The sequence below is a fragment of the Oryza glaberrima genome, chromosome 1, assembly GCF_000147395.1.
Source record: "Oryza glaberrima chromosome 1, OglaRS2, whole genome shotgun sequence".
In the NCBI taxonomy this organism is placed as follows: Eukaryota; Viridiplantae; Streptophyta; class Magnoliopsida; order Poales; family Poaceae; genus Oryza; species Oryza glaberrima.
In genome coordinates, this window is record NC_068326.1 from 1822190 (window position 1) to 1884302 (window position 62113).

At 42.0% G+C, this 62113-nt stretch overlaps 4 protein-coding genes across 4 annotated transcripts; all 4 read left to right on the plus strand.

Moving 5' to 3' along the window:
- The first annotated feature begins 1623 nt into the window (after positions 1-1623).
- On the plus strand, positions 1624-3745 carry LOC127760622 (protein ASPARTIC PROTEASE IN GUARD CELL 1). Its single transcript, XM_052284943.1, has one exon. It carries the CDS (start codon positions 1907-1909, stop codon positions 3416-3418), a length of 1512 nt encoding a protein of 503 aa, XP_052140903.1. The 5' UTR covers positions 1624-1906; the 3' UTR covers positions 3419-3745.
- Positions 3746-12511: 8766 nt separating this feature from the next.
- On the plus strand, positions 12512-18562 carry LOC127760035 (receptor-like protein 4). Its single transcript, XM_052284242.1, has 9 exons — positions 12512-12939; positions 13039-14109; positions 14212-14356; positions 15236-15307; positions 15693-15761; positions 16535-16603; positions 16684-16761; positions 17471-17679; positions 18015-18562. Exons 1-9 carry the CDS (start codon positions 12852-12854, stop codon positions 18128-18130), a joined length of 1917 nt encoding a protein of 638 aa, XP_052140202.1. The 5' UTR covers positions 12512-12851; the 3' UTR covers positions 18131-18562.
- A 555-nt stretch (positions 18563-19117) lies between these two features.
- LOC127762301 (60S ribosomal protein L26-1-like) lies at positions 19118-19921 on the plus strand. Its single transcript, XM_052286789.1, has one exon. The coding sequence runs from the start codon at positions 19221-19223 to the stop codon at positions 19692-19694; it is 474 nt and encodes a 157-aa protein (XP_052142749.1). The 5' UTR covers positions 19118-19220; the 3' UTR covers positions 19695-19921.
- A 15810-nt stretch (positions 19922-35731) lies between these two features.
- Positions 35732-38959, plus strand: LOC127766790 (putative AP2/ERF and B3 domain-containing protein Os01g0140700). The gene has a single exon (XM_052291938.1). The coding sequence runs from the start codon at positions 35917-35919 to the stop codon at positions 36895-36897; it is 981 nt and encodes a 326-aa protein (XP_052147898.1). The 5' UTR covers positions 35732-35916; the 3' UTR covers positions 36898-38959.
- Positions 38960-62113: the final 23154 nt, after the last annotated feature.

Consider the following 62113-nt stretch of genomic DNA (forward strand, 5'->3'; position numbering starts at 1 on the left):
GCCTGCTGCTCTTCTCTCTCATCTTCTATTTCTTTAAAATATGTTTACAGCTGTCTTATATCCTGTTATTGTACGTGGTCTAAGGGGGTTGTCATTAAATTTATCCTTCCTTTCTTGTACAATCTTGAGGCGACCGCCATGAAAACCTAGTCGCCAATGGATACTATTTGCACATGTGAAATATCAGTGAGATATATCGATTCTAGTATTTATATGTATTAGATTTATTAGTATTCATCAGTAGAAATCATAGCATTGTAAAACTTGGATCCGTATAATAGCAACCCCTAAATATAAACGGCAACAATATGTATTAAGTCTAAAAGGTTTTGTATTTGGAGTCAGAGAGAGTTGTTACCAAGGGCAAGTAGTTAACCAACTTTTAGTACTCCGTCCGTGTGTGTGTGTGGATTACAGCGCTAGCTCCTGTCGCATAATTTATTACAGCACATGCTTACTGTACTTCTCGTCGTGCCACGGTAATTACTGCTCCACTAACTACTATACATGCCGTTACTACTACTCACTTCGTCCTAAAAAACAAACCCTGACTTCCATACCCAACATTTGACCATCCGTCTTATTTAAAAAAATTTAAAAAAAAATTAAAAATACAAGTCACGCATAAAATATTAATCATGTTTTATCATCTAACAACAATGAAAATATGAATTATAAAAAACCTCATATAAAACGGATAATCAAAGTTGGACACAAAAACCCAGGGTTTACCTTTTTTTTTTTTGGGACGGGGGAGTATGCAAAAGAGAGTTTTTGACAAATAGTGTGACGTGTCGAAATGCTCATTTGCACGATCGATGTATCTGCCGTTCTATTCTTCTTCCGCTGCTGTTGGAGTGACGCAGGCAGGCTCAGCTCCAGATATATTCTCGTACCTTGTTTACGCATGCCTAGTAGTAGTAATACTTACAAACTGGCTAGTAAAACCTGTTCTGAATATGCTGATGCTTACTTCCTTCGTCTAAAAAATAAATTTAATATAATCGGTATTAAAACAGATACTTCATATGTTCTTAAAAAAAGTCAAATCCGGACTCTAAATCGGGATATACATATGTTTAGATTGATATATAAGATTGTTTTTTTTTATTTTGGAACGGGGTGGAGAAGAAAGGAGAGCAAAACGGTTACTAGTAATTGTGGAGTTTATGTGTTTTAAGTAGAAAAAGAAACGGTTTGTTTCATTGTATGGGCCATGAATCAGATTGGTTACTTGGCTCGATCTGCAGATGTCACTAATGCAAGATCAAAGCTTGATGAGTAAACAGCAGTCTTTTCAAGTTAAGTATAGTGGTAGTAGGCTAGTAGCAAAAGACGACGACCGTGTGAGTGTTAAGAAAATGTGCGTAGGTGACCTCCAAATCAACACATGCATGTTAGCACGTAGGTGGCGTTTGTCTTTTATCAACTACAGCTCGTGATAATTATACTGCTACTGATAGTCTGATAACTGTGTAACGAAGCATCCGTGACTGACTGATGATAAATTTGATAATACGCGTCGTTAGTTTCGCAACACATCTGGCGCCACACAATTTTCAATTGCTCACCATGATTCCTTAATCCCCTTCACCTCGTCGATGCTTACATGTGTTAACAAATGGTGATTCGATTTAGTTAAGGATGCACATCAATCGTACTGTACAGATTGGGGTTGCTCAGTTTGTTAGGTTTGGTTAATTTTTCTTTTTAACCTGTCGCCATGGATGGATGAATTCATGGATTTCATTGAGAGCAGCTGGAGAAGAAAGAAGAAGAGTGACGTGATCCATTCATTCGTTCGTTCACCTTGACTGACCACTGCAACTTCGTCTCCTCTCCCCTTAAATTCCCCTTCACTCTCCTCACTCCATCCAGCTCACCACCAGCAGCAGCATCAGCAGCAATGCAGCCTCCCATCCTCCTCCCGCTTCTCCTCCTCCTCCTCCTCGCCGCCGCCTCGCCACGGCCGGTTCTCTCCCGCCGCCACGCCTCGCCGCCGCTCGCCACCGAGACGCTCGACGTCGCCGCGTCGCTGTCCCGGGCGCGGGCCGCGGTGTCCGCGGAGGCCGTGCCGCTCCACCAGTCCGCCGCCGCCGCCGTGTCCACGGAGGTCGTCGGGGAGGAGCACGAGGAGGGGCACCTGGCCCTGCGGCTCCACTCCCGGGACTTCTTGCCGGAGGAGCAGGGGCGGCAGCGGCACGCCAGCTACAGGTCACTCGTGCTGGCTCGCCTCCGCCGCGACTCCGCCCGCGCCGCCGCGGTGTCGGCCCGCGCGGCGATGGCGGCGGACGGGGTGAGTCGGTTCGACCTGGTGCCGGCCAACGTCACGGCGTTCGAGGCGTCGGCGGCGGAGATACAGGGCCCCGTGGTGTCCGGGGTTGGGCTCGGCAGCGGCGAGTACTTCTCCCGCGTCGGCGTCGGCAGCCCCGCGCGGCAGCTGTACATGGTGCTCGACACCGGCAGCGACGTCACCTGGGTGCAATGCCAGCCGTGCGCCGACTGCTACCAGCAGTCCGACCCGGTGTTCGACCCTTCCCTCTCCACCTCCTACGCCTCCGTCGCCTGCGACAACCCGCGCTGCCACGACCTCGACGCCGCCGCCTGCCGCAACTCCACCGGCGCCTGCCTCTACGAGGTCGCGTACGGCGACGGCTCCTACACCGTCGGCGACTTCGCCACCGAGACGCTCACGCTCGGCGACTCCGCCCCGGTCTCCAGCGTCGCCATAGGCTGCGGCCACGACAACGAGGGGCTGTTCGTCGGCGCGGCGGGGCTGCTTGCCCTCGGCGGCGGGCCACTCTCCTTCCCGTCCCAGATCTCCGCCACCACCTTCTCCTACTGCCTCGTCGACCGTGACTCCCCCTCCTCGTCAACCCTCCAGTTCGGCGACGCCGCCGACGCGGAGGTGACGGCGCCGCTGATCCGCAGCCCGCGGACGAGCACGTTCTACTACGTGGGCCTCTCGGGCCTCTCCGTCGGTGGCCAGATCCTCTCCATCCCACCCTCGGCGTTCGCCATGGACAGCACGGGCGCCGGCGGCGTCATCGTGGACTCCGGCACGGCGGTGACGCGGCTGCAGTCGTCGGCGTACGCGGCGCTGCGCGACGCGTTCGTCCGGGGCACCCAGTCGCTGCCGCGCACCTCCGGCGTGTCGCTGTTCGACACGTGCTACGACCTGTCGGACCGGACGAGCGTGGAGGTCCCCGCGGTGTCGCTGCGGTTCGCCGGCGGCGGCGAGCTCCGGCTGCCGGCGAAGAACTACCTGATCCCGGTGGACGGCGCGGGGACGTACTGCCTGGCGTTCGCGCCGACGAACGCGGCGGTGTCCATCATCGGGAACGTGCAGCAGCAGGGGACCCGCGTCAGCTTCGACACGGCCAAGTCCACCGTCGGCTTCACTTCCAACAAGTGCTAAGTCATTAGCAGCGATGGCTTAACTTAATTAGCCAGATCAAGGAGTGATTAGTGGTGGTAAATGGTAATTAAGCGCGAGAGTGTGTGATGTGGGGGTGGGGCCCAGTGCCAGGCTCTGTGGGCTTTGGGAGAGACGAAAGGCGAGGACAAATGCCAGCCTGTCCTGCTCTCTGCTTGTCGATGGATGGAGGGGCCCACTCTCTTCTTCTCCGGTGCTTTGCTGTTTCGTCTTTGATGTCTCGGCAAAGACGAATTAAAATGAATCCATTCCAATCTGTTCATGTGTTCTATGGCCGCTTTTGTTTGATGAAAACGTAAGCTTCCAAAATTTCCATATCTCCATTGCTCCTGGGGATGAATGATTTCGTAGGTGTTCGGACCAAATTTGGACCGGTAGCGTAATACATTTGCATTTTTTTTTGTTCTCGAGCATTTGGTAGGTAGGTGGCGATAACCGATCACATGCGTGACGTAGCTTCCAAATTTTGTCATGCACGGCATTGCATCATTGTTGATGAGAGAGTATGGACGATGGATGGATGGCTGCAGCAGAATGGTTTTTAACCTTGCGATGCAATGCTTTTATACGGCGAATTTGTGATGGGATCCATCCGTTTTTTGTTGCTTTTGTCCGGAAAACACCACCATTTTGTGTGGGGACTGGAGGTGATGATGGCGGTGGATGGGGTGGGTGAGGGATTACTGCAGTGCTTGGTTTTATATTTATGGAGGGTTGGTGACCGTTACTGTAGCATTCTTCAATGCACCTGCAGCATGTGACCCAGATGCTTCCCCAGCCTGACCCAAAGCTTCCTCATATCCATTGCCAAATTTTGCTACTGCCTTGAGCCATCACCGGCTTGATTACCTCCCAGCTCCAGTTCTGTTCAAGATCTTTTGGTAGATGGAGCATCTTTCAAAATCTCTTAACTCATTTAGATTTTCTTTCAGATTTGAGAACGGTAAGAGTATGAAAATATAGAATTCAGAACATAATTTAGAACTCGAAAGCTAAAAACACAGCTATGTTAGATTTTCACTAGTTAATTCCTATCAACTGTTTCTTAGAATTCTAAACTCTATTCCATATTCCCTCCATCATAAAATAAACCAATATCGTGCGGGATATGGCACATTCTAGTCAAGATTCATAATACTAGGATGTTATATCCGGTACGAGATTAATTTATTTTAAGATGAATGAAGGAGTGGAGTAGAAGTAGCAGTACCGTACAGTACGAGGCACTGTTGTCTGCTGCTACAATTGCATGCAGCTAGACAAGCGACCCGGTTTAGATGGGACTAAAATTTTCAGTCCCTATCACATCGGATATTTGGACACTAATTATAAATATTAAACGTATATTATTAATAAAACCCACTTTATAACCCTGGACTAATTCGCGAGACGAATCTATTAGGTCTAATTAATCCATAATTAGCCTATGTGATGCTACAGTAAACATACGCTAATTATAGATTAATTAGGCTTAAAAAATTTATCATGTGAATTAGTTTTTATTTATGTAATTAGTAGTATATATTTAATACTCGAAATTCATGCGATATAAGAGGGACGACACCACCTCACACGGGCTAAATTTAGACAGCAGCAGATTCTCTTGCGTGCTTTAATTTGTCGTCATGCATCTCGACTTCCCTTAAAAAAGGGGCTATAAAATGCTTATGTGTAGGCGAAAAGTAGGTCCCCGGAACAATAGAGCTGATCGATCGGTGATGAGGATCACAATAACTTGCAGTGGCATTAGTTGGTGATACGTCGGTTTCATCGAAGAACATGGCAAATGCCAAATGGAGGGATCGGAGGAGCATATGTGCTGCTGCGCCCTGTGTATTCATGCATGCATCCATGCATCTTGACGACCTCATGTCAAGAGAGAGAGTGAGAGACAACGATACAAGATTCTCGAATCTAGTGGTTAATTAGTCCACCTCTAGTCTGCATGTTGGTAAATTTCTGACTCATTTGATACTTGGATTGTTTGGTTTTGCTACTGAATCTAGTGGGTTGGAATACTGATTTTTGCACATGGAATTACCAGGACGAAGTTACACAGGTCACAGAATACAATTACTCACGGTGTTGACAAAAACACCTCTAATTCCTACTCTAATCTTGTCGCGTACTACTTCCACCGTTTCACAATATAAGTTATTCTAGCATTCTCATATTCATATTAATGTTAATGAATCTAGACATATATCAATATGAATATGAGAAATGCTAAAATAACTTACATTATAAAACGGAGGAAGTGCGTACAGTTACAGCAAAGTGCAGAACAACGTTTAACATCTCTGCGTGCACGGTTGAAGAATTATTACGAGTGTGTTGCACACAATTAAGACACAAGCAGTTGAGGAGGTGTTCGTTTTCTTCAATCCGTCAAAGAAATTACAACGAACAACTTCGAAATGGAGACATCAATTTTACGCAGCGAAGTACGCCGTGCCAAAGCTTTTACGGTTAGGCGTCACGATTACTCAACAGGGGGATCTCTGATGCGCCATAAAGCCTCTCATGAGCCGATGAGCCCGACAACTAATAAAGTCGATTTGATGTTCATAAAACGGTGCACTGTTCCCGTAAAAAAAAACAACCTTAGAAGTCCCCTCCCAGGTTAAGTAAAGGATGTGTTGAGTTCACACCAAAATTAAAAGTTTGATTGAAATTGAAACGATATGATGGAAAAGTTAAAAGTTTATTTATATAGAAAAATTTTGATGTGATCAAAAAGTTAAAAGTTTAAATAAAAATGTTAGAACTAAATTTGGCTTTTTTTTTTTGGACTGTCCGGTGCATGGTAATACTGTCATTCGAGGAGTCCTCTCTGATAAGCGATGGATTGTCCAATGAACTGGATAGTCACGCTACTCCCTCGTCTAACTTCTAACTTTCTATTACATCACATCACATTTAAAACTTTTCTACACACATAAACTCTTAATTTTTTTAAACTATCAATTTTTCTCAAACTTTTAACTTTTTTCAGGAACTAAACACAGCCTAAAAAATAATCTAGTACTCGCTTCATCTTGTAATATAAGAGATTTTACTATTTTGCTTGCACCATTTGTCCTATTCAATTTATTTTTGCAAATATAAAAAACAAAAGTTATACTTAAAATACTTTGGATAATAAAGTAAGTAAAAAAATAATAATAATTCTATTTTTTTAAAAAAATAAGACAAATGGCTAAACAATACAAGTAAAATGTCAAAATCTTTTATATTAGAGAAAGGAGGGAGTACTACATATCCTAGTAAAAACAAATTTAGATATAGAGTTATCAAGATCTGTTATAATAGAATATGTCACCTCATAATAATAAGAAGTTATTTTTTTTAAGGACTGAGGGCGTATATCGCTAGCAGTAGCAAGAAAATAAAAAAGCAGAGACGAGAGAAGGAGACACTAGTTGACTGACGTGGCCGGATGCCACGTGTACAGAGATCCGGATCAACGTCGGCCCCACCACGTGGACGGCTGCTCTTCTTCTTCCTTTTTACCCCGCTTCCTTCGTCTGGGCTGTTTCTGCTTCCTTTGCGCTTTCTCTCTCTCCATGGAGTATGTCTGCTTGACCATTTGCTCCAGATGAGATGAGATTATTGTCATCTGGTCTGCCTTTTTTCCGGGCCTCCCGGCTACAATTATCGCGGTCGTCTCAGAAGACTCGGCACGCACTCCCATGCTCAAACTCCGGCTTGATCCGCGCCGCGCGGGGTGGAGAGTTTTTTTTCCTTTCCTTTTAACGCCTTGGACTTGGACCTGATCAGAGAGTGCTGGGCTTATCAGCTCAGAAGTGAGAGGGAAGAAGAAACTGAGTTCGGCTTTACTCCAGCTTCTTAGTGAAGGCCCAAGTAATGCCATCACAAGTTGATAGTTTTGATAAGGAAAAAGTATATTTGGACTCCCTCAACTATCGCCCGGAGTATGATTCATATCCTCCAACCATAAAATCAGATATATCGGCTCCTCCAACTATCAAAACCAGTGCAAACAATATCCCTCGATGGTTTTCGAGGTGGTTTTGGCTGACGTGACGCCTACATGGTGATCTTAACTCTTAACCGAGTCTTTGTCATACGTGACGCTTACGTGGCATTAGAATAAAAACAAAAATAAAAAAAATATGGGATCCACATGTCATTCACATAAAAAAAGTATTGTGGGACCACTGACATGTGGGACACACATGTCATCCTCCCTCTCCTTCCCTTCTTCCTCCCCGTCTCTCTCCCTTATCTCTCTCTCCGGAGCGGTGGCGGTGGGGAGCGGCGGCGGGCGGGAGGAGGAGGAGAAGGCAGAACGGATGTAGGCCAAATCACCGATGCTGCTCCATCGGAAGGACAAGAAGAGGCGGCCGATGGTGTTCTGCTTCACCGCGTGTTAACGACCAAATTTGGTAATATCAGCATCGGAAAAGAGGATTAGATCAAAGTGGAGTAGAAGGCGAAGATCGGTTCGAGAATAGAGCAAGAATCGGCTGAAGTCCGGATCGGCTACGAACAGGATCGGCTGGGTCCGAATCAGATTGTGTGAGCCGATACGGCCGATTCTGACAATATGACTCGATGTACAACATCGGGTTGAGTTGATATGCTTCAAGATGATTGCCGCACATGGGTAGAGTCCTGAGAAGGCAATTGTATCTATTAATTAGGATATTTTATGTAAATTCCTTAGAGATACGTTTGGGCAAAAATCTGCCGCAAAGACTTGTGGTATCTTATAGTTTGTTAGAGATAAGAGACGTGTTCGATATGGACATAGTTTGTAATTTTCGGGTATAAATAGACCCCGAACCCCATGTAATCAATTAACATACACGTTCAACACAATCTCGGCGCATCGCCGCCCTTTTTGCTTTAGTTTATTTCGACGAGTTCTTGCTTTCGGGTTGAGCTGCATCAATTTCGATCTTCAATAAGAGGTAAATCTTGTTATGACAGCTTGCGTTCTCGGGATTAGTGCTTTCATCTTTATGACACTCTAATCTTGTTTATGTAATTCGTCGAGTTATCATATATCTTACATAATCTTTGGCAATATCGCTATCTAACCTACAATCGGCTAACATCTATCGGTAGAGGGCAGCCGATTAGGTTAAACACCGCCGTTGACTTAGATTATATGAGATATCTACCGTTCTATAAAACTTCCAGCGGCTTGATTGTCAAGATATTGTTCTTTTTTTCATACTTAATGCTGCATCAGTTGAGTTTGATCTATTAAGTCGTGCTTAGAATATCAATCTCTAGCCTGCCTTCTGGTTGCCGATTAGGGTAGCATCGGAGTTTCAGCCGATTTTATCTGATTTAATTATATTTACTCTACATACTTTGTTGACACGTTAAATCTGCCCTTTATGTTAAGATATTATTGCATCTAAGTATATTCAGCTTCTGTTTGGTATATTCTGCTTGTTTTAACATCTTAACATAGAGTTGTATCGGAGTATTAGCCGATACATGCTAGATCTATCTGATCGGCTATGCTATGAACATATATAATCCTGTTATTAATATATATTTCGATCTAAGTGATTTATACTGTCTCAGCATGGCGACTGATCTATCCCAATCACTTGATTTAAGTATATATCGATATAAGAATTATATATTGCTAATATCTACATCCGATCGAGTAGATTTAGTTCTTTATTATCTATTTACAACCGCCGATTGATTTACATATGACATCGGCTCAAAGATAAATGATATGTCATCGGCACCTAGCCGATCGACTATCGTTTATAGGTTTAACCGCGGTTTTCTTTGTTTCTATTTCTTGTTGATTGCAGGATCAAATCAACTGGCACGCTAACACACCCGAAGGCGAGCTTTGGACCTGCACTAGAGTTAAGTAGATCTCTCAGGCCTCGTGTTTTTCGTCAACACTGCGTGCTGCATCCTCTTCTAGCTGCTCGTCATCGCCGTCAGCGTGGCCGTGCTCATCATCTTTCTCATCTACCACCCGCAGTCGCCCAAGATGCGGGTGACCTCTGCCACCCTGAACACCGGGTACGTCGATGAGCTTGACCTCGTCGGCGACGCCCGGGCACTCAACGCCGACCTCAATGCGCCGACCTCACCGTCCTTGTTGCCATCTACAACCCGAACACCAAGCTCCACGTCCCCACCGCCACCGCTCCCCTCTGCCTCGTCCCCACCGCTACAGCCGCCGCTCCTTTTTGTGTGTGAATGACATATGGCCCCGCGTATTTTTTATTTTTTTTATTCTAATGCCACGTAAGTGCCACGTAGGATAAAGACTCGGTCAAGACTGCCATGTCAGCCAAAACCACCGAAGGACATTGTTTGCACCGGTTTTGATAGTTGGAAGAGTCGATATACCCGGTTTTGTGGTTGGAGGACATGAATTATACTCGGGCGATAGTTGAGGGAGTCAAAGTATACTTTTTGCTTTTGATAAGGCCGATAAAGAGAGGTCATGGGCCACGGCCCATTTATGCAGGCTATCTCGTGTGGGCCTTATTGTGGTCCGGCTTCGTTTCATTCTGCGCCAAGGAGCATCCTCGGGTATGTTTGTCTGCAAGTAGACCGGCACGCTGCTGCTACTAACTGTCATCAAAGATTGCTGTTTTATTCTGGTGATAGTTTATTTATTTTTTTTTGTAGATAATAGAATTTCATTTTTCTAAGTCGAGTGTCCTGCAGATCATGGCACGGGAAAGCCCTTTGGCGTCTTCCGCGGGCACCACGGCTTTGCCTAGCTCATGTGCTCTCGTGACCCTACTAAAATAAATGAAACTATATATGGGGATCCCAAACCGTTCGACTAGTATTGTTTTTTTTGGGTATCACACAATATATTACTCCTACTCTACTAGCAATTGTTTGTTTTGAAAAATATGAATTGCGTCTACTCCTCTATCCGGAACATCGTCGACGTAGATGTAACCTATTTCGATATAACGGGATTGATACTCCTATCGATGCTGATAGTAAATGGGAATGGGAAGAATATATGGACGGTTACGATGTCATTGTCCTGGCTGTTCATGTCTGCGTTTACATTCTCTTCATGATTGAACTCCATGTTTGCAGTAAGGGCAGTCCTAATCTTTCACCTAGGATAGTGTCTATGGCATTAATTACATTATCATATAGGACTTTTAGTTTATGTGGCACTATATTAATTAAGAGAGAGAGAGTGAAGAGAGGAAGAAACTGGGTCTCATGCAAGACACAGCTCCAACACAAGAACCTATGCAGTAGACACTATCAAGTTTTGCATTGGGAGAAAATAATGACTTTATAATAGATGAAGAATAAATATGATTGGTAGAGAAGAGAGATGATGTATTTATTAATGGCCCACTTTAAGAAACCATGGGATGTAGAGTGTAGTTTCTATTGTGATGTCTTATCGACATAGGCCCTGTTTAGATCCTTCAAAATGGCAAAAGTTTTGCCATTTTGTAGCACTTTTTGCCATTTTGGATCTAAACACTAGTAGCAAAAGTTGGCAATTTGGCATTTGGCATTTGCTAGTCCATAGTAGTAAATTGTGCCAAAAAGTGCTTTGGGACCACTCCCTCTCTCTTTCTCTCTCTCACTTTAGTGCTAGAATGGCAAAACTTTAACATGCATCTAAACACCAACTAGTACTTTTGCAATGCCAAAACTTTTGCCACCAAAACTTTTGCAATGCCAAAACTTTTGCCACCAAAACTTTTGTCATTTGTCATTTGCTATTCCAAATAAATCTAAATAGGCCGATAGTACCATAGACACTGCTTATGTATCCTATGGGTTAGGACAGTCCTAAATAGGGGTTACGGGCTCCGCACCGCGTGATCAACAGCTTCCGCCAATTTACTGCCCCTCCGGGCCTACTTGTGTGATTTATTGGGAGCAGCACTTTGCGTTTTGTGTGATTTGTTGGGACGGATCAAGCAGTACTATCTCTATATTTTAATGTACGACGCTGTTGATTTTTCGTCTAACGTTTGACCATTCATCTTATTTAAAAAATTTAAGTAATTATCATTTATTTTATTGTGACTTGATTCATCATCAAATGTTATTTAAGCATGACATAAATATTTTCATATTTTCAAAAAAAATTTTAAATAAAATAAATGATTAAACGTTGGTTAAAAAGTTAACAGCGTCGTATATTAAAATACGGAGGGAGCAGGTACTCCTCGTTCAGTTTGCGAGTAGATAGATCAGTGACAGCGTGCACAGGTGCGTACGTGATGCGTGGATGCCTCGTCGCCGTGGCCATGTCCATGTGCTCGCGGTCGCGGAGGAAAATATGCCACGTCCGTTTCTGCGTTGCTGGGCTGCAGGTTGGCAGGCGGCGGCACGAACGAAACGAACGTGCGGCGCACCACTCGCGCACACCACCCCCCGCACGTCGCAGAAGCAGATGCTGATATGCGGATGCCCACCGGAGCAGGGGGGGGCTTTTTGTGGTGGTTGCGTTGCAGCCGTGCAGCCCGTGCGATTTGGGTTTGGGGCGTGCAATCATCATGATGCGGCATTTAGAACGGATCAGTGGATGAGGGTACGGTGATGGGAGTGCGGCGGTGGTTGCCGTGGCACTGCCAATGCCCAAAAGCTCGTTCATTCATTTTCTCTAAACCCCGATCATTATCCGCTTGTACTATCATTACTGATTCAAGAGCAACAGTATGGTCCTGTTTGGGAGCTTGCTGCTGCAGCTTCTCTCCGAATTAGAAACTCTCCCAACCAATACAGTTTTTATTCCATACTCTGAGAAATTATACTTATAGAATCTAAAAAATAAACTAAGCCATAAGCTAGAAAACCTAGCTTTTTCCAGATTTTTATAAACTGGCTACTAACAAACTGTTTGTTTCTCAACTGTTTGTCAGAATATTAAACTCTCCTAACAGACTCTATCTATATATGTTACCATATGCTCTAGCACCAGGCAGCCACTATCACTGATATGCTAATGGTTACTAGTAGTAGGTTTTCTCTCGATAATGATGCCAATGGAGTTGGTAGCGGCATCAGATTAGTAAATTTTACCGCGGTCACGTGAGATGCCATGCACGATGAATCGAATCCATTCCCAGCCAGCTGACGAGGTGTCTCCGTGTGTGAATCGGATGGGAGAAAAAGCTTTGCACCACCCTCCACCACCGCTAGATTCGCTCACATCGCCGCCATTACTGTTGCCCTCTCCTTCCCGGCGCGGCCACTCCGTCCGCCGCCGCCGGGGGCGAACCCGAACGCCTCTCCACCGTCCGATCCGCCAGCCGGATCAGATCCAACACCTACCAACCTACCTTGGCACCTTCTCCCTCTCGTCTCCTTCCTCCTCACCTCGCCCACTACACCTCCACCTCCGGAGCTCACAACACAAATCGATTTCTCCCAAACCCCCCCTAAACTCCCCACCGAATCTCCAATGCAGCTCCTGCTGCTGCCGCTGCTCGTCGCGGCGGCCGTCGGCCTCGCGCGCGCCGCCGCCACCGACGACCCCTTCCTCTCCGGCGGTAAGCTCACTCGGATCAGTGGGAATGGTTTGCTGAAATTGAGCTTGAGATGGTAGTAATGGTGATGGGTTTGGTTTTGGTTTTGTGTTCCTCCTCCAGCGCCGGGGAACCACAGCTACAACATCGACTGCGGCGGCGCGGCGGACTTCGTCTCGGTGTTCGGCCGACGGTGGCTCGCCGACCAGTTCTTCTCCGCCGGGGGGCAGGCGGGCATGGTCGCGGAGCCGCACCGGTTCCCGCAGCCGCAGGAGCGCACGCTCCGCTTCTTCCCGCCATCGTCGGCGGGCAAGTCCAGCTGCTACTCCCTCCCGCTCCCGCCCGGCCGCTACTACCTCCGCCTCTTCTCCGTCTACGACAACTACGACTCCAAGCTCCGCACCCCGTCCTTCGACGTCTCCGCCGCCGCCACGCTCGTCCTCTCCTTCCGCTCCCCGTGGCCCGAGCCGGCATCGCGCTACGGGGCATACTCCGACCTCATCTTCCCCTCCGCCACCTCGCCCACCTCCGACATCTGCTTCTACTCGCTCTCCACCGATGCCCCCGTCGTCGCCTCCATCGAGGTCGCGCCCGTGCACCCGCTCGCCTACGACGGCGCCACCACCGGCGCGGACCTCATCCTCGTCAACTACGGCCGTCTCACCTGCGGGAACAACCTCTTCGGCCCGGGCTTCACCAACGACTCTGACGCCTTCTCCCGGGTCTGGCAGTCCGACATCGATTTCCGGAACAATGACCTCAACTACGACGCCATTACGGCCGGGGGGAGGAAGATTTTCGGCAGCAACCAGCCGCCCAACTACTTCCCCACCAAGCTCTACACGTCGGCGATCACCACCGGCGGCGATGCCTCCAACGAGATCGAGTACCTCATGCCGGTCGACACCAGGATGTCCTACATGGTCTGGTTGCATTTCGCGGAGATCGATGCTGGCATCGGCTCAGCTGGGCAGAGGGTGTTCGACGTTATGCTTGCCGGGAAGAACGTGACGAGGATTGACATTTTCAAGCAGGTGGGAGGGTTCACCGCGTTCAAGTGGACATACATTGTGGAGAATTTGACGAGCTCCACCATGAGTGTGAAGCTTGTGCCAGTAGTAGGACGGCCGATCCTGTGCGGGCTTGAGAATTATGCAATGGTGCCACTTGAGACGAGGACAGTGCCAAATCAAGGTGACATGGTTTGAAGATTGCGCTCTCAGCCGAGAAAATTGGAGACCAGCAAAAATTTCCTCTTGTACATTCTCTAAGCTTGTTTTTTATTCATCTTGGCAGTGGCTGCAATGAAGGCATTGAAGGATTCCCTGAAAATTCCAGCAAGGATGGGGTGGAATGGGGATCCATGTGCACCAAGGACATGGGATGCATGGGAGGGAGTCACTTGCCTCCGCAAGGACAAAGGGCTTGTGATCACTCAACTGTAAGTACCATTTCGTTGCTCCAGTGCAATTCGTATCCACCAACTGTTTTTGTGGGGATGTTTCTACTTAGATGTGCAGTACTGATTTGATAAGTTTGCCATGAAGTAGTTTTGGCAAGTACAGCCACCTTTTTATTTTCTTCAGATAATTGATAGCGTTTTCCTAGAAAACAACGATAGTTTTTTATGATGACCAGAAAAGAAATGATACATATGTACCTCAATTTCACAGCTGAATATTACTCTACTAGTTACCACTACCTCCGTCCCAAATACAAGGGATTTTGTCCTTGTATTTTGGGATGTAGGCAGTACTACACAACTAATCTGACCGAAAGCTTAATTGTCATATTCAAATCGCAGTTAAAAGTTTCTTCTTAATTCTGCTTTGGTTGTTTTGAGTTACCATTTTTTAAAATGGTCAAACTTTAGGGCCTGTAGGTTTGTTGTTGCACATTTCTTGATATCCTTTATCGCAGTAATTTATGACTGTCAGTATTGTTGTGTGAAATTGGAAGCAGGGGCGGAGCTAGCACAAAATGAAGGGGGGTTCCACTTGCTTACTTTACTCTAGTTTGAACCAAATTTAGCTTGATACGGGTGCCTAAATTTGAACTGACAGAGTATATATATGGTGAAAATGGACAAACTATAGCTAAAAATTTTTTTCAACCGGGTTCCTGGGCACCCCCCTAGCTCTATGTAGCTCCGCCCCTGATTGGAAGGGAGTCAGTGGACTTCCTTTCTCGTAAAAGCTCTATTGAGCAAACACATATTATATATTTGTGAAAATTATCTAAAAAAAAATCTTGTGACATTGATATTTTTGCTGCCACAAACTTATAACCTGTATGTATGTGGTTTCTATGTCCTTTACAGGGATCTTGCAAGTCAAGGACTAAAAGGTTACATCACTGATGAAATAAGTCATCTGACAGACTTGGTAAGCTTGTAAGTATCATTAAACCTACTGAAAGTCGATTTTTCAGTTTGTTCATTATCTTCTTTGATATTTAAAGTATCTGGATATCAACAGTTGGTTTTGTTATCGGTATCTTTTGCACTACGGGAATATATAAAACCTTAAATTATCAAAGTTAAGTCTCAAATAGCTCTATAGACTGGTTTGCATTGCTCAGGTTAATAGCAAATAAAGTTGGAGTGGCCACTTTCCTCTAGAAGATAAAAAGAGCAATGTATCAACTAGTGAAGTACTTCCCGGCTTGCCTATCCACATTTTCTGAACATTGTGGAGCCAAAGACAAAGAAATTCCCTTTTGCTTTTCTCCAACGTAGATATTTTTTCATCCTGTTAATGATACATTTGCTTCACCAGGAACTTGAGCTATAATTCTTTGACTGGAAGCTTACCTCCGGGCTTAGGGCAACCTTCACTTGCTACATTGTGAGTATAGCTTTCTGTTCCATAACATGCAATCTCGTGATTCAAATTAGAAAATATCTTCTTCTTTTTTTTAAAAAAAAGAAAAATAGGCCTGGGTGGCCCTGCTTTTTATAGAAAGCAAAATTAGAAAATTTCTTGTGTTCAGATCACAGTTCAAATGCTTGTCATATATACATGATGCTGACAGAAGCAATGATGGCCACTTTAAGAAATAATTTTGTGAAATCAACCTTCTTTATACATGTATCATTTCAAAGAGAACTTATGAAACTAGGATGATAGAGCATGAGTTTTATTTTATTATCATGGATTGATGACTCCTGAGACAGCGTCTTTCATTTGAGGAATAAATTTTGGAAAAGGACATGATATGATATGCCAAATTGGAAAATTTTAACTCAAGTTCAACCCAAACATTTGGAAACAGAAAGAAAAAGTGAAATCGTGTACTTTTATTCATGATTTTTTTTATTTTCCAATGCGTGGATCGAATTTGGTTTGAGATTTTTGCAAACTGGTACATGATGTAATCTTACATTTCTAAACAGTATCTGAAATTTTTTTCATGACCGAAAGAGTATGTCTATGGAGAATGATAACATGTTAATATGGTAACATCAGATATTCCTTCTTCCTTATAGACAATGTGTTAGCAGATCCTCTACGAATTTGAGTGATGGAATGATGCTTTTCAGTTTGCAGCTATCCTAATGATACCTTATGATCTTGTAGTTCTGGTTCTCTTGTGAGTAACCTTTATGTCTTGTTTTTAGGGATCTGTCATCAAACCAGTTTACTGGAGGAATTCCTGGCACCATAGGTTCATCAAAATTACAAACAGCGTAAGTACACTGTTTGACATTAGCAATTGTTGTATATTCTCAAAGCAACACAAACATACTGATTACCATATCTTGTACAGTTTACTGAACAACAATCAACTCGATGGGCAAGTTCCAGAAAGACTTTACTCGATTGGCGTACATGGTGGTGTGATAGAGTAAGATACCTTTAGTATTTTCACATAAACAAGATCTTCACTTTCTCCTGTAAAGTTTACTAGTAGTTAGTAGTATATCCAGTTGTCAGATATCTCATATAAAGAGCTATTGTTCTCAGGCTTAGAATTGATCGGCAGGCTCCTCTATTTCATCCCATGCTCCCTGCTGAAGTCCACCGCTTAAGATTTTAGGTTCCACTATGTGACTTATGTTATGTTGAGTATTGTTTAGATCAGCGGTAGAGCCTGCTACTGGGCTGGTCAGGCAGCCGCCCTGGCTCTGTTTTTTGTGTTCTTCACTGTAGATCACTGATAAGCATGGAAAAAAGTTGTCAGCAGCAAGAAGCAGCTCTTCGCTGGCTGGGTTCATTGTTGCTGGCTCCGCCACTGGTTTAAATTTAACAATGCCATGTTTACAATATGATACACTGATGCTGAGCAATATATCTCTGAGGTTAAACTGAGTAAAAGCAGGGTGTTGTTAGAAACGTGAGAAGTATGTACTAGGCCTTGACTAACTAAATTGGAGATTTTGCATCTAATGGTGCTTAATTTAGCAAATTTTACTTTCTTATTCCTTGCAAGCAAATGACTGGAGTTCAAACATGCACACTGTGATCAGATAATAGATCAATGGTAGATATATTGTGAACCATGATACTTGCATTCATTTTATCTCTCTATTTACAAACACCCACTGTTTCAACAGTTTGTCAGGTAATAAAGGCCTTTGCGGGGTGCCTACTTTACCTGCTTGTGCATTATTTTGGGAGAAAGGAGGGCTGAACAGAACTGGTAAAATTGCACTAGGGGCCTCGCTTGGGTTTGTTCTACTTGTCACACTCATAGTGGTCTACATATTGTGCATCAGAAGAGGACCGTACGATTATGATTTTGAGTTCCCCCAAGATTTGACTTGTGAGTATACCACATCTCACCTTCATACTGTGGGTCAACCTCATATATGACTTTAAGATTCTTTAGTTTTGAGTGATTATTGTTTTCCATTGTAAGTTAGTGGTAGCCGTTCTTTTCTTAAACTATACCTAAGGCCATTCATATCAGTTGTCATGTCATTTGAAAAAATTATCAGTGTTCCTATGTTCCTATTAACGCAAGTAACAATGTTTCAGATATATCAACCTAGAGTTTAGTATCCCTTTTATGAACAAGTAATCACTGTTTACAAACCAATTTCCTGTCTTCACAAATGTCTACCATGTTTAAATTTGCTACTTTCTCATCCTACACAGCGATATCAGCAATCTCTGCAAAAAGGAATAGGTATCAGAGGGCGAAGTCTGTAATGCTTGCCGAGATGGAGGCGCACGGCCCGGACGGTTATTATACCAACGGGGGCGCTCACTGAATTGATGGGCACCGGAAATGGATATCTTCACAGGTTGTTGTATTTCTACTTACAGAGCAAACACTCATTGACAATTGCTGGCCTGAAGCAAGGACAGTTGTGACTTGTGACTCGTGAACACAATTCACCAGCATCATCAACATGACGTCCCTGTAACTTCAGTCAAGCATCCATGGCATTATTTTGCAGTTACACTCACAGCTTAATTACAAATGTAAAATATGTGCATGTTTTATGTGTACTATAATACGATGAAGTGGTGGTGGGGTGGTAGTGGTAGTTTGGTAATAGTAGTAGGGGTGCCTTATTTTTTGCAGAGGCTTTGCTGTCTCGTATTAGCTTTAGCTTTAGGCGTGTGCACTCCATCAGCAATGTAAATGGAACCAGGTTGGGTCAGGACAGATTCAGGCGTTGAAATGCTTGGGGGGTAAAAGCTGGTGTACTCATAGGTGTATTCTTTCTGTATAAAACCTGACTTCGTTGGCACTGTCTGACTTCAGGAGATTGAAAACATTAGCTTTGGATCAGAGTGTTGTTAGCCACTTTTGATTATCTGTTGCTTACTTGCGTGTCATCCAGAGTCATAGACGACTCAAATTCTCACCTGCTAGTATTTCAATTGTCTTCAGAATGTGCTCTTTAAACTTAATTTTTCCTTCTAATCGAACCATTTGATCTGGATTTAGATACTTGCATTATATCGAAGTTGTGCTGCATGAAACCTTAAGCAATGATGTAATAATATCGAGTCATCTGTAATGTCTGAAACCTTATTTAGACTATGCAGTTTGCAGTTCATATTAAAGCCCACGTAAAATAATTCTCAGCCCAACAAAAAACAAAGAATAATTCTAAGCCCAACGAGCCCAACTGCGCTTCCCAACTATCAAATCTGCACCATCCATTCCTCATCGGATGCCTTCACGCCGCCACGTAGCGGAGAGCAAAGCAAAACCCTAGCTAGAGCCACACCCAGAGGTATAGATTCCCCACCCCGCCGCCTCCACGCATTCCTTCGCCCACCAAAACCCTAGCCGCGCCGCCGCCGCCGACGACCAGGTAAGGAAGGAGATCCGCCGCCGGCGCCGCCATGAAGCGCAACCCACGCGTGACGAGCTCCCGGAGGAAGTGCCGCAAGGCGCACTTCACGGCGCCTTCGTCCGTCCGCCGCGTGCTCATGTCGGCGGCGCTGTCGTCGGAGCTCCGCCACAAGTACAACGTGCGGTCCATCCCGATCCGCAAGGACGACGAGGTGCAGGTGGTGAGGGGGAGCTACAAGGGGCGCGAGGGGAAGGTGGTGCAGGTGTACCGCCGCCGCTGGGTCATCCACGTCGAGCGGATCACCAGGGAGAAGGTGAACGGCTCCACCGTCAACGTCGGCATCCACCCCTCCAAGGTCGTCGTCACCAAGCTCAAGCTCGACAAGGACCGCAAGGCCATCCTCGACCGCAAGGCGCGCGGCCGCGCCGCCGACAAGGCCAAGGGCAAGTTCACCGCCGACGACGTCGCCGCCGCCGCCGGGGGTGCCGCCGCCACCGGCGCCTCGCTCCAGGAGATCGATTAGGCTCGTGGGTCGGATCTGCTGGTGCTCCTACTGTTCCCCCCCTCCTTATCTAGCTTTTGTTTCGCTATCAACTGCTTCTGCTAGGAGTTCATGCTACCTGAACACTGCTTGCTGCTTTATCGTTGAAAATGTCTCCATGAGAGTTTTGGATCCTTGATGTTGATCTATATCTACGATGTGGCTCTGTCTGGGATTTTGAGTTATGAAGAAATCATTATAAGTCTAAATGCTCCCGTTTTGTTTGTGTTGCCTAGATATACTGAATGGCATTTCATGGACTGTGTTACCTAGATATACCGAATGATTCTAGGTTGATAAGACTCTGGTTTTCTGGATGATGTCTAGTCCCTTAATTTGACTCTGAGTCACGCATCTCAGGTTGTAACACATCATATATGCTTAGTTTTACTCAAGTTGAGCATTTCAGGCTGTAACAAATCATATAGGCTTAGTTTTACTCAAGTTGAGCATTTCAGGTTGTAACAAATCAGCTAGGCTCATAGTCCTACTTCTAAATTGAGCATTTCAGGTTATAACACATCACTGTAGTTTAATTCGACATGGTGTTGCACTATCATACTGCTTTCCTTAGGGCAACTGGCATTTCGTTTGGATCCTACGTGAACTAGGAAGTATCTGGTTGAGTGGATGACTGTTGATTATACCTTGCTATGAGTGTATGACTTCCTCTATATTATATTCCTATATTGAATCGATTTGAAATGATCTTATTGTTGGTATGATATGATGCATACGGAGCATGGCGTTAGTAGGCTGGGCTGGCTGGTAGCATCTTGCTTTCACATGATGTTTTGTTGGCAAAGTTTTTTCTGTTGATTCATCAAATTTTCTACTCTACTATTGAGCTTTGTTTGAAACTTTGAATGGTTATATAGTACTAGAATGTAGTTCACCTTAGCTTTCTAGTGGTGACCCTTCCAATACGGCTACGCATATGCTCTGTTTGAATTGCTCAGCTAAGACATCAGGGTTACCGATGCATGAGTTGTCTTTCGATCAATGTGGTTTTCCTGTGCTTTCACGGCTGTGGGAGTGAATTTCCCTTATGGTCCTTTTATTGTCATGTTGTAGCAACATTTTCAACATTTCTGTGTTGATGATTGTGCGTTCCACCTTTATTTACCGCGGGATTCAGGCATTTGGACACACTACATAGCTAGAGTACCAGATAGTCTATTTGTTCTTATTTAGCGGCTGACATGTTAAATTATGTGAAAGGTTTCTTACACAAGCGCATCTGTGAGGGATGGCGTTTTGATTCCTCAATAAGCTGGCCCTGTTTATGAAGTAGGTGCATTGTGGATTTGTGATACGGGTCGCCCCTCAGTCTAATTTAGTTGCTGTTGTGCATTATGATGGTTTCTAGTATGCGGGGTTATTAATGGCAATGTATTTCCATGGAATTTTAGTCGATCCCTATGTTTATGCGTAAGCATGAATATTGAACCGTATCTGTCAATCGAATATCTGGTTTGCATCAGTTTTGAAAACGGATGTTGGTGATAAAAACGGTCGAGGGGATGGAAAACGAGATCATATGGCTGTGCTCTTTCCTGGGCATGTCTCCGAAGTCCATGAATAGACCAAATGGGTCAGCTCGACGCCTTATCTGTGGTGCGAGCAGATCAAGTCCACTTTGACTCCCTCAAATAAATATAGGTGATATCTTGAACCACTAACAAGCTGATGTGGCGTGTTGACTATTCTAATCACTATTCTAATCGACTGAATCAGAAAACAGCGCCCAGATATCAGCATCACTTCCTCTTTCTTCCCCATCTCTATTCTCTCGTCTGTTGACGTGCATACTCGCCTACTCTCTCGGTCCCATAAAAAACCTAGTATCGGATGTGACACATCTAGACATACATATGTCCATATTTATAGTACTAGAATATGTTACATCTAATCCTAGATTCCTTTTTTAGGGAGGGAGGGAGTAGTCGCTTGCTCCATTGCCCATATGTTCGGGGGAGCTTCTGGTAGCTGGATATTCTTTTAGAAGCCGCAGTTGCCAGAAGCTTTTTCAAACAGTCTAGATTTTTATTTGGATTCTGAGAAGTTGTAATTGTATAGAAGCCAAATTTTCACTCGGATTTTCTAGATTCTCACCAGCTACTTCTCAAAATCTTAAGTTTCCCCAAATAGAGGTGACGACGTTGGCTCACCACCTTTGTCGGAGACCTCTGGAGATCAGTTGCGGACAGGATATACGTCGAGCAACGCCATGCCACGCAACACCGCCACCTTCACTAGAGACCTATGGAGATCGAGCTCCTCGACCTTACACACCGTTAGCCTCCCCTCCTCCTTCCTTTCCGCCTCGCTCTAGTGCCAATAGCGTGGGTGCTTGAGGAGGCCAGTGATAGCTTGGCGAATCACAAGCATGTGATGTAGATCGCTTCTGCGGTTCTACCCTTGGTCTAGAAATTCTTGATACCCCAAATGTCCAAACGATTTCATGGATAATCCCAAAACAGATACAGAGTGCATCCAGAGCAAGCACCTCGATCCCCTATCGCTTGCATCGGTTCTTCACCGACGTCGTCGAGTCTTCCTTGTCGATGCAGCTTGACGTCGGGGGAGCTGGGAGGTTGTCAATGCCGCTCCTGATGAGCTTCCACTCTGGAAGGGTCGGTCTTGATGTGTTCTCGTCGACGTCGACCTTTGTCGCCGCCAACTCCGACCTATCCCAGAAGCGGTGGTGGAAGCAAGAATTGCAGCAACATCAAATGGCCGAGTACACGTAGAAGCCAAATTCTAGGCATGATGTGGATCGTGCTAGTAGCATGAGTGCCATCGCCCCGTTCTTTACCCACGAGCGGCTCGGGCATCCATGTCCTCTCCATGGGTGCTGCTGCAGAAAAGAGACGGGAGAAAGAAAGAGAGAAGATAGGATGAGGAAGAAGAAGGGACATTGACATCTCAGCTCACATGCTAACTTAGTCGGTTGGACTAGTTAACGAGCCACGTCAGCGGAAATGACTCTCAAAACTGCTAAGGAAGTCAAACTACATCGGTTTAAATAGTTTGGGGGTTAAGATATCCGGCATTTCGGTTGAGAGATATTAGGATGAAATCGGTTGGAAAAACCCTCTACCATTTTCATTTGCATATTTTTTTCTCGAAAACGGAATCGAAACAGTAGACCTGAAAACAACAACAATATCATTATATCGTTATATCGGAAACAGGACCATCGAAACGGAATCTACTAATATTGGTTGGAAGTCACGACGAACAATATAAACAAAGTTCAACAATACTTCAACATCATTGAGGAAACCGAAATTCAACAAAGTCCACTTGCCACACCTTAGGGTTAACTGAGCTTTCCCCTAGCAAGTTCCCCTTACTAATAGGTTGCAAGCCTACCAGATCTCCTTTATTTATGGGCTTCCGATGGGTTGGGCTGGCTAAGCCGCTGCGGAGTTTTTGTATTTTTTTTGGAATTTTGACGGAAATTATTGGACAAATACGATTACCGATAAAATGGTCGGAAAAACCTCCATCCCATTTTTGGAAGATATTACCGTTTCCATTTGTGACACTGACAATTACCGATATCGACTGAAACGGTCGATGCATACTGGAAACGATAACTAGATATCTCGGAAATTTCCATATAGTTTTCACCCCTAGATTGATACAAATCGCACATGTTCGAGGGAATTAAAGTTGACTTATTCCCCGGGCAGTTGCTGTTGCAATTGGAGACGAGGGACCCAAGAAGCCAGGCCATGTCCGTGTAGCGCCCATGGTTTGTGAAGACATGACCTCACCGATCGATTGATTCTTTGGGCCCTCGGCGTCGCGTTAACAGTGAGAGCATCATATATAGCAAGACCATAATTGCCAAGTTGAGCCGCCTACGTACGTCTGTGAGAGTTGCAGTTGTGTTGTACAACAACTACAAGCCTCTCACTGCTTCACGTCATGCATCACGGGCTCATTGTAACATCGCCTGCCTGCCTGATTTTCGCCTGGCTCGGTACGTCGGCACTGCACTCCTGATCCTGAATATGAATGAAACGTCCTTCAATTTCCAAGCTGAAGTAAAAACGACCACACGATTTTTGGTTTGGCTGTCAGCTACTGTGCTCCCCTCTCGCCGCCGTGTCATTCAGGCATCCACACACCCATCTCAACTGGACCCCTTGTGTCCCACTCGATCGATATGATTCAGGTAGCCTCAGCCAGCCAGCCAATCAGCCAGCCGCCGTAGCGCCCAACACTGCAGATTTCCACTGTGCTACCACATGTACGCACGCATCTCATCGATCCGTCCAGTCCATTCATTATACCGACCGTCACCTGGACTGGTGTTAAGTAGCCACACAGCTGCTCGAGATTCCGAGAAGCAGCCCCGACCCGATGAGTAGCCCATCCCGGAAAATCCTTAGCATATGTACTCCAGTTTCATGTTTTGAATTCTAACACTATAGATTGTTAGTAGAATCTTGATGGGGATATATATAGCCAGGCTGTTTTGAAGAGGTAAAGGTTATATAAGAAACTATAGCTATCAGAAGTTCAGCAAGCTAAGCCTCAGCTAGCTGCTATAGACATGTACTCCCTCTGTCCCAGAATATAAGTATTTTTTAGGGTTGGACACGGTTATTAAAAAAGTAGATAGAAGTGAATGGTGGAGAGTTGTGATTGGTAGGGAAGATAATATTAGTGGAGAAGTTGTTATATTTTAGGACAAATTTTGAGAGCTAAAAGTTATTATATTTTAGGATAGAGGGAATAATACATATTGATCGATCTATCACGTATTTATTAATCCAGCCATTGATATATATATAATCGATCGAGCACAAGCACTAGTCTGTTCTCTGTTGACAAGTTGCAAGGCAACAACCATAATAACAATAACAATCATAATAATGTTTTAAGAAAAAGCCATCACTCCAGGATTCTAGGTCGAGGGTCAGTACATCATGTAGCAAGACATCAGATGCGCAAATACTAGCTAGTAGTAACATCAATCTGGATGCAAACACGCAGCAGCACCAACATTATTTGTCCTTGCAGCAAGTAGGTCGAGCTATAGCTAGTCCCATGCAAATGGATCATTGATATCGTTAATACACTCACACTGACAAGTGAGAAACACTACGCTGAAAACCCTGCACATTGCCATGTTGCCCCTGCCTATACTGCTAGTGCGCGCGCCACCTGTTTTTCGATCCCCAGCTACTAGCGCTGATCGAGACGACGGCCAATGATCATATGCAAGTAAAAATTTGCAAGCAAAAGCGCATGTAGTGCAAAACCATGGGCGGGCTAGCCGCTACACGGTGGGCTGCACTGTGCCCTAACTACTTGGAACTCTGTCCATTTTCAAAAGATCGTTGGCAACTTGGTACTAGGAATGCTGCTAGGATCACTGTGCTCATTGCGTCCGATTATTGCTTTCGTTGCCATCAACAGAGGCCAAACACTGTCGACTACAGTCTGAATGTCGACACCCCCCTGATCATGGATTCAAAGCTAGCTAGCTACATGATGCACGCATACTCCTTGTCAGCATTAATCCTAGTCGTCTCTGCTTGTCTGCATATCTCTCCTTGTCAGCATTAATCCTAGTCGTCCCCTGCTTGTCTGCATATTTCAATATCCATGCTTGCAAATGCAATGGTTCATCAGATCGAGATACTACTACTCCAGCTAGTTAAATTTCCAATTTCTTTGCACTGGTAGTAGTAAAAATGAATTCGGAGCTTTCAGCTAACGTACTGTCTGATTAATAACTCGATCGTGATAAAACATTTTGATGGCGTGACCAGTGAATTAAAGCAGCCGATCTGGACTTCTGGGGACTGTTTTTATATGAGACTAAGCTATTGGAAGCTGTCGTCACCGTGTTCAGAGATGCATAACATCATGTTTCTGCAAATAATAGTGCTCCTCTTCCTTACAGTGGCCCAGGCCTGAATTTGTCCAAAGCTCAACCTCTGCAGCTAGCTACCGCTGCATTACTGCGCCCCATAAAGTTGTACTTGTACGACCATCCAATCAGCTTCTCTCAAGTTTCCTGTGCTGTGCTCATATGGTTTTATATCTAGAAACCGTTCCTGAACATTTCTGTCACATTGCTTGTCTGTTTCGCTGAGAATCAATAAAGAAGCTCACTGGCTGCTCTTGCTCGGCCCAGCTCCAACAGGGATCTCGACTCATGGATGCCAAAAATATCCAAGAACAACATCATTGATGTCTCTTAGGTCCTGTTAACAGATCCCACCCCAAAATTTTTCACCCTGTCACATCGAACGTTTGAACACCTGCATAAAGTATTAAATATAGGCTAAAAAAATAACTAATTGCACAGATTGCGACTAATTTATGAAACGAATCTTTTAAGCCTAACTGCTATATGATTTGTCAATGTGATGTTACAGTAAATATTTGCTAATGACGGATTAATTAGGCTTAATAAATTCGTCTCGCGGTTTACTGACGGATTCTGTAATTAGTTTTTTTATTACTGTCCGAACACCCCATGCGACACCCTATATAATATCCGATGTGACACGCCAAAACTTTACACCCCTGATCTAAACACCCCCTTACTCCAGATTGAGATGGCTGCATGCCGGTTATTTTACTGATGTAAGTGGACAATCATACCATCCGTATAAAAACCTGTTTACTAGTTTATTTTTCTACATGATATTTTAAATTTTAAAAAACAAAATAAACTAGAAGTAAAATAAGCGGACAAAATAATCCCACTTTTGCCCGCTCCACTTGCATTCCTATCGGTTATTAGGGTACGTCTTGATTAACAATTCAGTTTAGCGTGTACTTGTACAAAACAATTCAGTAAAATAAGTCTTGATTAAAAACTTACGCAAGTGTGCATCGTATATATGATTTGGAAGCTGAAATATTTATTCCATTATCTTAAAAAAAGTTATCGTAAGGCCTGGTTTAGTTCTCTAAATTTTTTTCCAAAAACATCACATCGAATCTTTGTACACATGTATGGAACATTATATATAGATTAAAAAAACTAATTGCATAGTTAGGGGGAAAATTGCGAGATGAATCTTTTGAGCCTAATTAGTCCATAATTAGCCATAAGTGCTACAGTAACCCACATGTGCTAATGACGGATTAATTAGGCTCAAAAGATTCGTCTCGCGGTTTCCAGGCGAGTTATGAAATTAGTTTTTTCATTCGTGTCCAAAAATCTCTTCCGATCCATCCGATGTGACGCCAAAAAATTTTCTTTTCGTGAAGTAAATAGGCCCTAAAAGACTTGCAATATTGCAAGATGATTGTGTACTACATCGTATCTGCTAGAGTGAATAAATGCGGATCAGGGTCGCTGCTTCAAAGGAGAACCTACAATGTTGGTGTAGCAGTAGCACTCAATCCTAGCGCATTAACCAGCGACCTACTCACGGGATGCAGAATATGCTCTTATGCATTTTATTGCATGCCTATACATGTTGCTATCACGCTAAAAATAATTACTTAAGAATCTTTAGCTCTCCAGATACATATACATTTGGTATCACAACCTTTATCACAAGTTTAATGGAAAGCTAGCTGAGGATTATGGCTATGCAGGAATGATGCCGTTTTTTATAATAGAAAGATTGATTCTCCTTTGTGGGTTATCTCATTGGCTCTGTTTCTGGGCTATCCTTCAAAATTCGGGTTTGCAGGATTTTATTGCCGTGGCATGTCAGCAATTGGAGCGGGTGGCTAAGGAGATTTTTTTAACCCAAGAACATAAGTGACGATCTAGTCTACGGATTGATGGCTCTTAATCATTCCTATCATTTGCTTAGTTTTTTCAAATTCAGTGTGTTTAGCTGTGTGCATCTTAGTTTTGTAAAGGCCACGAGTGTTTAATTTCATTATGATGGTATCGTGATATAATTGATTGAGTTTAATAAATCTTCCATTGTTAAAAAAAGTACTAGTTTCAAACGGTGAAACTAATAAGCACCTGGTGTAGAATTCAAAAATGAACTGATAGACAGAAATTTCTTTGGGTTCATAGGTTTACGCACCAAGTACACTGTTCTTTCTGAAACAAAAGGACTGAAATGATCGAGTGCCCGGCCCGTTTGTGGTATATGGTGGTGTTGTACTATTTTGCCAAAACAAGTACTCCCTCAGTAAAAAAAAAAACAAATTCTGGTTTCCGTGCCCAATGTTTAACCGTTCGTCTTATTTGAAAAATTTATGAAAAAAATTAAAAAGACAAGTAATGCATAAAATATTAATTATGTTTTATCATCTAACAACAATGAAAATATAAATTATAAAATAATTTCATATAAGAGGGACAATCAAAGTTGGACACGGAAACTCAAAGTTTGACCTTTTTTTTGACAGAAGAAGTATACAGGACCACGAAATTATGGAAGGGCAGCAGCAGCGGCCCGGGAGCCTCGGATGCTGTACCATGTATAGCTGGCATTGGAATCAGCCGTCATCGTGGTCCTTTGGATTCTTTTGACGGTGCAGATTGAATTTGATTGGTCGAGTATCCTGTTGACACTGGTCAATGCAGAGCACGCCAGTTCCAATTGCCAAAAAGTGGGCTTCCCACTTGTCATGCCCCCCCTGGTCCATCGAGAACTGTGAAGGTTAATTGCAGATTTTTGCAAAAAAAAAAAGGAAAACATTAATTCTAATTCTATGATGCATGTAAAATTGCATAAGCAGGAGAAATTTAAGAAAAACATAAGAGTAACTTCGCTAGGGCGGATCAGGATAAGAAACGAGCTAGTGTCACCACGCACTACTACTTCATGGATCATACTCCCTCCATACTTGTAAAAGAAGTTGTTTAGGATAGCAACACGGTCTCCAAAACACAACTTTGACTTCTTATTTCTATAAAAATATTTATTAAAAAGTGATATATGTAAACTTTTATGAAAATATTTTTCAAGATAAATCTATACATATAATTTTTACATTTTCAAACTCAACAACTTAAGAGTTATTTATGATTTATATTCTCAAGGTTTGACTTAAACATTGTCCTAAACGACTTCCTTTATAAGTATGGAGGGAGTATATATTTACATATGGATAGTAAAAACAGTAATTTACATGGCATGTTTGAAGATGCCCTTACACATTTGTTTCCACACTGCAAACTATATATGCTCTGCAAATATATCCAGGTCCCCTACGGTTGTGCCTCCTCCACTGCTGATACGTACCGAGTTGCAAGCTAGCGGGCTGGAGTACGTACCAACTTGTAGTAGTTGCCCCAGACTCCCAAGGTTCCCACTATATATCAACAAATGCAAACAGTTATGCTCTATAATTGGATCTTGCCATATCAACTGTCCCATATACGATCCAACGTCCTTTTCACCCTATGTCATCACTGCACCCCACAAATTAATGGTCCATATCCCATTTTCCACACATAGGAAATCTGGCTGAAAAACTTGGAAACTTCCAAAATAACAAATTTATATATATGCGCACATAAAAAGAATATTTTGATTAATGAAGAGATGCGAAACTGAGAATATATTGGTTGTTTAAATAAGATTGTTATTGAATATATATTAAAATAGTAGTATGCATGTTAGGATGAAAGGGTAAATATATGGTGTAAACCAATATATACGTGGAAAACCATGTAAGCTACATGATGGAAGTTCTCCATACGAGAATGTTTTTTCGATTTTTTTCAGGACTTCTATGCAAAAGACTTTTTGTCGTAGTTTCCACTGCATATTTTTTTCATGCGGAAAACATGCTAGTTTCAGAAATCAAATGGAAATTTCGATCACCGACAGATGCCAAATTATTACTTCAAAAGCATCATATCAATCAATTACTAGTACCATATAAGAACCTCAGCTGAAGGGGACTCACTATATATTTTTTATCTTTATGCAATTTAGTATTATCTCAGTTGCACGTGTACCATGTAGATTCCAGATTAGATGTGCTACCTAATTAACTTTTTTTTTTTGGAAAAACAACATATATGTGTATAAATTGTGCCTGCAATGTGACCACTTAATACATCAGAAATGGGTCCAATTAAAGGCTCTTGTACGTAGGGGGATGAACCTAATTAGTAAGGCTCATGTCCATTCGTCCAGGTCACTCTCCGTCCTCTGCTTCCACTTGGCCAATTGTTTCAGCAAGATTTCAAGTGCACACGATGCTGAATCGTTATTGGTTATTGCAGGCCGTACCCCCTTGATTTTAATGGCAATACACAACTGCTATCTACTGTCACAAAACACATGGTATCGGAGGCGATAAGGTTTTCAAATATTAATGCAGCTTTGACAACTAAATTTTGTCATAACATACTTATAAAACTCGACAAAACATACTATAATGTACACTATTTTTGGGGCGAACACAGATACTATTTTCATACATCCAATCTTACAATATTAAAATATTAAGATTGATGTTTCACCTCTAGAATTTTTAGTGCTCTTTGTGAGTAATTTTTTTTTGCTCTTTAATTATTGAACGGGTATTTGTAATAAGTGGATGTAACTTCTTTGAAGCAAAGTATAGTCCATTATCTCAAAAGAACCACACACTCACACACCACCAAATGCATCCTCTAACACACGGCAAAGGACAGTGGTAAATCTCTGCCCCTTACTAAACTTCTATTGAAATCACAACCACATGTATGCTTATATTGGTTTTGAGAGTCCCTTGGGTCAATAGGACTAAATGGATCAAAACTTGTGGTCAATTATATTATTCGGAGTTTCTAGATGTAAACAGGAAAAAATATAACTTGTATTAGTAAGAACTATGCTCAACATCAAAAACCATTTGAACCAAACGATAGAATGCGGGCTATAGACTAAGAAAAGTAAAACACCCACTAGCTCAAACTACCACATGCATAGATTGAGTCAAGAGAAGTAATAACGGTACAGAGAGAAGCCAAATTTTTTCACCGAAGTTCGGATCCAACGATCCTAAATATTGAGGGACTCATAAGAGCTAGGTCGCATTCGACTGGTCTAAATGTGCCAAACGACCACGAAGATAAAGCTCGGTTTTGACTCAATTTACCACTTTCCCTTGTGGAGGGGGAGTAGATCATTCACAATTTTTCTCGGGCTCTCCACATGGGTTGGAAGTGCGCATGATAAGACTAAACCTAGGGGTGGGCATTCGGTATGACCGAAAATTTTGGTATCGGTCTTCGGTATTTTGGTCATTTCGGTCTTTGAAAAGTGAAGATCGAATTTCAACACAAAAATGTCAGGACCGACAAATTCGGTCTCGGTCTCGATCCTGACCGAAATTGAATAACATTTTCATATACGCAAAGAAATAATGGAAATTTTCAACACAAAAATCACACAAAAAATTCGTAAGCATGTATGAGTAAAGACTCTTATTAGGTTGCATGCCTAGAAGAAGTAGGGATGTGAAAATTATAGTTTAATCCTATTGAAATTAGTGGATTGTAGGTTGCATTTAGGCATATTTTGTTAATTTGGTCTTTTCGGTCTATTCGTTTACTCGAGGAGACTAACCGAATTGATCGAACAAAATTCGGTCTTTCACTATCTAGGACCAAATTTCTTGGTCTCGGTCTCGGTTTTTTCGATTCGGTCTTTTTCTGCCCACCCCTACCTAAACCACCTAGAGCCCTAGAAAGGAAGGCCTCCAAGAGTAACTAGTATGAACACTAGCTTGGCTTCGAACTCAAGTGCTCAAGAATGAAGCTCTCAAATGCATTCAAATGCCCAAATTTTATCCAATCTCACAAGGATCTCTCTTAATGCAAGGTGGAGAGTGAGTACTGGGAGTGTGTTTCAAAGAATGAGCCAACCAACCTATCAAAGGAGGGGAATAAATATCCCAACTGGCCAACTAGCTGTTACTCACAACAATTTAATCCATGAACTTCCACCCTCCTAGGCCTAGAACTTGTGGCCTTTTTTGAAATATCAGACAAAAACTCTTTGCCAGAACTTCTGGCTACATCAGCTGCTATACATAACACTTCAAATGGATACCCAACCCCTTTGAACTTCCGACCAACCCTGTCAACCCCGAAAGTGTAAGTGTTGTGAATTTTATATCTCATCAAATATTTCTTGAGCACTTGAGACAACGCATACTACACCATATGCACGAGAGCCTCTTAATAGTGGGACATTCCTAGACTCAAAATAAAGAGAAAACCGACGCTTCGGTGTCTTGAGTCCATTTTCCACTAGTCGTTTCTTTTGTAGGGTTCATTGTTGTTTCAATCAACATCTCCGTTGAAGTTGATCCCTATACATGTCCTTAATAAACACGTTAGTGTACTAACCGCTTTGTCATCGATATTCCAAAACCCACTTAGGAGGCTTAGATGCACTTTCAGATTTGAATTGTGGTGGGTGAAGTCATGCACCTAGAACTCCACCATCATACAACCAATGCTTCCAAGAAATTTTGAAATTTTATTTAGGCAAAATTTATTACGGGCCACTGAAAAAGTGTGGTCTTTGCTAGTGGATACCAAAATAACGTGAAATTTGCCCAAGGACACTCCAAAAGTATGATAATTTGCTGTAGGACACCAAAAACATTAAAATACAACATGCATCCAATTGATGAGAGAGAAACCATATAAAATATCAGTTTTGCCCCCATCTTCTTCTCCCTTCTCACAGTCTTCTTCAAGCAACATGCATCAACGGTGAAGCTGCTGTGGCAGCTAGAGGGCATCCAAATCCGGTTGACCGTGCATGCTCACCCCGTCATAAAGTCACTGCCACCAGGCGCTGAAACCCGATAGACGATGCATGTGCGTGCTGCCGTGAACTCGCCATTATTGCACCCTACCACCTCGCAGCCTCACCACGAGGTCACCATCGCCCCCTGCTGCGTTGAGGTCGCAGGCTGCGCACGCCCCGCCACGAGGTCAGCGCCGCTATGCCGCCCCACCACGTAGTCCTCACCGTTGTGCTGCCATCACTCGCACACGTGCCCCATGTTGCTCGTGACGTTGCAGCCCCCCCCCCCCCCCCCCACTCTGTAGTCATAAGCGTTGCACCGCTCGCCGATCCGCGGCAAGGTCGTCGCCACCGCGCGGTACAGTTGCATCGCTGCTTCTCATGCCCTCCCTCCCTCTGCGGGTTGCGCATGAGTGGAATGGATGGAGGAATAAGCTATGGGCAACAAAGTCATTTTATATAAATTCTCACCAATCTAGTGAAAATAATATTTTAATGGTATTAGTGTCCTACAACAAATTACCACACTTTTAGAGTGTGCTCGAGCAAATTCATGTTCTTACGGTGTCTACTAGCAAAGACCGCACTTTGTGAATGTCCTGTAGTAAATTTGGCCTTTTTTTAAGGCATGACCTAAACAACATATATCCAAATGTTTGTTACCCGAGGGAATATATTTACTATAGTGAAATGAATTAACATCTTGTAATTAAAAACAATTATTAAAATAGGAGAGAGATATATGTAAATTATGATCAAACCTTCTCTCCATTTGAACATGACAGAAAAGAGAAAAACACTTCTATGTTCTCACTTTCTTATTAGGGCTCTATCAAATGCAAGATTTTAACAGGGTTTATGCAGGAATTTAGATTAAATAATCCTTTAAAAATCCTCCGTTACAAAGAAGACCTTAGGGTTCTATGCGTCTCAAAGTACATTTAAGGGGAAGTTGTAGAATCATGCTTTCAAAGTGCAAACAATTACCACTAAAATATCTTACTAAAAAGGGTCATCCCTCGTCTCCTCCCCCTTCTCATGTTGCGGTCGCCTCCCTGATGAAAAGAAAAAAAAACCAACTAAGCTCATAGACTATTTTTAATTGTATGGACTTAGTAATACATTTGGCCCATCCCTAATTGCACAGCCGATTCAACGTCCATGTTTGTTGTAATTAGTTATTATAGAAAACTATATGAAGCACGGTATATTAGGATGACATATGTGGTTTAAAATAATTAATCAAGATTATTTTTTGGACTGTCTAATTTTTTTTAGAAAAAGGCCAGTGGCCCGGCTTATATTGAAAGCCCAGTGCGGGAGTGTGCTAGGCAAAGCCCAGCCCAGCTTATGTTGATGCAAAAAACACATCAAATTTGGTCGTTAACAGAGTACCATTACCTACCTGTCACTTTGACCCAAGTTTCATCCACTTTCTTGCACGAAGCACCCCAACCCAGAATTGAGAAGCTCTATCAGGGGAGCATTGGAACATCCCACCATTGTGTAGGTATTTCTTCCTCAATAGCTCAACACACAAACTCTTATCAGGGGATTCAATCTTAAACAACTATTTAGCTAGTAAAGCAGTGTTCAGTATTCTAGTTTCAGTAAGCCCCAGTCCCCCAAACTCTTTAGGGAAAGCTAGATCAGACCACTTTACCATGTGTATTTCATGCCTTGTTTATTTCCTAGCCAATAGTATCTACCACTAATTAAGTCAAAGTTATGATGTAATCATTCATAAAGCTGATAGAAACCCATAGCATATGAGGGATAGAGGATAACCATGCATTGATGTGTACAACTCTACCTGCATGTGAAAGAGTATTATCAGATCAAACACCTAGTTTCTTCTCCATTTTTTGAGCTAAGAAGGACGGTATGCAAATTAAAACAATCGAAAATCACGCACACCTTTTTTGCTTTCGTCATCATGTATCTAAAATCTCTATTAGATCAAGTTTAATAGTGTAGCCAACTACTGGCTCCAAATTATATATAGTCGATTTAATAGCTAATTCATACAATAGTTACATATAACATATAGTACACAATTAATACCTAGATTCACTTATCATAAACACATGTATCTTGGAGCCCATGCTACAGCTGGCTACAAATCTGTAGTCTACTGCTCTTCTCTTTTCTCTTTTATTTTCTTAAAATATATTTATAGTTGGCTTATAGTCTACTATTGCTCCTGCTCTTATATTCTTAGAGCTGATCAGCTTGAGTAGGAGAGCAACATGAAGGGTACAGTGCATACATATGAATCCACGAAAAGTATAGGAAGAAAACTTCAGTGCCATGAGGGACCCCATATGGGGCCATGCTATACAGCTGAAATGTGCATGCCTTTAAACATTCACAGTAATCAACCTCTTAGAATATATTCCACCAAAAACTATTATCTCCTTGACGGTTGCCATGATTGTACGGACATGCATGTATATATAGTGAAACAGTTCACCCTGTCTTTTCTTCAGATATAATATTAGTACTCATCAGTCGTCAATTAAATTTGACCAATCAACCAATCGTACTAATTAAATTATATTAATTGCTTGATCGCCATGTTTAAAGCAGCGTGCCTGTACGTGCATGATCGACCTACATATAATATTTCCTATGTTTTAATTTAGTACTTTAGTTTAATTACACTCTTTTGGGGATCTTAATTAATTTCGAGAAAAACAAAGCACACTTTGGCAGAAATTAAAAATATATATACCTGGACTGGATGAAATTAAGAGGACTCGAATGTGAAAATAAAACAAGTTTGCGTGGCCTGTCCTTAGAACAGAATACATGATCAGAAAACATGCACAACCACGCGGGAAGGAACAGGAGGCCCAGATGGATGCGTACAGGAAAAAGTACATACTAGTAAGTGTGCATCTTTCTTTTGCCTGAAAGCGACAATTAAATTGTTTCGCCAAAAAAAAAACCAATTAAAATTATCAGTAAAAATACTAAATTAGCTAAGAATATATGTATGCTCATGGACCATTTCTGTGGAAAAAGCATGCTGGCTTGCACGAATCAAATTTAATTAAATATGGTACACATCAAAACTAAATAATAGCATCGACCAAAATAGTCGATTACTAACAGAGATTCTCGTAGCCACACATGCCTAAACAGTAGGCACAAACGAACACTTGCCTGAAAGGATCACGCAAAAAATATAGCATAAAATGACAGTCTCAACAGTGTAAAGTTTGCAAGAATGTGCAATTAGAAGCTAACATAAACACAAAACTAGCTATCATACAGACGAGTGAAGGGCTGGAAGCAGCTAAGCTGAAAGCTCAACACAACATATACTACCAATCTAGCTACAAGGCCACTCCAAGTCGCATATATACTAGTATCTATAAGCTAGGCTGTTCTCTCTTTCCATTCGTCAAGAACTACCACGACGTCGACATCATAATCGTCAGAAAGCTCGAGAAATTTTTTAGTATCTTTGATCCAGATCGATCATGGAGCAAGAAGCTGCCATGGTCGTCTTCTCCTGCAACTCCGGCTCCGGTGGGTCGTCGTCGACGACCGATTCAAAGCAAGAGGAGGAGGAGGAGGAGGAGGAGGAGGAGGAGTTGGCCGCAATGGAGGAAGACGAGTTGATCCACGTCGTCCAGGCGGCGGAGCTGCGGCTGCCGTCGTCGACGACGGCGACGCGGCCGTCGTCGCGGTACAAGGGGGTGGTGCCGCAGCCGAACGGGCGGTGGGGGGCGCAGATCTACGAGCGGCACGCGCGGGTGTGGCTCGGGACGTTCCCCGACGAGGAGGCGGCGGCGCGCGCCTACGACGTGGCGGCGCTCCGCTTCCGGGGGCGCGACGCCGTCACCAACCGCGCCCCGGCGGCGGAGGGCGCGTCCGCCGGCGAGCTCGCGTTCCTGGCCGCGCACTCCAAGGCGGAGGTCGTGGACATGCTGCGGAAGCACACCTACGACGACGAGCTCCAGCAGGGCCTCCGCCGCGGCTCGCGCGCGCAGCCGACGCCGCGGTGGGCGCGCGAGCCGCTGTTCGAGAAGGCCGTGACGCCGAGCGACGTTGGCAAGCTCAACCGCCTCGTGGTGCCCAAGCAGCAGGCCGAGAGGCACTTCCCGTTCCCACTCCGCCGCCACAGCTCCGACGCTGCCGGCAAGGGCGTGCTCCTCAACTTCGAGGACGGCGACGGCAAGGTGTGGAGGTTCCGGTACTCGTACTGGAACAGCAGCCAGAGCTACGTGCTCACCAAGGGGTGGAGCCGATTCGTGAGGGAGAAGGGGCTCCGACCAGGCGACACCGTGGCCTTCTCCCGGTCGGCGGCGGCGTGGGGGACGGAGAAGCACCTCCTCATCGACTGCAAGAAGATGGAGAGGAACAACCTGGCGACCGTCGACGCTATCGCCGTCGACGACGATGCCCGTGTCGTCGTCAAGCTGTTCGGCGTTGACATCGCCGGAGACAACACGAGGTAACACACAAGCGCAGCTAGCTGCATCGTATCGATCATATATATCACCCCGGCGCCTTCTTCTTCTTCTTCTTCTTCCTCTTCGATCTTTTCATTCATCTTCTGTTGCTGCCCTAGTATGATCGATTGATGGATAATCCATATCATCGTTGATCCTTCACATGAGGTTCATCATTCATAGCTACATCCATTGTAGCTTCAGTGCAGAACCTATAATTTGATGATGAGATGAACTTCTTTAAAATTAAAATTAATCTCTGAAGAAACCAACGAGAATTAGGATCAGAGTGTGCTAGCTACATGTGAGCTAGAGATTAGAGAATTTTAAGAGTGTGTTATATGTAAATATATCGATCATTGCCAGATCAATCGAGGCGAAACTATAGGATTTTGCCTTGGGGTTTAATTAGCCTTAATTTGTACCCAAAAATTGAAACAAATCCGTCCCACGCATTGCATTGGGATGTGTAATCCGGGTTTCCATATGCATGGTTATAGGAATGTGCCATGTGTCTGCTATTGCTATATATAGTTATTAGTCTAGCTACATTTCCAACTCACATGTTAAATTTGTTGTTCTCATAATGGATTCCTCTGTTGGAGATGACTGTTCCTACAATATTATATTCGAACTTTTATGATCTCTTACTGTATGCTTGCTTCTTCTGCCTACATTTAACTTACTGTACTTGTTTAGCTAGGGTTACAGTAAAACTCCCTCTTCTTAATTTCCTTCTAATTACAAACTCGATTCTTCAAACATATATATTCAGTTCAGACTCATCCAAACCGCCTCTCTCTATAATTCACACATTGCATGCCAGTTACTTCCTCTGCTTAGTTAATTACAAAGGAGCACGTATGCACATATCCCAAGATTCAGTACGTTAGTTTTGACTAGCAAATAGACTCACATTTAGTGATATATGCATGCACAAAGTAGTGGTACCACCACTACTGTAAATGTACTTCCAAATATGTACTCACTATATCCTATAACAACGGTATATAAAAAATGAGTACCACTAAGGAGGAATTTGGTTATCAGATAATAGAAGGAATTTTGAGTGTGTTGAGATTCAGACCTTGTAGCTGAAACCACATACCCTTTACCACGACAGCATCTCAATTAACGGCAGTATATTGCAAGTAGGAATTTATGGTTAGAGTTCAATACAACTAAAGTATATATCGCCTTAAGATCGAGAAGTTATATATGATATGGACAGTAGTGCAGTGGGTGTGCACTTTCAGAATCGAAATGAAGCCTATGCGTGTTTAAATATATAAAGAGATATTACTTTTCAGGTATTGAGAACTGATCAGCTCTATTGCTTGCATGCTAGCTAGTTCTTTATCTCCCAAATTTAATTAACCAGTTTGCTCCTACAGGTAAAATAACCATACATTATATTTCTTTCCGAGTTAGTTTGTTTTTCGGCTTAATTATTTTGCTTAACCCATCGAACCGAACACATCCTATGGGGGTGTTTAGATCCAGTAGTGTAAAGTTTTGGACTGTCACATTGAATATTATATAGGATGTTGCATGGGGTGTTCGGGCACTAATAAAAAAACTAATTACAGAATCCGTAACCGCGAGACGAATTTATTGAGCATAATTAATCCATCATTAACAAATATTTATTGTAGTACTACATTGTCAAATCATGTAACAATTAGGCACAAAAGATTCGTCTCGCAAATTAGTCGCAATTTGTGCAATTAGTTTTTTTAAGCCTATATTTAATACTTTATGCATGTGTTCAAATGTTCGATGTACAGGGTGAAAAATTTTGGGGTGGGATCTAAACAGGGCCTAAGTATAGTTTGCACAATTTAATTTGTTATATATAGTTGTATTTGGTATATAGATGGAATATATTCCTGAGCCGGCAATGGAGGACGAGGTACTCACGTGTGGTACGGTCGCCGGATGCATCAGAGGCTTGGGAGAGAAAATGTTTAGAATTTTCTGGATTTTTCAAAGAAAAAACTATACCAATGCAGCATGCTTCCTGCTATTAATTTCCATGAATTTAATTGGAAGCATAGATCAATCATACAAAGGTTGCAGGAGTATCTACAAATTATCACAAGTTTTTTGAGTGAAAAATTTTTAGATATAACTAATAGTATAACTGTGAATGAACCAAGCTCGAGCGAGCCCGTTTGCCCAGGCTCGAGCTCGACATAAGCTTGAGCCGGGCCTATCGCACCTTCGAGCTTTTAGACAAGTTCGGTTCGAGCTCGGCCATAAGTAAGATAATATATATTTTAATGATAATCTCTTGATAAATATAATTATTTTCTAGTTAATCACACTAATAAAAGAGTAGAAAATGATTAAAATAAATATATTGTGCTAACACATGCTAATTTATTGTGTAAATTGATATTAATATATATATATTTATCTATTGGTTTATAAATCAATAAGATGAACAAACAATATAAACTATATATAATTAAGCTCGGCTCGGTAAAGCTCGCGAGCTTTTGCTCAGGCTCGAGTTCAGCTCGTTTGGAGCTTAGGCCGAGCTTGAACAGGGCCTAGGACAAGCTAAGCTCGAGCTGCTCGCGAGCCTCGATCTTTTTTGATAGCCCTAACTATAACTGTGTTGTAACCACACTGTAACTATTATACAACTTATATAAAACTTGTATTCAACTATAGTTAATTTGGTTGCTTAGTACCTGTATCTTACACGTGATATGTGTGAAAATTTCTTTCTAGCAATTTTTTTCCTGTATATATAAATCTCGAGATGATCCGATGGCCACAAATCTAAAAATTTTGAGGATAAAAAACTTGCATAAATTTTCTAGCAATTTCGTATTGTTAATTAGACGTGGATCCAACATGCATGCAAGGTCCATGATATATGAGTAGCTAGTCTCACTTATCATCTTCATCTACAGTATATAAACTCCATAACACAAAGCCAGCCAGCAAGGAACTGTCTATGTGCAGTGATCATAAAGTGAAGCTAATTAAGGTAGTGAACTACCTTAATATCATACCATACGTTTTGTGTACTCCTCAACGTACACAATCCAAGGATTACCTCATCCTTGGTACGTACAATTTTATGAGATCTATTATTGTCTCAGCTGTGACTATGCAACTATGCTGTGAGGGCCACAAATTTTTTCCCACACATTTTGATCTAATGGAAGGTTGCCATTTTAATTATTTGGGAGTTAATTAACTTGACTAAATAAAGTTATTGTACATCTTATTCAAAATGTGGAGCTGCAGTTTGGACGCGTCCATATTTGATCATATTACAAATTAATTTGTTATATATATGCATGTCACAAGCAATACTATGCCACAAATACATATATGTATACGCGTGTGTTTGTTTCGATTGGACCCACAATTAAGTGAGTTATTCTGAGCATGCACTACTTTGTACGCATCACCTTCAGAATGCTGCAACAATTTAATTACTTTTATAGCTACATTATATACATATACTTAATATACTGTACGTCCCAGTTAATTGCTCTGCGCTGATATATCTTTGTACATCTGATAGTCTCGTAATATACTCAATCTGTCTTCTAGCATTCATCATCCGGAGGAGGCAGGTGTTTAGACTGCTTTCTCCTTAGGTTTCTTGGGACCAGCTCAATGGACTTTGAGGCCCATATAATAATCTAAGTATCTAATGTATTTAGGCCTGGCCCAACCTAATCCAATTCAGCGTAAAAAAAAAAAAACTAATCCAATTACAGTGCATTGTAATTTTACTGACTGCATATGCAGCCGGTCTTGCCTGTATGCTTGCAATTGATGCACACTAGCAGAAATGCAGAATGCAGGGGAAGGACAAGAAAGTTTCATGATGTAAATGGTGTGTATCAAATGCTAATCATGATCGGTAGTTAGCAGACAGGTGAGCTGCACATCACTTCAATTATGGGCACCAATTTTGGGACGAAGGTGTAGTACTAATCTGAACTATATGAAGCCATGCATTTAATTTTGTTGTGGACTTGTACGTGGTACAGTCGATCTAGTGATGATACAGTGTTTAAGGGATTTTAACTCTTCATGAGATGTCACTGTGCAGATGTCATGCTTTATTTTTTTAGTGAAATTTGCTATAAGACACTTAAAATTTGTGTAATTTGTTTGAAAATATCATAAAATATGTTACGACTGAAAGACACTTAAAAAACAAGTAATTTTGTTACGGGACACTTTCAGTTCAGTTGGATAGAGAAATTCTTCAAAAAGACGAGAATGCCTCTCGGGTCAAAAGCTTTTAAGCCGAGTTTGAAGTGAAGATGGCATATGATATATGCTAGTGATTTACATCTGGTGATGATAAATTTAGAGTTGCATAATTTCTAAATGTTTACTCTAACACCATGTTTAAAGCATGTGTTCATAGGGACATTCTTGTCTTTCTTAAGAATTTGTTTCTCCGATTGAGCTGAAAGTATCCTCCAGCAAATTACCACCTTTTTAGGATGTCTTTCAGCTATGACACGTGTTTTTGATGTCTATTAGCAAATTTCACAAGTTTTGGATGTCCTGTAGCAAAATTACCTATTTTTTAAACTTGGAGAAATTATATATGTTCATGCCTCATGTTGAACTCAAACGATAACTTCATCCCTAGTTTTCTTACTTTATGTTTCCTCTTATTTTTAAATCTAAATCTTGTGTTTGCCCATATTCCATCTGAAGGAGTACTTAACAATGTTAAAAACATCGATGTATGGTCTTGCAAATTTACCACAATTTTTATGAGGACTTTGTAATTTAATTTCCCCCTTTTGACATCAAGCCTTTTGACATGCATTTTCACAAATCTAGTTGAAAAAAAAGAGCAAGCACAAACTTGTCATGAATTTTACCTATGTATTTAACATGAGTTTTCACACCGTCAAGTCCTCCTAATTGAATGGGAATAATCACAAGCATCACTTCAAAAAAGAGACCAAAATAAAAACAAATCAAAACTAGAAATGAACAGAGGGGTAAGAATGGAATTGCCCCTTAATTTTCCTTGTTGCATATTCATGGCTACAGTACATTTAGCCAGAGATGCATGATTATTCCTTTTGGATTTTAATCATGGTCACTTATGTTGCATGAGTTGCGAGGTAAATGCATCTATCGAGGCACTACTAGGAAAACGATTGTTGCAGACGAGGTGCGTGTATCTTCCTAGGCAGATAACATTGTTGCCACCATCCGTCCGCCTGCAAAATAGGGAGGCGGGGGATCAAGATGGCCGTCTGCTTGCAAAGATTAATCTTCCCATGCCTTTGCCTACAGGGGGGCCGACCGTCCGCCTGGGAAGACCAATTTTGGTCTCCTGCAAAAATGGTTTTCCTAGCTAGTAGTGAGGTGAGAAGGGCAACCACTATATTTACCATCTTGCTAACTAGTACCCCACATGTTGTTACGATATATAATTAAATTCAAAATAGTATAAAAATAATAATGAAATTTGTATATACTGGTTAAAAATGGTGTAGGCATTGGACATCAGCTCTCCTAGCTGATCGAGTTGTAACCAGTGTATATGTAAGTCGTGGGTGTTTTCTTTTCTTCTTCTTTGTGGGGATGGGGGGGGTTTATCAACTACAGGTAGTGAAGTTTATCTGATGGTTCATATATACACGTAAGACATGTTCAAGTGTGCATTGGTTTAACAAAGAGACTAGATAATAGGGGTATCTGTGAAAGCTCACACCTGTATGAACTGCTCAATTGGAGAAACGAGGTAGGATAGTCTAACTACTACTAAAGAGAATATAATGTGGAATGAGAGAATTGCTCCTTGAGTGTGTGTTTTGAGAGTGAATAATTGGTCTCCTTTTATAGCTGCTTATGACGGTGGTTAAGGTCGGTAACTCCCACAACCATCATTGGGAAGCAACCAGGAGCTGCCACTTGGTTTGGCCGACCCCTGGGCCCCACCTCTCTCCACCGCCTTTCACCAGAGATTGACATGTGGGTCGCTAAGGCGGTGCACGACGGTTTGGCCCCACTCAAAGTTGGTTTGAGCTGACTTGTGGGCCCATCAATTCATTTTCTCTCATGTGATTCGTCAGAGGTGTGTTTCTTTGAATGCCGGCTCATTTCTCCTTCACCTTAGTGTATAATTCATGCACCCATAGTAATTCTCCAAGACAAGTGGAACTAAATTTACTTGTAACTAATATACGTGTAAGAAATGATAGTTCTCTCTTTATTTATTGAGGTAATAGACGTGTCGAAATTGGTACTTAACGACCGTCAATAGTCATGCAGCTCAGTCACCCAAAAAAACCGACCACCCCTCCAACTCTCGTTACTCTCCTGTAATCCTATTGGCCACGTCCTCCTTTCTTGGCCATAATTGAAGAGGCGATACAAAACGACAAGGCAAAGATGTCCCCACTGTCGTTCCTCTCTATGCCTCCCTCAAAGATGTCCCCACCTCCACCCGTCCCCACCCTCGTCTGAGGAGATGGTCACCCTTCCCACCACCATTCCCCTCCCCGTCCCTGTCCTTGTGTGCTAGCACCTATCGCCGAGGGAGGCCACCGCGTCTGCCTCGAGCAGTTGACATTGGCTAGAGATGGAGGCCGCATCAACCTCCATTCATCCCCATAGGGGTGGACAAAAATACCCCGAAGGCTGCAAACCGAACAAAACTGAGCTAAATTGAACCGAAGTGTCGATTCATTGGGGCATAGGTTTACCCTTCGATTAATGTATTGTGTTTGATCAATCTATGGTCTTTTCTACGGTTTTTAATTCACATGAACCGGACAACTCAAGGAAACTGGAAAGTCCGAACCATAGGTCCACCAAACGTTGTATAGCGACAAACCTGGCAATGTGCAAGCTTTAAGGCCCAACATATCTAACAATAATACATCTCCTAGAGTACTCCAGTACTGTTCATCGTTGTTTTGTAATCGTGCGAAGCCGTGGCCGGATTTCTACCCTACCGCCACAACCGTTTCGCGGGTCCGTGCCGCTCGCCGCCCCCAGCTCCTTTGGACGACTACCCTGTGCAACTGCGCATACAATTACCACATAGCTCGGTCATGGTCTACTAGTTGCCCAAACCTCTCCAAGTTCCAAGACTCCTGCTATGTGAGGTCAGAAAAACTCCTTGTCTCTTGATCTGCCATTGTATGTGTCATCAAGTGATTTCTTTGAGTATCTTGTGCTTTGGAATTCTTGCCAACGTGTTCCCACGGTTTGTTCGGTAAAACCGAACAACAGAACCAAAGTTACTCAGTTTACTCGGTTCGGTTTTCTATTTTTTCTATAAACACTTCGGTTGTCATAGCTAGAAAACCGAACTTTTATTAAACCGATGAAACAGAACACTCAGCCCTACGTCCCCTAGAGCTTCTTTCACACTACGAGGAGCTTGCCTCCACCTTCTCTAATCCTCAGCGAGTCTAGACCAGCGCCCTTCATCTTCGACAAGTCGTCATCCATGGATGCTATCTGCCGCCTCTGCCTCCCATCCTCCACTAGACCATGCTCCGGGCCCTTTCTCAACAACATGCGGTTACTTCGGTTATGACCGAAGACCGGACCAAAATTTTGGGTGCCTGAATTGTCGGTTGCAAAATCTACAGTGCCAAGTTCAGGCATCATTTTTAGAAGACCGAAGTTTTTTTTACCCGAATTACGTAGACCGAAATCTCGGTCAGCAACAAATGCCCACCCCTGAGTATGCCGATCGGGATACGTGGCACCCGTTGGACCTCTTTCTTAGGTCAGCAGGTGTCACCAATAGTCCCGATTGAGCGGCTGAAGTCACTCCTCGGATTAGGCTTGGCCAGCCAACCCACTCATAGGGCGGTTGGTCCACCACCTCACTTGGGCTTGTCTTGGTGAAATTGGGTTAATGGCCAAGGCATTGGACGTGGTCGGCCGGCCTAGTTTAACTTGGTGGCTGACCCTTCCAAGGGGTCCAAAGGCCCTCCGGCTAAGGTGGTGACCAGCCTGATTGCTGGCCCTTGTTCTAGGTCGGTCGACCACCCTCGGCTCTATAGGATGACGGCTCTATAGGATGACTTGTTTTTCTGGTCGTCGTATCTGCTTCGTCCACACTCCAAGTCACACATATGTACTAAGATTACACACATATCTATTCCCGCTCCTTATTCGATCTTTCTAGTTTTGACTTGTTTTTTTTTTTTCATACACACACACCTCCCATGCACATCAATATAGAAATCTCAACTTCATGTGCACCATGATTAATTTGGCATATTATTCATGAACTGTCTTAACCCTCATAAACCTCAACATTTTGGCATATTTTACATCACAACTTTCCCCCAACTTTTAATCATTTACTTCTATTTTTTGAAACATATATGATTTCAAGTAGTAATAATCTCAAGTTATATGTAAGAGCATATTTCCAAAGTTTAATCTATTTTTTGAAACATATATGATTTCAAGTAGTGATAATCTCAAGTTGTATGTAAGAGCATATTTCCAAAGTTTAACCGTTCAAGGCTCTTATCCTATTCACCCTAGGAGGGCTAGGACATGGGGGTGTATATCCAGTATAGGATCGGGTCTTTCCTACCCTAAAAAGTAGTTAATAAAATGAGAGACTCCCCTACTTATATATTAGATCATTTGTCCTTTCATAATCTATGTGAGACTATTCAACGTATCCTAATAGATAAGTATAAAGTCTTTGGCAGCTTCGTGAGACAAATACATGTGGTGCCGACATAGGGAAATTAAGCTGGCTAGATAGCTAGCTAGGGATGCAGGTGACACGTCGACGGCGACGGCTAGCTGATGCATACATTGGTACGGTTGATCAGCTGATTAAGTGTCCCTTAATAATTTAATCTTTCCCGATATGATCAATCTCTCTAAATATATCGCTAATTATACTTGCTTTTTTTCTTCTTCTGGCAGGAATTCAGGCTCGTTCTTAATTTGATTGGTTCATGAACCCCTGCACCAACATAGCATGTCTCAATTAACGTACGTGTGTACCAGGCTACCGGTAGCTTAATTAGCCAGTGATGGAATTTGATTATTAATTTGGCTTTAAATTAGTTCCGGACAATTCCCTGATCCATCTATCTATCTTGTGTGACTATCTACTTCCAATTAAGGCCCCCGGTCGGCAGATGGCAAGAGTAATTAGCAAAGTTCCACAGTACAGATGCTCCCTAGGCCTATATATAGTTTAATTTTGCACTCGTACTAGCTAGATAGATATCGAAGATATATACCTTTCAGCTCACTACTGTTTAACGTTGTTCGGCAAAGAGGAGTACTCACCAAAGTAGGCCCAAACCGACCAGGACTTAACCAACAGCTTTATATTCAATTGAGAATTTATTAATTTCATCAGCATGCAGCTGCTACTGGTCCAAATAGAGCAGCTAGCATGAATATTGTGTACTACAGCCCGGACCTCTCTCGATCGATCGAATATGCAAGCTAGATGCCAAGATCTATCGATCCTAGCTACACCTTAGCTGTTTCCATGGAGATGCAACGCTTGAATGGCAAATGGATTTTTGAAAGAGGGTGACTAGCTATAACTTGTCTCTGATCGATCTCTCTCTCTCGCTAATTTGAAGAAATGGTAACAGAGAGTTACTGTTGATATGATTCACTGAAAGGAGGATGCTTACAAGAAAACATCGAGTAACTAACAAGGTGGTGTAACCTCCACATGTTAGAAGGTTTCAACATGGCGAAAAATTATGGCGTGTTTCACTCCTTTCATATATATTTTTCTAGGTGGTTTAACGACGGACAATTTTTACGATGTGGTTTTACTAAAACTAGAATACCTACATATATAATTGACGAGAAGGGGTACCGTGTTTTCTTCTTAATCTTTAACTAGATAGGAGCTAAAGGTTTAGATGACATTATTTGATTGTTACGATTTATACTTTTAACTTTTTTAGGGGGGAGGGGTGTATATATAAATATGTAAGGAAATGTAATGGCAACCATACATAAAGACAATCGAAAGAAAGATAAAGTGATTAACTAGAGGGAAATATTTATTTCAAGTAGATCTACATATGAAAAATCAGAGAGTTAAAAAATTATAGCAGCATTAGGTTTCATGAGAGAGGTATCGTAAACCCTTCTTTGCTTTTTTTTTTTTTCGGGTGACTGGTGGGGAGATGAGGGTCCTTAGAAGAGGTCATTGTATGTTAGATAGGTTCCCACGGAGTTCGTCTATTTCTACACTGATTTTAATACTCATGCTATATATATTGTTAGATACTTGACAAATATGGAAGGTACACCTGATAACTAGGGATGTTAGGATACGTAAAAATGCTGTAATACTAGATAAAATTTGAATTTAAACTCAACTAGCTTTTAATTAATTTTGAGGTTATTTGACATATATAGTATGTATTCCAATCTTGTCTCACCTATAAAACACTAATAATACAAATAAAAGTTTACACACAAGCTATATATTTTTCTTCTTTGTTTAATTTTTTATGGCTTATCCGGCGAATTTACGTAGTGCTTATCGGGATCACATGATCCCAAGTAAATAACTTAATGCTAACTAATTTATATCATATTAATTAGTACTATATTAGTAGTTAATAATTAGATACTTCCTCCATTCCAAATTGATCTACATATAGTTTTTTTTAAGTTATTTCTAAATGATCTACATATTTGTGTTTGTTTATTAAATCTATTTGTTATTTGTGCATTGGAGTAAATGGACATTGAGGCATGCATCCATGCGCACAAGTATTTATAACCCACATGCAATATCTTGATTTGCTATTGGCTAGGAAATAGTGGGGATGGTGCATGCTTCGAGTTTGTTGCTAGAGTAAATATAGTATGAGAGAGTTATTAGCTTTTTTTTTTGTCTTGGTGTACCTATGAAATATGCAGATCAATTTGGAATGGAGAGAGTAATTGATATCTATAGAATCCTCGTAATTTTTTCTAGGTTCGTCACTGGGCTTAGGCTGTGTTTGGAGGAGGGGGTTGGGAACCCCGCCTCCCTGGCACGCAAAACGAAGTTCGTTTTATTGCATTATTAATTAAGTATTAACTAATTTTTTTAAAAAAAATTAGATTAATATGGTTTTTTAAACAACTTTCATATTAGAAAGTTTTTTTTTCATAAATCATACCGTTTAGCAGTTTAAAAAGCGTGCGCGCGAAAAACGAGAGATGTGGGTTGAAAAAATAGGGGGGAAGAACACAACCTTATATTAGCAGTAATTCGATCAAATAATATGGATCTATTTCCTGCTAGCCCGGAAACTCAGGAAATGGGCACGTATAGTAAAGCAAGTCGTCGTTTGGATCGGCCAGTCCGATGAGGCTATAAATCATACTGAGGCGGTCAATTATTAATCAGGGTTCTGGAATGTAACTGATGAGATACTATGTGCCAACGGCAGACTGGCAGAGACAGTTTATGACCGTAATTAAGCAGCCGTGACCACATGTACATATATGCATGTTAGTATGTGTGTTATAGTAGTACTTGCAGTTGGTGAACTTCATCTATAATATATGGAGTGTAGTATACTAGTATATATATTATCCTATATTAGGATGCACAACGCGTGTAGAGAATCTTAAACTAAGTCAATTTATAGGCATTTCGATTTGGATCATTAGTACACAAAAAAAGATAAAAGATTCAACATATATCCAAAGGCGAAGATAACTTTTTTCACGCTGAAAAGAAAAAAAAATTCAATAAACAAAGAACATTGTAGTTTTTTTTGCCAATAGCAATTATTTGAAAGGTAACAGTAATTATTTTTTAGGGGTTGAGGGGATCGAATGAATGGTTGTGAGGCACGCTACTTAAACTACTAGCTAGGGCTGCGTTCGTTTGGAGAACATGGGGAGATTGGTTGTTTCGTTTTCCACGCGCACGCTTCCCAAACTACTAAACGGTGTGTGTTTTGCAAAAAAATTTATATATGAAAGTTGCTTTAAAAAATCATATTAATACATTTTGAAGTTTAACATAGTTAATACTCAATTAATCATGCGCTAATGGCTCACCTCATTTTGCGTATTTTTCCAATCTTCTCAATCCCCTCTCCCTCAAACACAGCCTAGATATATTTTTACGGGGGTGAGGAGGGGAGCGAGTAGACGGCTATGAGTTGGTTAAAAAACTCATGGCCGTCATCTTAGTCTCCCCTCCTCACCCCAGTAAAAATATTAGAAAATGCTTTCATGCAGTTATTTGTATTAAATTTATAAAGTATATATAGAGTAGGGTTGGAGAGTGAACTTCTCTAGCAGGGAACCATGAGGCCCTCCTTTGTGAGTTCGGCCGGGGGCAGCGGGTGAGATTCGAGAGCTTGGTGAGCGATGCTGTGTGATCTTGAGGGGGTTCAATCCCCCAAAGACGATGGGACAAAAGGGGTTTATACAGGTTTGGGCCGCTAGGAAGCGTAATACCCTACTCCTGTGCTTGGTTGATTGAGTGTAGAACACCAGTGCTTGAGGTTGCAAGACCCAAGCGCGAGTTCACTCGGAAGTTCCCCCCTCCACCACTAGGCATGGACCTCCTTTTATACCTCAAGGGGTTACCACATGGCCCAACAACCTAACCTAACTCCGGTGGAGAAGTATTATAATCTTTGAATTAAATGCATGTCTGGTCTCTTGACTTGGGAAGCCAAGCGCACGTCGTCTTGATGATGGGGCCTGTCAAATCTTGCCGCCTGACACAGGGGGTGCTCTTGTCAGTCACCATTTAATGGGTGAAGACTTCTAGGCTCCTATTACACCGGGAAACGGGAGCATTGCTTTGACCAGAGCGGGAGGACCGACTCCGGCTGGAATAAGAGGATGAGAACCTCTCACCATCATTATTTGATGGGACATGTCGGGCTGCACGTCGCTTGACACACGCGATGGTGCGCCTGACATCCTGGGTCCCATCGGTCATTCAACCGGTCACAGACCGGTTGAGTGCACTGCACACCGCATTAAATGCGGCGTGGCGCGACCGCTTGGGTCGCCACAAATACGGGTAGGTGGGCACCTTGAGGCAGACACCTAACCCACCGTACGTGGTGACCTAGAGAGGGGGTCGGGCAGCCCCGACCCCTAGTCACGGGAGGGGGCGGCCGCCGCCTGACCTCGGGCCCGATCCCCCCTTGGGGGAGGGCCACATGGCGCCTGGGGCAGCCTCCTCCATCCATTCTATGGGAAGCGTGGCCGCCGCCCTACCTCGGGCTCGACTCCCCTCGGGGAAGGGCCACGTGGCATCGGGGGGCAGCCTCCTCCGTTTAACCTTTTGGGAAGGAGTGGCCGCCACCCCACCTCAGGCCTGACTCCCCTCGGGGGAGCGCCACGTGGCATCGGGGGGCAGTCTCCTCCGACTAGTCTTTGGGAAGGATTGGCCGCCACCCTACCTCGGGCCTGACTCCCCTCGGGGGAGGGCCACGTGGCATCGGGGGGCAGCCTACTCCCTCTAAACCTGATACCCCGGACCCATATCACCGACAGTAGTAATTAGAAAAGGCGATGATATAATATGCGTAATAAGAACTGGATCAATGTCGTGCTAAACGACAAGAAAGTAAATTAAAGGAATCAGTAATTCTTTCAGATCGACAAGCTGCTAGCAGGGATCGATCATCGAGCAAGCTGTCAGTCAGGGTGGCAATCAATCTTCAACCATCAACCCGGCCATCATCAACTGACTTTCAGTACTATCCCGGGCTGCAACTTTTTGTGGGTCGATCCCTTTGATGAATATCCAGCAGGAGTAATTAATTAGCTCCTCAACAAAGAATAATATTAACCTCACTTAATTAGTGTGTCTCCGTTTCATCTGTCCATCACATCATATCGGCACACATTTTATTAGAAATGAACATATCAACTCGAATGGGTCCAGCCTGCCTGCCTTTTCTGAATGATCTCTCATCCCTATTCACAATGAACAGGCTAGCATGCATATATGCAGCTTGCAGCAATGCAAGTAGCAAGAGTGCGCCAGCAGAAAACTTAGATGCGATGCAATGCATCCATCCATCCATCCATATGTATGCACTGCATCTGGCAACAATGGCGATACTGCCCGGGAATGAATCAGTGTGGTGGGGGGGGGGGGGGGGGGGGGCAGAGAGAGTTGCTGCTGCATGCAGCAAGTTGGCCAATGGCGTGCGATGCAAATGCATGGCTCAGAATGATCGATAGCCATACAGTATATATCTTCTCTACTGTTGCCTACTGTTGCAGCTGGCCTGGCTACCCCTGCCTGCCTCTTGCTAATTACTGATGGACAGATTGATCATAGTACATTATATATGCTACCGCCTCCATTCCAGAATAAATGCAGCCATAGATATATATTCAGCATTTTTACCTTCCGTCTTATTTAAAAATTTTATGAAAAAAATTAAAAATATTAGTCACACATAAAGTACTATTCATACATTATCATCTAATAATAATAATAATAATAATACTAATCATAATTGTTTTTTAAATAAGACGAACGATGAAACGTTGAGCATGAACCGTGTTAAAACCGTATTTATTTTGGGACGGAAGGAGTACTCCTAAATGATACCATCAATATTGGCAGCTGAATTGCACCTGGTATTGGGGGTCAGTACACCAGTACTCTCCAGCTGCTCCAATTTTGACTGTTTTCAGGGACCTAAGCAGAAAAGAACCTGGTATAATATCCCACTTGCAGACGTAGGTAGGTCCAAGCCCATATGGCCATATTGATCTTTGTCCAGACATTTTCCAAACTTTGCAGTGATTTCTCTCTCTCTCTCTCTCTCTCTCTCTCTCTCTCTCTCTTTTCTTTCCAAACAGTTGCATCAGATCAGTGCCTTTGTTTCACTGTACCTTTTACTGCGTTGTGTACGAGGCACCTTGGTGCTGTCCTCCGGTACTGTGCATGTTCCTTGTCTGCTTGCTGTGGACCTGATCTTCATTTGGGAGGAGACCGACTTCTTCCTCTTCCTTTGTTTGCATGAGAGACGCTCTGAATCCTCAGACCTGCATGCTGCACCTGCTTTATGTAGGAGTGTTATTACTGGAGTATTTCTCTATGCCCACAAGTAGGCACACAAAATGTTAATTCTCCATGAAAACCTGGTAAAATGGACCAGTACCTCTTGACCAATTGGGTAATTAACTAACCCCACGAGCTAGCTATCCCTACAAACTAAAAGCCTGCACTTTGACAGTTGACACATTGATCTTTGTATGTACAAAGTTGAAAATTTAAAGACCCTTAATTACATGGAAATGCTGACACATTTAGGTGGGAAATTACACCAATGTCTAATCTTACTCCAAGATTCATGCTTCATCTTCGACGAGCTTTAGCAAACTTTCACGAACCCTAAACTTTGACAGAATACCTATTGGTTAGAATCTTGGGTTAAGAATACGATCGAGAAGAGTGGGGGTCAAGGACGAGGAAATGGGAGGTGTGGGTCGGTCGGAAAATGGTATCATTATTAGGTGGGAAATGAAAGAGGGATGAAAACGGTCGGAAATGGTCGGAAATGGTATCATTATTTTATTGTTTTTTTGAAAACGAACAGAAACGGTCGGAAAATTTTCATATTTATGAATTCATCTATTTAGTGTCAACTTTAATGCCACGCTGACAGAAACTTAAAAAAAACTAAATTTTAAAAATGGTAACCATCGGTAAAAAGATATTATTATTATATTAGTTTTGCGGAAACGGTATCGGTACGGTCGGAAAATTTCCATACCGTTTTCACTATGTGAAGGCTACCAGCTGCCATGGTAGAGTAGTGAGGCGGTGATGGTATTGTTCGAGCCATAAGAGAGGAAGATGCTGATGGGTTAGTGTTGGAGGCAAGGCTTGTAATACGGAGTGGTGTGGAGATGGGTCTCTCTTTAGTCAGGGGCGGAGGTAGGCTTAGGGCAGTTAGGACTTGAGCCCTAAACTTATCTCCAAAATCTTGTTGAATTTTTGTTAAATCGCCATGCAAATTTAAAAAAAAACCAACACTCGATTAGTTGAGCTCTTTCTTTCCTCAGCCTTTCATAATTTCTAGCCCCACCACTGTTTAGGAAAGGAGTCGGAGCCGAGGAAGAAGGTGGGGTGCGGGGCACCTCACATCTACAATCAAAAAGAGAGGAGAGCGATATGATGTTACTGTATCATGATGTTTGCTGATGCACACATATATGTTCATATGTACACTGCCCAATCAATCCACCCGAAAATGGAAAGTGACACATCTACTGCATGCCAAAAACGATATGATGCGATATATATATAGTGTAGCCGCCGTTAATTGGCTCCATGCATGCATGGTAGAAAGTTCTAGAATATAATTATAATCTACTACTCATGCTAAGCTATATTGTGTTCAAGACTTTGACTTGAACACACGCGCGCGCACATGGGAATTTTGACAGGAGAAAATTAGACCAAAAGCATCTCCCTTCCAGGTGTTGATCCAATCATCAAGTCGAGAAAAAGGCAACACAAGCAAGATATTGCTAATAATTCATTAGTACTGATCATATGCATGCATCTGCAGAAAGTTGGTGTCATCATCTTAATTAATTCTCCTTGCTAACTGTATTCTATTTCAAATCCATTTTGTTTGCTTTACATTAATATAGCCCTAGCTATCACGGTCAAACTAAACAATAATATGCATACGATACGAGTACATGTTTACATGATGGTACAAAACCAGTGTGTAGATATATTCTTAAAGTTTATCCATGGATGCGACAAAAGCAGAATGGACCCGGGATACAGAAAACATGATGCGTTCTAGCCGGTTCCAATGGGCAAATTAAAGGTACTATAGTACTAGTACTATGCATGCGTTTGTATTTTTGTTCTGAATGCTCATGGTGGCTTGGACCACGGCCTCACTAGCTAGCTAGGCTAAATACTTTTTGATAGTATTCCGCAACAGAATTGCCAAGCATTAAACACGATGTGAAATTTTGATAATACTATATTCTCTATGTTATACTATATATTTATATCAGAACGGTGACAAGGAATTCATAAAACATATGCATTGAACATGTACCATGGTAGAGCGAGCTCCTAGATAGATTGGCCCCTTTACAATATTGTAGTCGAGTCATTGATCAAACAAAATGTTTTATTCTTCTTCCTTTTCCTACTATACCATCATGCGACAAAAGTTCCTTTCATAAAAGTTGTAAGTCGATGTTAAGCTTAACATCGATGTTTGCCCTTCGTCTTCTCTCTACTGTATCAACAAATAATTTGTCTTATCCGCAAGCCTGAGGGAGCTCATACTGATGACTAGAATAATATTTGGTTTAAAAAAATGTGATCGTCAATAATTTTAAAATTTGTAGTCTAAATTGTAAAGGAATAATATACAGAGAGCTGGCATGAAAAACACCATTTATCTTAAACTTATTTGGTTGTGCTGAACATGTTGTATCACAAAATACTCCATCTGTTGAAAAAATAAAAATAAAACTGGATGTGACATATCCTAATATAACTAATCTGGACATGTTTATTTTTTTATTCTTGAAACGAAGGGAGTAGTTATCGAAAGTTTTAAAAGTTAGACCGAATCTTATACTAAACACGAGCATTTATGAATTATGATAGGAGACAGTATTCCACAAGGTTCATCGTGAAAGCAAAATCTTCCTTGTAAGCCGAAAAGAACAAGAGGGAAAATCAAGGTGTCCGACTACGTACAATACGGTCGAGGAACATGTTGAGGTAGCTAGCTAGCTTAGCTCGGGAGTGGAGTGGATTTAATTTATTTCTCGCGACGTTTTCTCATCACTCCTCGCGGCATAGCACATGTAGGTCCGTCTAGATCTCCTGGTAAACTCTCTCCCATCGAATATTTAGACACATACATAGAGTATTAAATATAGACAAAAAAAAATAACTAACTACACATATTACGTGTAAATTACGAGACGAATCTTTTAAACATAATTGCATTATGATTTGATTATATGGTGCTACAGTAAACATTTGTTAATGACAGATTAATTATGCTTAATAAATTTATCTCGCGATTTACGGACGGATTCTGTAATTTGTTTTATTATTAGACTATGTTTAATACTTTAAATTTGTACCTATATATCCGATGTAACACACCAAAACTTTACGCATTGAATCTGAACACAGCCTAAATACAGCCGTAGTACATGAGGATGAGAGAGAGACGACGATCGATCGACTTGGTGCACATGCACGAAAACGAGGACGAGAGAGAAAACTGATCGACTCGAAAACCTGCAGTCCGTGTTTAAATTTCCCCGGCCCCTGTTGTGTTGCGCAGGCAATAGGGCAAGTTGTGCGACGATCGACGACGATAGATGGCGAAATGGAAAAATCATTCATTTCCACTTTAATCCTTTGTTTCTGCATCAGGGGCAGAGAGGGGGTGGGGGGATGCAGCTAGTAGTACTGTAGTATGCTCCCATCGGATGGCCTATTCACCTAAAAAAAGGCAAAATTTGAATTTTCAAACTTAATTTTGATATTGATTTTGAGATATTTTCAACGTAGTTTCTTTTTTAGCATTGGCTTCTAAGTTACCAAGAACACATATATAAAAGTTTTAACTACAAATTTATTTTTATTCTCTAATAAGCCGTTTTGGCTTATTACGAAAAAAGCCAACCGATGAGGCCCGTACTCGCTCTGTCTCAATATATAACAATCCGATTTATGACATATCCTAGAAATACGAATCTGGATAAATACATATCCAAATTTGTAGATATCAAACCTGATCATAGATTGTTATATATCGGAACGAGGAAGTAGAAGTAGAGCAGAAGACGACAAGGTCATCCAGCAGCAGTGGGAGCAATACCAGTGGCAGCATCAATTCATAGGCCACAGTAGCGATCCTTTTCTGGATCCCTCCCTGCAGCCACTGGACGGCTGGACCAGCTAGCTTAGCTAGCGGCAGCTGATGCTCTCGTACGTTGATGCCATCGTACGCTGATGGATGCAGCAGCATGCACTGCACACACACAAACCACCCGGGCCGCGGTTTCTAGCTTCCCCCCCCGGTGTGTGGAGATGAGATGATCTCTCTCTCTCTCTCTCTCGGCCACAGCCACACGGGCCGTACGTTGCGCGCCGTGGTTTTTGGATGCCCAAGTTGCTCATCCGGGATGGAGAAGGACGCATGAACCGTAAGGTTGTCTCGCTATGATGTTACAGGACGGACGAAAATTTTTCGGTCCAGTACTCGAGGAGGGTTTTATTGAGGGGAAACAGCTCGATTTCCGGGGTTCACCGGAGGGACCGGGTAAAAGGATGCTACCCATATTTTAATTGGGTCCTTGTCGTATGCTTATATATATATATATATATATATTAATAATTTCTGCAGCGTTCTGGGGTAGGCTTTTTCTTATTGCTTGGCAACTTGTGTACGGGGTGTTAAGAAAAATCACATACTAATAGTAGCTATCGGCTTTAATTTAGACCTGACTACTCTCTTATTATCTGGAAGAACTATTATTACCTTCTCTCTTATTATGTATTTGGGCTCTATTTACTCGCTACTGAAGCCTATGGACCTCCATGTCGGTCGTCTTTTTTATTTCAGCCCCACTCGTCCCACTAGCGCGCTCCTCCTACTAGCCGCTCGTTGCATTCTTATCTCCTTTAACCCCTGAAATTCTCGTACGTTTCTGATGGTTTTCGCTTAATTAGATATTATCACCATGATGTCGATTATATCTACATGTTGCACCCTCGTAAGTCTAAAATCCACCCTCTCGATCACCATATATACTTTGTTCGACGCATCCACATGTTGAATTTCTCTCACCTACTTCAATGTCTTAAAATGAACCCCTAGGCATCGTGTCTTCCTGGTCTTCGGTGGTTTCAGACGCCAGTTAATTAACTGCTCGGCACCATCAGTCCTGTTGCCAACCGCAGGTTCACAACCAGCCATACGTAATCCTATTCTAATCCCTATTTGTTCATCTTAAATATATGCTACTTTTTTCACTCCCATCCTAATCCCTATTCCTGAACTATTTCTATACCATTATGATTAATTGCTGAGTTTAAGAGCCTACTAATTTCCTTTCATTCCATATCATACCATATTTTAGTTTGTCCTAAGGTAAAACTGGATTTTGAAGAAACTAATTTGATGATTTTTTTAAAAAATAATTGAATTTATTTCGGCCATGACTTCTGATAAGCTACATCTAATTATTATAGAATTTGCAGGAGTAATAATTGCGAATTACAAAATTACAACTTCATTAGAAGCAAGAAAACTACTAAGAAAAACCACCCAAAAGACAGATATCTTCATATATGATTGGTCAAAGTATGCATAACCATTGTTTGCAACAAACGGCTTACAAGTTGTACGTGGTCCTTATCTTCCTTGAACTAGAAATACAACATCTCCGAAACCAGCAGTCGATCGAATTCCGCTTCCATCACCGTTAGCGAATGATGTTTAACTAAAGGGAAGAAAATGTTGGGGACTAGCTGAGCGGTAAATCAGTCATTAGTTCATATCTTAGCACCACCAAAGGAACATGATCTGACGGGGATACCGCAGCAAGGATATTGCGCTCTAATTTAGGGCCTGTTTGGATGTATCACATCGGTTGTTGGGACACTAATTGTAAGTATTAACCGTAGACTAATGATAAAACCCATTTCATAACCATGGACTAATTCACGAGATGAATCTATTAAGCCTAATTAATCCATGATTAGCCTATGTGATGCTACATTAAGCATGTGCTAATTATGGATTAACTAGGCTTAAAAAAATTATCTCACGAATTAGCTCTCATTTATACAATTAGTTTTGTGGGTAGTCTATGTTTAGTATCCAAATTAGTGTCAAATATCCGATGTGACATGGACGTACTACATTTTATTCCTTAGATCCAAACACCACCTTAGACATGAATTTGTCCTTTCACTTGGAAGACCCGCTACCTTCTTCCTTATTGTGTATCTGGGATCTATTTATTATAAAAGTTAGTCGATATAGTAGAATGACGTCTAACCTTCTCGATCACTTCAGTCATTGATCACCCAAGACACGCTAGATGACAATATAGCAGCACACGATATTTGTTAACGAGATTCGGGCCAAACCTACATCCTCGAGGTTTTGATGATGAGCGCTCCTCCTCAATCGATATAGCACCTAGGCTCTACAAGTACATGGCCTCGTCGTTATCATCTCCCTACGTGTCTACGCTAAATTGTAGTCGTTACGTTTACATTGTGGTGTCTCCCTCCCTATTTAAAGAATTGTCGGGTTACAGAGTCCGATTCTAATTCCACCCCTTACCACCTATTACAACTCTAAATCCAATTGTAATCAAATAGGACTAATATATATTCGACACCTATTCACTATTCGCTCTCTAGTGAAGCCTACAAACGTCCATAGATGTAGTCTTCCTCATTTCAGCCCCGCTCCGGCCCCTCTCTTCACCCCACTAGTTCATCCCATCGGTCTCTCATTGAATCCTTATCTCCCTTAGGTCCCCGAGAAATCTCCGTGCCTTTCCATTTTTTTACCTTATGGTTTCCGTAATTTTTTAATTGATCATAAATCTTACTAGGGAAACTAATTTATTAATTTGATCATTTTCAGATAAAATTCAGTCCATGGTTAACTAATTAATTAGTAAATCCGGAAAACAAATTAATCCAGCCGGTGCGTGTACGTCTGTCCAAAGGTATACTATATGGAATCAACCGGGCATGCATGGTGGATCGGCACGCACATACAGTATCTCTCAAGTACTGTACATGACCTGTGACGACTCTGTGAGTATTTTTGTTTGTAATTAAATAAAGTTGCTGGATGAGCCGGAACAAGGGGATGGAGGCCGGATTGGGGCATGCATGTACATGGTCGGCAGCAGAAAATACCAGGTGCAGCATCATATATATCGATGGACAGCATCATCATGCGGCGGGCAAAGCATCGCATAGCCAGCAGCACTAGCACTACGTTCCAGCATCATCCATCTGCTCCCCAACCCCAACACGACAAATAAAAGCCGGAGAGAGAGAGAGAGAACAGGTATAATAGCAGGCTATTAGCCAGCTATAAATATATTTTAAAGAGATAAAGGAAGATAGAGAAGAGTAACAAGCTATAGATTTATAGCCAGCTACAGCACGGCCTTCAAGACATAATGTATGTATGACAGATAGGACCAGGTAAACAACTATTGTATATGATTTGGAGCTAGTAGTGGAGTGCACTATTAAACTTAAACTTGCTCTGAGAGAGAGAGAGAGAGAGCGGCGCCTTTGGTTTTTGGTTTGGTTTTGGTTTTGGTTTGCTGCAGAGGGGGGCTGCATTTGGCCTCTTCTCGCTTTGCATTTTTGTGGCCCAGCCAAGCCGCCTGTCACCTCTCCCGCCCACTTGCCCATGTTGCGTACCGGCCGCTTCCACATTTCTTACATGCACACGCACCTATTCATGCATACAGCCGGCCCCCACCACCTGCATGCCCAATTGGAGATTAATTTGCTTTTCATTTTGTAGATCGATATCCTCAAAAAGAAAAAAAAGGGATGAAGAGGACCGGGGATATATTTCTTGTAATGATTATTGCTTGCCAGGTTTAATCCTCTGCCATATCTAGCTTGATTTTTTTTTTCCAAATGGGCTCTGAATTAGCGGTCGTGCGAGTTGGAACTTGGAACCAACGACCACGCGACACGGTACTGGTTGAGACGATCGCTTGACTATAGTGGTTCGATTTTTCTTAAGTTAATGTTTTGTGTTTTTAGTCATCGAGTAGAGCTTGTTATTTTTTCTTAGAGAAAAACGCCCATAAACACAAAAAGATTGTTGTTTTCTCCCCTATATGTTGTTATTTTATTACCATTAATTAATTTAATTTTTCTTTTATGTGCTGCCAACTATCAGACTACAGAGCTTGAGGGTGAGAAAACATTACAAAAATATTATGGAGTATTCAGTTTTCCAACAAAAACATAATTACTGCCGATCGATAACCCATAGTTGTAGGCGCACACACCTAGCAACCACCGCCTCTGCCTGCAGGCTGCAACTCAATGCATGGGAAATTAATTTTTAGCTCCCCAAAAAAGAGATTTCTTAATTTTGAATTTTATGAAGTTTTATTTCTAAGAAATTTCGATGTTCCAAATGAGTTCTAAATTAGCGGTCCTGTGAGTAGAAATCAACCTAAATAGAAACACTGGAGCGGTACTAAGTTAGCGACAGTTCGCATATATGTTCTGTAATAATAGTGTTCCCATGTTTTACGTCTTTTTAGTAGCAAGTTGATCATTTGAAAAAGAAACGGCTGTTTTTCTCCATCTCTAATTTTATCCTGGTCTTAATAATTTTTCTACTGCACTATAAAAACTACTGATAGTAATTATTAAGGTCGTTTACAACTTAGTTTAAGATAATGCTTCTAATTCTCCGCAATGGCTCCTATATATGGAGATAGACCATGGAACCAGTTTCATATATATACAGTTTCATCTATCTTATCAAGACATGAGTATGCACGTGTTGTAAACGTTTGTGTTTGTACTGTGTTTTACTCTGTTTAGAAAAAAAAATACTATTCTATACTATAGACCTTGATAAAAGGAATTAGTACAATCAATAAATTGTGGTTTAAGTATTTTATTAGTGGTTATGTAAATTTAAAACAATAATTAATCTCTTGATATGTTGGAGAACACATGCATGTCAATTTATAGTAGTCTTCTCCTGAGAAGTTTCCTATTGGACGCTAGCTTATCCATCAGAATATAATTATGCCTACTTGCAGCCTAAATGCTTGACGCACCCATGATTCATTTCTCTTTCTAGGAAGAAAGTTTCTCTTTCTAAGAACCTTCTTCCCCCTCACACCTAATTATAGACGAATGCCCTTCGCTTTCTTCACTTGTCACAATTCTGGGCACGCTTTTTTTAGCTTTTCTTATTGCTAGAAACTAATTTTATCTGTTCCTTCCTTCCTCCATTTTGAACATGCATATATCACAAAAATTCCGCCCAAAAAATAAATACATGTTGAACATAAATATGTACGTCTCCTAAATTTCACGTTGTTTAGAGCATTGTTTAATTAATTAGATGCATCCAGTTAGTATTATTTTTCTTCTAGCTTTTTTAATTTTTTTTTGTTTGCTGTCGCGTCCGCCATAGGATTTTGCACCTTGGTCCAACAGTTTTTGTTTTTCAATAATAAATTAATGGGTGGCCAGATACTCTGATCAAAAAGATTAAAAAGGATGACGCACACGCCGATCCGCTCAAGTGACGACACAGTCCTTGACTTCCTTGAAGCACGTGCACGTCAAACCGGTTAGTATTATAGACTAATTCTTTCTGTTTATGTCACTGATAATTTTAGTTTATCTTTAATTAGAACAGCTTAAGAAATCAAATTAACTATACCATAACTTAGGGCGTTGATATTTTTTATAATTGGACTGGTAATCAACGTTGATGGGACCGCTTTACCGGCCGATAGCCATTGTTGTCATGTTGCACCACAAGAAAACAAAGGACAAATTAAACCCTTTGTTTTAGAGTCGTTGTGCTTGTGCAGTGCAATCTCACTGTGCTTATCCTGACAATATAGTTTTGTTTTTTACGATAAATTCTCTTCTACTTTATCAAAGTATTCCATTTAATTAACATCCTAAACTATTTTTCGGTTTATTTTTTATCATTTTAGTTTAGTTACTTAAAAACGGTTCACTTTTTTCTATAATAGAATAGTATTTGGTTTTGTTTCCTTGCATATAAGTACTTTTTAACTAAGTGAGAATTTTGATGCATTGCAATTTGTGCCTCAACTTTTTTTCTCTGGATTTCGTATTCAGTTTCGGCATACTAAACTTTCATGAAAGATATATCTTGGAATTATTGTATAGCACAGGTTATATTCTCATTAATGGCTCTACAAAATGACAAAAAATATTTTAGAATGCTAAGTGAAGCAAGGAATAGTTGAAGGGAGTAAAAATATGTTTCCCTATTTTTTAATTTAGGGTGTGTTTGAGAAAAGAGAAATGAGAAGATTAAGCAACTTTCTTATAGCAATGTAAAAAAAACACATGTTTAGTACTCGGATGTTTAGTTCGTGAAGCATCCGAGTGAAAGATGGATTTCTTCTCCCTTTATCCTCCTAACGAACGCATCAACAGTACTGTATAATCATCTGA

Coding starts and splice junctions, on each gene's coding strand:
- LOC127760622 (XM_052284943.1), top strand. CDS start 1,907: ATGCAGCCTCCCATCCTCCTCCCGCTTCTCCTCCTCCTCCTCCTCGCC.
- LOC127760035 (XM_052284242.1), top strand. CDS start 12,852: ATGCAGCTCCTGCTGCTGCCGCTGCTCGTCGCGGCGGCCGTCGGCCTC. Junction 16,762..17,470: donor GTACATGGTGGTGTGATAGA/GTAAGATACCTT, acceptor CTGTTTCAACAG/TTTGTCAGGTAATAAAGGCC. Junction 17,680..18,014: donor GTTCCCCCAAGATTTGACTT/GTGAGTATACCA, acceptor CATCCTACACAG/CGATATCAGCAATCTCTGCA.
- LOC127762301 (XM_052286789.1), top strand. CDS start 19,221: ATGAAGCGCAACCCACGCGTGACGAGCTCCCGGAGGAAGTGCCGCAAG.
- LOC127766790 (XM_052291938.1), top strand. CDS start 35,917: ATGGAGCAAGAAGCTGCCATGGTCGTCTTCTCCTGCAACTCCGGCTCC.